The 72,089-nt window shown below is 36.2% G+C and overlaps 3 protein-coding genes across 3 annotated transcripts; all 3 read left to right on the top strand.

Moving 5' to 3' along the window:
• Nucleotides 1-5,237: 5,237 nt before the first annotated feature.
• LOC131613142 (uncharacterized) lies at nucleotides 5,238-6,416 on the top strand. The gene has a single exon (XM_058884837.1). The coding sequence runs from the start codon at nucleotides 5,238-5,240 to the stop codon at nucleotides 6,414-6,416; it is 1,179 nt and encodes a 392-aa protein (XP_058740820.1).
• A 36,977-nt stretch (nucleotides 6,417-43,393) lies between these two features.
• On the top strand, nucleotides 43,394-43,996 carry LOC131613141 (uncharacterized). Its single transcript, XM_058884836.1, has one exon. The coding sequence runs from the start codon at nucleotides 43,394-43,396 to the stop codon at nucleotides 43,994-43,996; it is 603 nt and encodes a 200-aa protein (XP_058740819.1).
• An 11,556-nt stretch (nucleotides 43,997-55,552) lies between these two features.
• On the top strand, nucleotides 55,553-59,239 carry LOC131611169 (MDIS1-interacting receptor like kinase 2-like). The gene is made up of 2 exons (XM_058883267.1): nucleotides 55,553-58,027; nucleotides 58,832-59,239. Exons 1-2 carry the CDS (start codon nucleotides 55,570-55,572, stop codon nucleotides 59,215-59,217), a joined length of 2,844 nt encoding a protein of 947 aa, XP_058739250.1. The 5' UTR covers nucleotides 55,553-55,569; the 3' UTR covers nucleotides 59,218-59,239.
• Nucleotides 59,240-72,089: the final 12,850 nt, after the last annotated feature.

Raw genomic sequence — 72,089 nt, 5'->3', positions numbered from 1 at the left:
GGACTATCATATGCAATTATGGGAATTTCTTTCCCTTCTTCATAAACATGGACTATCACATGTATGTTTCAAGAACTCCTTTCCCTTCTCCTAAAACATGGACTATCATATGCAATTTATGGAATTTCTTTCTCTTCTCCAAAAACATGGACTATCATATACAATTTTGGAATTTCTTCCTCTCCTCCTAAAAACATGGACTATCATATGCAATTTCAGGAATTTCTATCTCTTTACCAAAAACATGGACTATCATATGCAATTTTTGAAATTTCTTTCCCTTCTCATAAACGTGGAATATCACATGCAAGTTTCAAGAATTTCTTTCTCTTCTCCAAAAACGTGGACTTACATATGCAATTTATGGAATTTCTTTTTGATCTCCAAAAACGTCGACTATCATAAGTCATTTTTGGAATTTCTTTCCCTTCTCCATAAACGTGGACTATCATATGCAAGTTACAAAAATTTCTTTCCCTTTCCGAAAACGTGGACTATCATATGTAGTTTATGAAATTTCTTTCTCTTCTCCAAAAACATGGACTATCATATGCAATTTTTGGAATTTCTTTCTCTCCTCCAAAAAAACATGGACTATCATATGCAATTTCAGGAATTTCTATCCACTCTCCAAAAAGTGGACTATCATATGCAATTTTTGGAATTTCTTTCTCTTCTCCAAAAACATGGAATATCATATGCAATTTCAAGAAATTCGATCCCTTCTTTAAAAACATGGACTATCATATGCAATTTTTGGAATTTCTTTTCCTTATCCCTAAACGTGGAATATCTTATGTAAGTTTCAAGAATTACTTTCCCTTCTCTAAAAACGTGGACTTTCATATATAATTTATGGAACTTATTTCTCTTCTCCAAAAACGTGGATTGTGATATGCAATTTTTGGAATTTCTTTCTCTCCTCCCAAAAACATGGACTAGCATATGCAATTTCCAAAATTTCTATCTCTTCTCCAAAAACGTGGACTATCATATGCAATTTTTGGAATATCTTTCCCTTCTCCATAAACGTGGACTATCAGATACATGTTTCAAGAATTCCTTTTCCTTCTCCAAAAACATGGACTATGATATGTAATTTATGGAATTTCTTTTTCTTCTACAAAAACCTGGACTATCATATGCAGTTTTTGGAATTTCTTCCTCTCCTCCAAAAAACATGGACTATCATATGCAATTTCTGGAATTTCTATCCCTTTACCGAAAACATGGACTATCATATGCAATTTTTGGAATTTCTTTCCCTTCTTCATAAACGTGGAATATCACATGCAAGTTTCAAGAATTTATTTCCCTTCTCAAAAAACATGGACAATCATATGGAATTCCTTTCTCTTATCAAAAACATGGACTATAATATGCAATTTTTGGAATTTCTTTCTCTACTCCAAAAAACTTGGAATATTATATGCAATTTCAGTAATTTCTATCCCTTCTCCAAAAACTGGACTATCATATGCTAGTTTCAAGAATTCCTTTCTCTTCTCCAAAAACGTGGACTTATATATGCAATTTATGGAATTTCTTTTTATGCTTCAAAAACGTTGACTATCATTAGCCATTTTTGGAATTTCTTTCCCTTCTCCATAAATTTGGACTATCATATGCAAGTTACAAAAATTTCTTTCCCTTCTCCAAAAACGTGGACTATCATATGTAATTTATGAAATTTATTTCTCTTCTTCAAAACGTGGAATATCATATGCAATTTTTTGAATTTCTTTCTCTCCACCAAAAAACATGGACTATCATATGCAATTGTAGAAATTTCTATCCAATCTCCAAAACTTGGCATATCATATGCAATTTTTGGAATTTCTTTCTCTTCTCCAAAAACATGGAGTATCATATGCAATATCAAGAAATACTATCCCTTCTTCAAAAACGCGGACTATCATATGCAATTATGGGAATTTCTTTCCCTTCTTCATAAACATGGACTATCACATGTATGTTTCAAGAACTCCTTTCCCTTCTCCTAAAACATGGACTATCATATGCAATTTATGGAATTTCTTTCTCTTCTCCAAAAACATGGACTATCATATACAATTTTGGAATTTCTTCCTCTCCTCCTAAAAACATGGACTATCATATGCAATTTCAGGAATTTCTATCTCTTTACCAAAAACATGGACTATCATATGCAATTTTTGAAATTTCTTTCCCTTCTCATAAACGTGGAATATCACATGCAAGTTTCAAGAATTTCTTTCTCTTCTCCAAAAACGTGGACTTACATATGCAATTTATGGAATTTCTTTTTGTTCTCCAAAAACGTCGACTATCATAAGTCATTTTTGGAATTTCTTTCCCTTCTCCATAAACGTGGACTATCATATGCAAGTTACAAAAATTTCTTTCCCTTTCCGAAAACGTGGACTATCATATGTAGTTTATGAAATTTCTTTCTCTTCTCCAAAAACATGGACTATCATATGCAATTTTTGGAATTTCTTTCTCTCCTCCAAAAAAACATGGACTATCATATGCAATTTCAGGAATTTCTATCCACTCTCCAAAAAGTGGACTATCATATGCAATTTTTGGAATTTCTTTCTCTTCTCCAAAAACATGGAATATCATATGCAATTTCAAGAAATTCGATCCCTTCTTTAAAAACATGGACTATCATATGCAATTTTTGGAATTTCTTTTCCTTATCCCTAAACGTGGAATATCTTATGGAAGTTTCAAGAATTACTTTCCCTTCTCTAAAAACGTGGACTTTCATATGTAATTTATGGAATTTATTTCTCTTCTCCAAAAACGTGGATTGTGATATGCAATTTTTGGAATTTCTTTCTCTCCTCCCAAAAACATGGACTATCATATGCAATTTCCAAAATTTCTATCTCTTCTCCAAAAACGTGTACTAACATATGCAATTTTTGGAATTTCTTTCCCTTCTCCATAAACGTGGACTATCTTATGCAAGATTCAAGAATTCCTTTCCTTTCTCCAAAATCATGGACTATCATATGTGATTAATGGAATTTCTATCTCTTCTCCTAAAACATGGACTATCATATATAATTTTTGTATTTTCTTTCTCTCCTCCAAAAAACATGGACTATCATATGCAATATCCAAACATTTTATCCCTTCTCCAAAAACGTGGACTATCATATGCAACTTTGGGAATTTCTTTCCCTTCTTCGTAAACATGGAGTATCACATGCAAGTTACAAGAATTTCTTTCTCTTCTCCAAAAAGTGAACTATCATGTGTAATTTATGGAATTTCTTTCTCTTCTCCAAAATCGTGGACTATCATGCAATTTTTGGAATTTCTTTCTACTCCAAAAAACATGGACTATCATATGCAATTTCAGAATTTTCTATCCCTTTTCTAAAAACATGGACTATCATATGCGATTTTAGGAATTTCTTTCCCTTCCCCCAAAATATGGACTGTCATATGCCACTTTAGGAATCTTTAACCCTTTTCCAAAAACGTGGACTATCATATGCATTTTTTGAAATTTCTTTCCCTTCTTCATAAACGTGGAGTATCACATGCAAATTTCAAGAATTCTTTTTCCTTCTCCAAAAAGTTGACTATCATATGTAATTTATGGAATTTTTTTCTCTTCTCCAAAAACGTGGATTATCTTATGCAGTTTTTGGAATTTCTTTCTCTCCACCAAATAACATGGACTATCATATGCAATTACAGGAATTTCTATCCCTTCTCCAAAAACGTGGACTATCACATGTAATTTTTGGAATTTCTTTCTCTTCTCCAAAATTATGCAAAGCAGCTCTTAATAACCACGACGCCTCCGGGATAAAACATTTCAGTTCTATACTATAAGATTACTACTTGCACGGTAGATAAACGGTCTAGAAATTCACCCTCAAATGGTACTAGGACCATTCAAATATGGTATAAATACCATCTTAGTATCTGATATAACGACTAGTCGTAGTAATTTCTCAAACCAAGAGAAATTTTAATAATTCTTTAAAGAGAATCCAAGAAAAAATTATACTTGATAATTTCTCAACTCAAATGAGGAGAAATTAACATTATTCTATAAGGAGAATTCAAGAAAATACTCGAAAAATTCAACGAGTAGAATAAAATGGAGAGAAGTTGGCGCTTCGACAATTCGAAAGATGCAGAGTTATGAGAATGAGGAAGGAAAAACTCAGAATACGTTTTTGGTGTATTTTGGAGTGAAACAAATGACATTCTTATATAAATTAATTAAAACATCAATTTTAGAGTTTAACTTCGAGAACAACAAGTACGAAAATTAAAACACCGATATATCATAAATAAAATTTCATATAATTATCAGGCCAATAACAACAAATTAACACCAAATTAAAAAATAGTATCAAATGATTTACCATTCAGTTATATATGAGATGATCAAATGCATCATTAGATGCCGCAATTTCAGGCCCTTTAGACAAGCTGATGACAAACACATCACACAATTTTCCATCCCAAAAATCAGATTAACATGAAAGCAAGAACCATTGGATATCACATAAAGAATGTGTGTCCCACATTTCAACCAATAGTTATCAAACTTCAACACCACATTCATTTGAATTAGTATATATTAATACGCTACATTAACGCAACTTATAAGGAAATTCAGTCTATGGAATTGTGCATATAGCAAGAGGCCGACAAACATACCATCCAAGAATAAAATGCCACTAAACGAATTATTAGTTGCTTAATTTCATGACATATTTTATATGTTTCTTTACCTGTTTTCTTGGCACTCACTCGTATATTAATCATAACAATTGATTATATTAATAAGGATTAGTTATGGCTATGTGTTTCTGATATTACATTATATTATATTACACTGTATTATAGTATTTAAGTGAATAGAGACCAAATTCTTGTCTATATATTTGAGGTCAACAAAAATGTCATTCACGTCCAAAGATATATTGTAATATAATTAGCATTAGTGTCAGCATTATGATCGGCGCAGTAACCAAATAAACAATAATTTATATTAGGGAAGTGCTAAATTAGCATAAACCAATAATGTTTAATGTTAATAAATTGTAAAAATTAAAAAGAATTTGAATTAAAAATCAAAAACATATTTAATCCTTTTTGAGATTAAAGAAGAGAAAGGTGTTAAAGGTGTTAAATAGAATAAATCCTTTACAATGAGGAGAGAGAAAGGTTTTCGTTCTCCCACCTCTCTCTAGATTTTGGCTTTGTTATTGCGTACTATGGAGTGGAAGAAGGCAGATAGGAAGATTTTCAGAGGGTTTTCCACTAAATGGGACGTTTTCCCTTATGGAGGTAAGCAAGGTGCCTCGTCGGAGATATTTGAAACAATTTTCTTTTCGGATTTTCCTAAAAGAATCCGGGCAAAAGATGTTTTCGAACTTTTCGGTTGTCATGGTAATGTTGCTGAGGTGATGATATCCCCAAGGAGGAATAAGTTTGGAAGACGCTTTGGCTTTGCAAGATTCAGAGGAGTGGATGATGTTAGAATGTTGGCAGTCAGGCTCGACAATATCTTGATAGATGGGAAGAAAATCCATGCAAACCCACCTAGATACGAACGAAACAACGCGGCAGATATGACAAGGGCCAAACAGTTTAGCTCCACAGGTGTTAACAAGGGGAGGTATCATTTCAAGAAGGGTGATGTGGGTGGTCCAGGGGCAGGTGTGGGAAGGTCGAAGGGCACCAGATCATATGCTGAAACAGTGGTTCTGGGGGCATCACGTGGGAACTCTGAGGTTCTAGCTTCGGTTAATTATTCGTCTAAACCTGAGGATAGAGCAAGATGGAGTAAGGCGTGCATCGGTGAAGTTCTGTTTCTAAGAGAGTCATACAATATCCAAACTCATTTCGAAATTGAGGGTTTTTTCTCAATCAAGGTTATCCCGCTGGGAGCGAATCTTTGCTTGCTAGAAGAAATGGAGGAGGGAGTGATCTCGGACTTGATGAGTGAAGGCAATACTTGGTGGAAACAATGGTTTAGAACCATTAAACCTTGGCAACAGGGAGCGGTTGATGCGGAACGAGTTACGTGGATTCGGGTTCATGGTGTGCCTTGCCATGCTTGGAATATCGACTTCTTCGAAGCTTTAGCTAACTCTTTTGGCTGTTTTGTCAACATGGACGAGAACTACAAAGAGGGCAAGAACATGGATATAGCAAGGATTCTCATAAGGGTTCCTCTGTGTTTTTCTTTGGCAGAGAGAATCTCGGTGGCTATTGACGGGGAGATTTTTAGTCTTGCTCTTCGTGAAGATGCGTATGGTCCGTTTAGACTCATCAACAAGGAGGCTGCTTCCAAGGCAAATAGTAGTTCTCTCTCTAGCTCTGAAGAGTCTTGGTCGGTGCCGGCAGGAAGCGAAGAGGGGAGATGGACGTCGAAAAGCTTTGGGAAATGAACTCCACGGAGTCCATCAACGATGACGTTAGCTGTTTAGGGAGGTGCAAACATCCGGACAAAGGAAAGAACCATTGTGGAAACGCAGAGTTTGGAAAGCTAGTTGAGGGTAGAAAAGATTTGGACCTTAATATATGCTTCTCTTCATTTGATGAAGCTTTACTGACAGCAAAAGGAACAATGGGTATAGAAACAGAAGGCGCTTTATATGAAAAGGTTTGTTTTGGAGCTGACACTATTTCCGACCCTATATCTGACTTTAACTCTTTGGGAACAAGAGTCAAAGATTCTTTGAACCAAACACCTGCTGGGCCTATTCTTTCGGTTTGTGGTCCCACTTTGGAAGAAAATAAGGAGGCAGCTTTGAGTAAAAGATCTAGAAGGAGGAAAGTGGTGGTATCCAAGTCTCTGGGGCATTTGTGTGGGCCAGCTTTTCCAAAGAAACCTAGGCCCAAGAGAATTGTTAATTTAACTCAGGCCCATAACCCTGTTCATTCGGGTCATTTTCCCTCTGGCCCATGTTTGAACGGTAGTAACTTTGTCACAACGCCTGCAGGGGAGAACGAAACCGGTCTTGTCCATGGAGAGATTTCTAGTGAATCAAACATTATGCGCTGCAATAACAGGTTGAAACATCATCTTCATCCCCCATCGGAGGACAAAATGTTTAATGCGCTCATCAATTTAGGAGTGGGAGCGGGCCGTATGGGAAAGGGCTTGAAGGAGATGCTCTTAGAACAGATTCAGGATCATCAGAGGATCGTGGTAGGAAGGAAGGCGATTTCTTATAATTCTTAATGATTATAGGAAGTCTAAACATCAGGGGAGGAGGTAGTAAGTTGAAGAGGAAGCGGATTTGTAGTATTATCAATAAGGGTCGTGCACATATTTTTTTGATTCAAGAATCGAAATAAATGGAGATTTCGAAATCGTTGGCCAATAGTTTCTGGGGAGGTGAGGACTTTGGTTACTCTTTTTCTCCATCGGCTGGTGTTGCGGGCGGTTTACTGATCCTGTGGAAATCCTCTCCAGTTTCGGTTGAGTCGAGTTTTTGCGGATCCGGATACTTGGGGATAAAGGTTAGTTGGCAGAACTTCTCTTTTTACATTGTGAATATTTATTCATCCTTTGCTTTGGCTGAGAAGAGGAATTTGTGGAGGGAATTGCTGACTCTGAAAAATAAACACACTGATGGTGAATAGTTATTTGGGGGAGACTTTAACCCCGTGAAATCGAGAAATGAGAGGGTTGGTAGATCTGCTGCCAGCACCGATTCAGAGAGGAGATATTTTTCGGAGTTCATAGATAGTTATGGCCTTAATGATGTTCCTTGTAAAGGTCGCAAATACAGTTGGTACAGCGGGGATGGGAGATCAAAGAGCGGGATAGACAGGTTCCTAGTGTCTGACACTTTAGTTTCTTTGTGGGGAGTTGTTGGTCAAATCATTGGTTCCCGGGATATTTCCGACCATTGCCCGATTTGGTTAGAAGTTGATAAAGAGGATTGGGGGCCTAAACCTTTCAAGTTCAACACCGAATGGTTTTCGAACAAGGATTTCTTGCCTTTTGTCGAAAAGGAGTGGAAGGATATGGAGGTGTTTGGAAGAGGCGACTTTGTCTTGAAAGAAAAGATTCGGCTTTTGAGAGATAAATTGAGATGGTGGAATAAAAATGTGTTCGGTTGGTTCGACTTGGCGGTGGAAGAGGGGGTTAAGGAGTTAAATGAGATGGAGGACTTTGAGGTTTTGAATGCGGAGGACTTGGCTAGGAGGAAAGAGGCTAGTAAAAACATTTGGATGAATCTTAGGATAAAAGAAAACATGCTTATACAAAAGTCGAGATTGAAGTGGTTGAATGACGGTGATTCGAATAGTAGATTCTTTCACAAAGTTATGAAGGAGAAAAGGAGAAGGAATCATATTAGTAGTATAGTCACTAGTAATGGGGTAGTGAGTTCGGTTTTAGAGGTGAAAGAAACGGTGAAGAGGCACTTTGAAAGCAAATTTCATGAAAGTTGGAAAGATAGACCGATTTTGGACAATGTCTCTTTCAATTGCTTAAATTCAGAGGCTATTCAAGGTTTGGAAGAACCTTTCTCGGAGGAGGAAATAAAAGGCGCGATTTGGAGTTGTGATGGGGCGAAGAGTCTGGGACCGGATGGTATGTCTCTTCTATTTTTCCAAAAGTGTTGGTCTTTTATTAAAAGGGATGTGTGTGCTTGCATTAAGGATTTTCATATCGGGGCTGTTTTGTCTAAATCAATAACTTCATCCTTTCTTACCCTTATACTGAAATCATCTAATCCTTTAGGCTTAAACGAATATAGACCCATTTGCTTGGTTGGTAGCATCTACAAAATTTTGGCGAAGTTGTTGGCTAATAGGATCAAAAAGATAATGCCTTCTATTATTTCTTATAGTCAAACCGCCTTTATCCCGGGTAGGCATCTTGGCGATGGTGTTCTAGTGGCTAACGAATTAGTGGATTTTGCTTCTAAGGAGGGAAGGGAGTGTCTCCTTTTCAAAGTCGACTTTGAGAAGGCTTATGACAAAGTCAATTGGAGTTTTCTAAGATTCATGATGAGGAGTATAGGATTTGGGGACATGTTGATGAGGTGGATGGAGGTTTTAATATTTTCTAGTAAGATGTCGGTTTTGATTAATGGTAGTCCAACGGGGGAATTTGGGGTGGAAAGAGGGTTACGTCAAGGAGATCCTATCTCCCCGTTTCTTTTCGTGATTGTTGCGGAAGGCCTTAAACTCTTGATTGATAAGGCGGTGGAGAATGGGGATTATGCGGGATTCAAAGTTCAAGGGAGTTGTTTTATTGATGTCCTTCAATTTTCCGACGACACCCTATTGGTTGGTGACGGTAGTTGGAATCACTTATGGGCCATCAAGACGGTGTTGAAAGGTTTTGAGATCGTTTCGGGTCTTAGCATCAATTACCATAAGAGCAAGCTTATAGGAATTAATGTTAATGATCGTTTCATGGAGTTGGCTACGATTTTTCTTGGTTGTCGGGCGGAGTCGAAGCATTTCAAATTTCTTGGGATTAACATAGGTTCCAATCCTCGTAGAATCAATTTTTGGAAGCCTTTGGTTGATGGAATGAGGAAGAAGTTATCTTCGTGGAAGAGTAGGTGGGTGAGTTTCGGTGGTAGAATAACACTTATAAAATCGGTTTTGTCAAGCCTGACTATATTTACTCTATCCTTCTATAAAGCTCCGGTGAAAGTCATAAGAGAATTGAACAAGATTCAAAGTAATTTTTTGTGGGGAGGAACGGAGGAAATACGAAAGATGCATTGGGTCGGGTAGAATGAAGTTTGTTTACCGGTGGAAAAGGGGGGTTTAGGAATCAAAAGATTGGATGTTTTCAACAAGGCTCTTCTATACAAATGGCGATGGAGGATTTTAGAAGAATCTAATGCTCTTTGGTATCGCTTGTTGAAATCTCGATACGGTGATATTAATCTTGATGTCATTCATGGGAGACGTAATTTAAATTACATCCGTTCTTGTTTTGTTTGGTGGGCGGACATATGCTCGCTAGGGAATAACCAATCGGTGAATTTTTTAATTCTAATTGCAGGTTCAGCTTGGGCAACGGATATTCAATCTCTTTTTGGCACTCATCGTGGCATAAGGGAGAACCTTTTTTATACCGTTATCCGGAGGCGTATGCAGCGTCTGTTTTGAAGGAGGTCTCGGTCGCTTGTATGGGGGGAAGGCTGGACGGTATATGGAGATGGGGCAGTCTCGGAATTTCGAACGCAGCTGTTGGTTCGGTCGCTGCAGAGACTGCTGGTCTGCGGAGGGAGCTGGAAACCACTGTCCCATACACTGTCCCAGCTACTGCTCTCCGCGACAGCACTGTTTGGTTGCCTTCGGGAGCGGCTGCCTTCACAGTTTCGTCTTGCTATGCTGCCTTATGCAAGATGCATATTCCGTATGGCCCACCGGGAGCTTTTGACGTTTCCTACAAGTCCATTTGGAGGGTGGATATCCCCCTTAAAATTAGAGCTTTCGGTTGGCAGTGTTTTGCAAATGGAATTCCGTCTAAGGCTTTGCTCCTTAAAAGAGGTATCCTCTCTCCTAATTCTGATATCGCTTGTGTTTTTTGCGGTTGTTATCCCGAATCTTCTGTTCATTTGCTTTTGGAATGTTACGAAGTGGAGTTAGTTTGGAAGGAAATTGTGTTATACCCCAAAATTTGCCCACATCTTTTTTCAAGAAAATTTCAATCTGAAAATTAAGAGTCTCATATAAGCATGGGTTTTTTATTTCAAATATCCTGACATATGAAGTACTTGGTTTTCAGAATTTTTTCTGATACAGTAGCTTGGCTTACAGTGGAATTTATTCTTACGCAAACGCCAAATACTGTTCTTTACTTCACAAATACTATTTATTTATTTACAGATAAATAGTACTGACACAATTCATGCAGAGTTAAATCTTTTTGCAGGCGCAAAAGCAGGAAACTCACACTGTACTGGTAACAATTGTTTTTTGATTTCCCACTAACTTTTGTACTATATTCCATTATTTTCAAAATCTTTTCAAATCTCTTCTTTCAAAATTCAAATCTTAACTTTATTCTATACATCTCTCTTTTTCCAACACTATCATACACTTTCTTTCAAATCTCACTTCCACTCAAAATTTCCTTTTGTACGGAATCACATCATTCCCCAACGTCTCTATCATCTTTCCATTCTATAAATACCTCTCATTCTTTTCACAAATCTCACATCAAATTCTAAATCATCTTTCAAATTTCTACTTCATCATCCATTTTCTTTCTTCTTCCCTAGCAAGAATGGCAAAATGGATAGAGACACTGCTTCTTACAGTCATCACCATTGCTACGGTGATCATGACTTTCTTCTGCCTACACAGTCCTGAGAAGTGTGGACCTGCAATGGTTGCACTCCCAATCCTCTACATGTTATTGTGCATAGCATGGTTCATCAACCGTCATTTTTAAAGTTTGCCGTGTTTCTTATTTTCTTAAACGTACCGTTTATTCGTCGTACTGTTCAATATAGTATGTAATATTTATACTGTCAGTATTAAATGTTGTACTATTTGTCATAATATTGCTTAATTACTAAGATAATATTTTGTGTGTTTTCTGCCAGTCAAATATTTCTATTTCTGTGCATTAAACAATTTTCAGGTTATTATCGGTAATTTTGCCCGCATACTGTAAATATCTGTTATTATGTTTCTGTTTTCTAACAAGTCATGTAAATAAATTTTCATGCTTCACATATAACAAAAAAAAAAATAACAACAAAAAAAAATTAACTTTGACAGTTGATTTTTTCACTTTAACTGCTGCTTCAGTACACGAACAGTCAGTTGACAGACAAACTGCAGACAGTACAATTCTCAGTGATTTGTACAATCAATCAAATCAATCATTCACAATTCAAATTTCCAATATTTTTGTGTTATAAGTCTTCTGAATATCACGCGATTAGCAGAAACTCAGCACTGCATAAAAATCAGGTACGCTTAACTGCCTCCTATACAGACAGTCCCTAATCAGGGTTTTTCTTGTTTTAACAGGAGCAACAAGTTTTTGAGAGCTCAAATGGATTTCATATACATCCATATATCTCAAAGTGCCATCATACAAATTTTCAAACTTCAATTCACTCAGACGCACCGTCAGCAGCTCAAACAGTCAACAGACGACCCGTTTGACCAAAAAAGTCAACTGACAGTCAAAAATGAAATTTTTTGTCAAAATCCATATTTTGTCAAAGGATTCAACATTTGATCATTGGATGATCACAATTCATCAAGGAAAGATCAAAAATCAACAAAACCCTAAGATTCAAAATTAGGGTTTTTGCCTGAAAAGTCAACTCAACTTTGACTGATCATAACTCTCTCATCCTTCATCCAAAAAATGCCAACCAAAGCTCATTTTGAAGGAAATTCAATTATCTTTCAAATGCAATTGATCCCATGGTCATTGCATTCACCATTTGAAAAATATGACCAAAGACATTACAGGTCATTTTCAAAGTCAACAAAAAGACACTTTTTTCAAAAGGACACACAAGGAGCATCAAAAATCATTTTGATTTTAAACCAAAGACATCGGTTAGCGGACTCTTTGAGGTTTCCAAAAAGTGCAAGATCTCCTTCATATGACAAAAATTGAAGGATTTACACCTTGTTGAAGTTGGCTAAATTTTGGGAAAATGCATGAAATCAACATTGCTCAAAAATGTTTTTTTTCCAAAAGATGCCAAGTTTTTATGGTCCAAACATCTTTGCCATGTTACTATGGGCCTCCCACGACCAAGATTAAGCCCATACCTTTATTGACCATTTTTTGCATGATTTTATCTTACTTTAAGATTAAAATTAAAAGGAAAATGCATGGATAATGGTTGCTTGATCTCCAAGCATGACTCACCTCAAGGAATCTTCATCTTTCTGCAGAGAATTGAAGGGCAAGGCAGGTGCATTGAAGGCAAGGTGACTTGGTCAAGAATTCAAGCTTTTTTAATATTAAAAAAGCCAAGTTTCAACAAAGGCAACTATAGCATATATTAGCTTTATTTCTAAGCACACAAAGCTTATAAATAGGCTATCTTAGTTCAGTAATAAGGGAGACAAGTTCAGAGGCAAAGCTTAGCTCATAACACACTTGTAAACACTTGAAAAATTTCAAAGAAATTTCAAATTCGAATTTTTAATTTCAGTCCATTTTAATACAAACTAAGCATTCAAATATCATCCTTGAACATCACTAAAGCTATCTCAATCAATTGCAAGCTCTGAAACTACTTGAATCAAGCACTACAGGTCACGATTCATTCAAAGTAAAACTTGTCAAAATCTCATAACACACGCATATCTAACACGATGTAGACCTATATTTGAACTTGGTGTGGTGTGTAGATCATTTCTGGAACTTTAATTGAGTTTTAGATGCTTACACATGAAGTTACCATTTTAGGGTTTCACGACTTCAAAACGGGGGTTTCCTTTTAAGGCAAAATCAGAAGAAAATAAGGCCATAGTTGTGTTCAGTGGATCATTTGCAGTTGATCCATGGTCTCATATTATATTTATCTTGCATATTTCATGATTTTTAATTTGCAGGAGCTTTAGTGACGGAAAACGACTGTAGGTAAAGGTTTTACCTACGGTTGCAGAAATTCAAATGAAGAAGATGATGCGTGGCAGGCCCTGGTTGGCCAGAACGCGCGCGCCAGCTTTTTCAAATTCTGGGGGATCATGTGTTACGTGGTCCACGCGCCTACCATGCTCCTCGTTTCAGTAACCATCTGATCTCATTAACTCACCATCCAACGCGCCAAATCTCTCATCACACCATGCACCCTCAGTCAATAACCACACAGGATTAGTATCCTTTTATTTCTATAATTTTATTTTCTATTTTATTTTAATTTCTTTGTTAAACTAATTAAAAATAGTTTTAAAATTCAAAAAATCCCACAAAAAATATTTTATATTTCTAAAAATGTATATTATTTTCTGAAATAAAAATATTTTATTTTTCTTCAAAATTTCAATATTTTACATAATTAATTAGTATGTATTTATATATTTGCTTATTAATTATTTTAATTAGTCAAAAAATCATAAAAAAAATTGTTCTTTGTGTTAAATATTGTTTATATATCATAAACTAATTTTGTACATATTTAGGATAATTTTATCATTAAGTTTTAATTATTTGTGTAATTATTTATATAATTATGTTTTAATTAACTTAAAAAATCCAAAAACAATTTCAAAAATTACAAAAAAATCAGTTTTGTTCTAAAATTAATTAACAAACATTTTGTACATATTTTAAACTTATTTTCTAGGTTTAATCATATTTTCATCTTTTTCTTTATTTTAAATTAATTAATAATGCATTAATTATATTAAAAATAAATCATAAAAAATCCAAAAATATGCCTTTTATTTCTTGCAATTTAAAATTCCTAGATAAATGTATAGGATGTCAAATTCATGTAAATAGGCTAGTTTACATTTCCCGCACAATCGATGTAATAGCGTAGATTTACTTTCCGCACTTTACATTTCTGCATTTTAATTTCCAGCACACATATAAACTGCGTGTATGTCAAAGATAAAACTGAACCGTTAGATCACTAACTTCAAAGATAAAATATCTGAATTCAATCACAATCACATTTGCACCTCTTAGGGTAATCCCTTTTCACTCTTTTCAAAATCAAAGTTACATTTCTACTGTTTCGAGTACAAAATCGAACCTTTTGTTTATATCCTGTGATAGGATAGATTTTTAAAGGGAACAAGGATAAAGACCTTACAACTCAGGGTAGACCTCCTAGTTTGCTTGCTCAAAATCAAAACAAACAAAATTCTCATATACTGTTGTTTTCTTCAAAATAAACTTTCCAAAAGACAATATTTTGTATACATCCTAACACGGATCATTACGAAATTAACCTTATTTTCAAAACATCTTTTGAAAGATAAACAAGCATTTGTATATATCCGCACAAGGATCATTACAAATTCTATTTGCAAAGGTATTTCAAAAACACAGGTAAAGCATTCCGAAGCAATTGAAAGGTAAATCAAATGAGCTAAGCAAACTAAAGAGCCCATGGATAGCCATGGATACAAAGGGTGCTAACACCTTCCCTTTGTATAACCTACCCCCTTACCCAGAATCTCTCAAAGGTCTTTTTTCTGTTTCTTTTATAAACCTTTCCTTCATTGGATAAAATAAAAGGTCGGTGGCGACTCTGTAAACTTTTTCAAAAGTGACGCGAAAGCGTCCGATCGACAAAAAAAAAAGAGTCAGTTCACGTATCCCTCACTCAAAAAACACCATAGAGGGGTATGGCCCGAAAGGACGGTCCACAGAACTGGCGACTCTGCTGGGGATTTCAAATTCAAAATGTTTTCAAAAGGGGTTACCTTTAGAGTATAGATCATTTCGATGTTTTCAATTGTTTGATCTGATTGCTTTACTTTTCACAGGTTTGCTTGGGTACTTTGGTTGTGTGAAAGATTCTAACCCGAATCTCGAGATACCTTAAGTATATGACAATAGACCAAGGAAACTGTACGGCATGTACCGATACGGTTGATCTGGTAGTCATCATTAGTGTGATACTTTGGTTTATACTGATGTCCCTTGAAAACGATCAAGGAGTATATTAGGATTCCGAAATGTCATTAACACTAATTTGTCTTAGAACCTTTTAGTTGAACTTGACTTGTGGCCTATTAAGTGGCTAGCTTTGAAATTGATCGAAGTTAGTTATCCTCGAGGAATATTCTTGATCGGCCGTCCGAGCGCCGTATTGAGGTGTTGTCTCCAAGGATCATAGAACCCGAATACTACTCTAAGACAGGTTTCAACCAACTCAACTTCAGAGGGGAGGGTATCACCTATTAACCTCATGCAAGCCTTTGAACCTAAGGCTATTGTTTGATTTGTTTTTGTGTGCCACATGTTTGCATCATAAACACATCATTTTTCACTACACATTTCAAGGATCAAAGAGTTTACTTTTGTTTTTGCAGGTAATGGCTCCCGCCACCAGAGATTACATCCGAATCAATATCTCAACGGTGCCATCTGAACTCAAAGACTTGGTAGCAGAATTCCCCAGGAATGCTCAATTCAATGAAAAACATGGTCACCTACTCCATTTGGTTACCTCAAAGTTTGAAGAAGACATGATACGGGTCCTGTTCCAGTTCTTTGACCCTGAACATCATTGCTTCACATTTCCTGATTACCAGTTGGTACCCACTTTGGAAGAATTCTCTGAACTAATTGGATTACCAATCCGAGATCAATTACCTTTCACTGGTTTAGAAAGGAAACCAAAACCTGAAGTTATAGCTGCTGCTTTACATCTGCGAAAGTCAGAAATCAAATCCAATTGGGAAACAAAGAGTGGAGTTGAGGGTTTGCTTGCCAAGTTTTTACTGGAAAAGGCTCGACTACTGCTAGAAAACAAAAGTTATCCAGCTTTTGAAGAAGTTATGGCTCTATGGGTTGGTTCCCTAATCCCGACCAGTTCATAAGTGTACACATCCTCAACCTTTTCCTAATCCGCAACCCGGTACCAACATTGCTGGGAGACACCCTACACTCTCTACACACTCGTACCACGAAGAAACGAGGAACTCTCATGTGCTGTATACCACTACTGGCTAGGTGGTTTACATGTCATCTTCCCCGATCAGTGCTGAGAAATGAACAAAGAGAACAATGGTCTCGCAGAATCATGTCTTTATCTCATTCAGATATCCGATGGAACAACTTCTTTCAAAGAGACATTACTATCATTGATCATTGTGGAGAATACCCTAACGTGCCACTACTCGGCATTAAAGGAGGTATCACTTACAATCCCTCTCTAGATCTACGCCAATTCGGATATGCAAGAAGCAACGGTCCTCATGACATGATTATTCGTGGCATTGTGTTTGACTACGAGAATGATTCTCACAGACACCGACGAAGATTCATACAGGCTTGGGACAGTGTCTATAGAATAGAAAGCAAAACTCTGGGGCAATGGAATTCTATTCCTATGGAACTTTATCTCAGATGGGTGCGTACTCATGCTCAAAAACTCATGATGCCCTATCCCGCTGTTCTACCTGTGACTATCGAGTCAGAAGTCGAAGGTTACGAATCTCAAGTTATTTTACATCCAGATATGCCAACTAACCTAGAAGAGTTGCAAAAATCTTGGGTTCAACTCAAAGAGGAAAGAGACACCTTCAAAGCACACTGTCAGGACTATGAGAGAAGATTATTTGAGCTCACTGGACAGCTTCAAGAAGAACAACAGATCAACGCATTCCTGGGGACAAAGAGAAAGCGCCCACGGGAGACTTGAACGATCATTTATTTTATTTCTGTCTTGTAAGCCCAAATGAGGCAAAGAAAAAAGAATAAATTGATTAACTAACGTTTGTTGCTTCTTTAACAAATCTAAACTCTATGATCCTTGAAAACATTGCACACACATGCATTCACATGCATTCATATACACTGCATTCATATACATTGCATTCATATACATTGCATACACATTTCATACATTGCATACATTGCATACAGTCATCCACATTTCATAACAGGTTCTCATGACGGGTTTCTCATCTCTTCGCTGTTTATTTCAGTCAGAAGAGATGGAATCTGAGGCAAGCATCAAGAATCTCGAAGTACAGAATGCCCAAGTTCAAGTGGCAATTCTGGAACTGGCAAAGGGGCAACAAGAGCTAAAAGCCCTGATACTCAAGAAGAAGAAGCCCAAAGGATCTGCAGGCTTGAGTCACCTGAGAAGGAAGATCAAGATCCCTGTCAAAAAGATCAAAAATCCACCAATCCCTGAAACAGTCGGTGATGGTGAACAAGAAGATAATCAAAGCAACCAGGGTTCTGCTAAACCCTCTCTCTCTTCAAATGAAGAAGAAGATCATTCTGGAGACGAACAGGATGATGACAAATACCAACAGCTGGAAGATCGTATGAAAGCTATGGAAATACAAAAAATACCTGGCTTAGATTTCAATGATCTAGGGCTTGTCTCGGATGTTGTTATCCCTCCAAAATTCAAAGTTCCAATCTTTGCAAAGTATGATGGAGTTTCTTGCCCAAAACTACATTTGAGATCTTATGTGAGGAAGATACAACCTCATACAACAGATAACAAATTGTGGATTCACTTCTTCCAAGAAAGCCTGTCGGGTACACAACTCGAGTGGTACTACCAGCTAGAAAATACCAAGGTTCATACTTGGGAAGAATTAGCTGCTGCTTTTTACAAACAGTACCAATACAATGCTGATCTTACACCAACTCGTACTCAATTGCGAGGCATGTCTATGGGACCAAAAGAAAGTTTCAAAGAATATGCACAAAAATGGAGAGATATGGCTGGAAGGGTTCAACCACCCTTATCTGATCGCGAACTAGTCGACATGTTCATGGGCACTTTAACTAGCCCTTTCTATAGCCATTTGCTGGGAAGTTCATCATCAGGTTTCACTGACCTGACACTGACCGGAGAACGTGTCGAAAGTGGCATTCAAAATGGAAAAATTCAAGTAGGATCCTCCTCTGGTACTACAAAAAGGCCCATCAGAAATGAGGTCAACACAACGCAAATTCAGACAAGTCACAAAAGTGATCAGCATCAATCTGTAGGGGCAGTTCTGATTTCCGCATCTGCACCTCAAAAAGATCAACAGCCAAAATATACGCATCGACCAGATGCACCAAGAAGAACTTTCACCAAAATCAACATGCCAGTCTCTCAGGCATTGCAGCACTTGCTAAAAGCAGACCTGATCACATTAAGGGGTCCTCCAAAGAATGTCAACACTTCTTCTCTAAATTATCGCCCTGATGCAACATGTGCCTATCATTCAAACTGTCCAGGACATGACGCAGATCACTGCTGGGCCCTGAAAAACAAAATCCAAGACATGATAGATGCTGGGGAAATTGAGTTCGATCCTCCAGAAACTCCAAATGTCATCACAGCACCTATGCCAAAGCATGACAAAACTGTTAATGCTATCATAGACACAGTTTACATTTATGATGTGAACGAAGTATCAATTCCACTCCTCGAAGTCAAAAGAAAGTTCATCCAAGCTGGTTACTTTCCAGGTTGTGATCCTGACTGCTTTTATTGCTCACGCCAACCCAATGGTTGTGAGAATCTGAAGATGGGAATTCAAAAATACATGGATCGCCGTATCATTATGTTTGAGAGGCTCCCTTCTATGGACATGTTGGGCGAAGTCTTTGCAAACAGGATAAAGGACGTCTCCGTGATCTCCAGCTTACCATTCAAAATCTCTACCAAGGCTCCATTCAAACTTTCTGCTACACTCAAAGTGGCATCAGTGGTCATTGCTAGACCAACTCCATTTCCATACTCCTCAGACAAAGCTGTCCCATGGGGATATGACACTAATGTTTACATTCATGGAGTTAAGCAGGGTACCTCGACCAAAGAGGACGCAACATTAACTACTCCAGCTGTGAGCAACATTGCAGGCACTAGCAAGATCACGAGAAGTGGAAGAATCTTTTCACCAGAAATTTCTCCAAATATTGCTGCTAGTCCAGTCCAAGTTCCAATTCCTATTCCAGATATCAACGCTCGAGGCAAAGAGCCACTGATCGAACCAGTTCAAAATCCTGTGGAGATCACTGCTGAAGATCCATCAAAGCAAGAGATGGACGAAATATTGAAAATCATCTGCAAGAGTGATTACAATATTGTCGAACAACTGGGGCATACTGCTTCAAAAATCTCAATGCTATCTCTGCTAAAATATTCAGAAGCTCACGCTAAAGCTCTGATGAAATTCCTTCAAGCTGCGCATGTGCCTCAAGAGATCCCAATCGACCAATTTGAGAATTGTGTCGCCGGTCTTACAGTGCCCAATGGTCTTGGTTTCTCTGATGTGGATCTAACTCCTGCTGGAAGAAATCACAACAAGGCCCTGCACATCTCTATCGAATGCAACGGCACCACTTTGTCTCATGTGCTAATAGACAATGGTTCCTCTCTAAACGTGTTACCAAAGGTAATACTGGAAAAACTTGACTTCAAAGGAGTTTTGCTACAACCAAGTGATGTGGTTGTAAGAGCCTTCGATGGGTCGACAAGAACGGTATACGGAGAAGTTAAGCTCCCAATCAGAGTGGGCTCTCAAACCTTCGATGTTACCTTTTCCGTAATAGACGTTCTTCCAACATACTCCTGTTTACTAGGACGCCCTTGGATACATGGGGCAAACGCTGTAACTTCTACCCTGCATCAGAAGTTAAAATATCCAGTAAAAGGAAAGATTGTCACAGTCTATGGCGAAGAGGAATATATGGTCAGTCACCTGAGCAACGCCAAGTATGTTGAGATGGAGGGCGAATCCATCGAAACTCCATGTCAAGCTTTTGAGGTTGTCTCTCCGGATATCTCTACCACCAAGCATATTCCTGCTACTCCAGCTACAACTATGGCTTCTCTCAAAGATGCCAAAGCCATGATTGAACAGGGTGATCGCACAGTATGGGGACAGATTCCCGATATACCCTACAAGTCTGACAAGCTAGGTCTGGGCTATAATGGTGAAAATCAAAAAAATGATCAAAATCCTCGTTCCGAAGGGTTAATATCACACTTCGCCAGCCAAGAAGTAAATGCCATTGATGATGAAGGAACATACTTGAACCATATCATTCAACCATATCCAGATGAAATTCCACCCATTACCATGGGAATGTGGGATGCTGTGGGAGGACCAAATGACGGTTACAACTATCAGTACATCACACCTCAGAATTCTTATATTGCTCTGGAAGACCTTACTCCAACTGAAGAGGGTAATCAAATGGGAAATGACGAAAGTCTCACAAGTCCCGTCACTCAGCAATATCAAAATCCACCCAAAGAAGTATGGGACACGCTAGGAGAACCCAGCGGCAAATACGACTACATGGTGAAATATTCCGCTCCTCCGAGCTTTTCAACTGCCATCGAAGACATTGTCCCGACTGGATGGGACGAACATTACGATGACAAATTCGCCCTTGAAGAAGCCAGGAAAATACCAAACAACGAGGGTTATTTTCTGTCACAGTACACTCCTTATCAGGATGCACAAGTCTCTATTCAAAACATCATCCCTACTGCATGGGACGGCCTTATCGAGCATCTCGCTCAGCCAACGGAGGGTCCTCCACCTGGATTCTCATATCCAACAAATCATCCAACTTATCCTGAGGGATTACCTACGCATTTTCCCACTAACGGAATCAATGCTACGGAAGATGAAAAGAACAACTACAACTGGAACAGCTGGGTGCTCCCTGCTGACAACAGTGGATTGAACAACTGGAAAGCTGAGGATGTGATCTCCTTTGACCAGGAGTAAATGCCATTCCTGTTTTCTTTGTGTATATTGTGCAAAGATAAAAGTGGTTCCTGAACAATCGAACCATGAGCTTGAAAGCCGTATGCCTTAGCACAACGGTCCTTCTATAAAAAGGGTTTATCATATCATGATCATGTGCATTCAATAAAATCATGGGATGCTTGCATATTCAAATTTTGTGATCCTTTTTCTTTCTTTATTCGCTTTCAAATAGCTATGTTTTTCCTCTTCATACACACTCACATATTTACCATGCAGATTCACATACACGCTGGATCTAGTCAATAACGACTCTGCTATTGCCCGTCATGACTTTGAAAATCCGATCTACCAAACTGAGGACGAAAGTGAGGAAGACTGTGAAGTGCCAAGAGAAATTGCAAGACTTCTAGAACAAGAAGAAAAAGCCATACAGCCTCATGAGGAGCCAATTGAGGTCATCAACTTGGGCAGTGACGAAGAAAAGAAAGAAGTCAAAATTGGGGCTGATCTAGAACACAGCATCAAGCAAAGACTGATTCAAATGTTACAAGACTACGCCGAGATATTCGCCTGGTCTTATCAAGATATGCCTGGCCTTGACACAGACATTGTAGTTCATCGCCTGCCAATCAAAGAAGGTAGCACTCCGGTCAAACAGAGACTGCGAAGGAGTAAGCCTGATATGTCAAAAAAGATCAAAGACGAGGTTGAAAAACAATTCAATGCCGGATTTCTAAAAGTTGTAAGTTATCCTCCTTGGATAGCTAACATCGTGCCTATACCCCGTACCGTGAAACAAGTCAGAGGATTCTTGGGACGCCTGAATTACATAGCCAGATTCATTGCCCATATGACTCCTACTTGTGTGCCAATCTTCAAATTACTGAAGAAAGATCAAGTGGAAAGATGGAATGACAAATGCCAGTTAGCCTTTGATAAAATCAAACAATACCTTCAAAAAACCGCCAATCTTGTTACCTCCTGTGGAAGGCAGACCTCTGATAATGTACCTAACTGTGTTAGAGGACTCAATGGGGTGTGTACTCGGACAACATGACGAATCTGGCCGAAAAGAGCATGCAATCTACTATCTTAGCAAAAAGTTTACCGATTGTGAAACAAGATACTCACTACTCGAAAAAACTTGCTGTGCCTTAGCATGGGCGGCTCGCCGACTAAGACAGTATATGCTAAATCACACCACTTTCCTGATCTCCAAAATGGATCCTATCAAATACGTGTTCGAAAAACCTGCTCTCTCTGGAAGGATTGCAAGATGGCAAATGATCCTAACAGAATATGACATTCAATACACTTCGCAAAAAGCAATCAAAGGAAGTGTGGTAGCTGATCATCTAGCTCATCAAGCAGTGGATGATTATCAAGCATTAAACTTTGACTTCCCAGACGAAGACATTATGCTAGTCAATGACTACAAACAACCAGGACCAGAAGAAGGACCCGAGCCACGATCCCAATGGACTATGGTTTTTGACGGAGCTTCAAATGCGCTCGGCAATGGCATTGGAGCTGTGATCATTTCCCCCACAGGAGGTCATACACCATTTACCGCCAGATTGTGTTTCAATTGCACTAACAATATAGCTGAATACGAAGCATGTATTCTGGGTCTCAAAGCTGCAATTGATCTAAAAATCAAATTCCTTGAAGTCTACGGAGACTCGGCCTTGGTAATCTACCAAGTCAAAGGGGAATGGGACACAAAGCACCCAAACCTAATCCCATACAAAGAATATGTGTTCAGTTTGATTCCTTACTTCGAGGAGATCACTTTCAAACACATCCCACGCAAAGAAAATCAGCTAGCTGATGCCTTAGCTACCATGTCATCCATGTTCAAAGTCAATTGGGACGACGAAGCTCCCATGATCACCATTTACAGGCAAGACGAACCAGCCTATTGCAATAAGATCGATACCGAACAAATGGAAGACAAACCATGGTTCCATGAAATACAAAGGTATCTCGAAACCCAGGAGTACCCTGAAGGGGCATCCATTAACGACAGAAAGTTTCTAAGGAGATTTGCCGCCAAATTCTTCCTAAGCAATGGAACTTTGTACAAGCGCAACCATGACTCGACTTTACTTCGTTGTGTAAACAAGAAGGAAGCAGAACAGATCATGGAAGACATACACAATGGTACCTTCGGTACTCACTCCAGTGGACATACAATGGCTAAAAAGATCCTAAGAGCAGGATACTACTGGTCTACCATGGAGACAGATTGCCATCATCATTCCAGAACTTATCACAAATGCCAGATATATGCCGACAAAGTGCATGTACCTCCAGTTCCATTAAACGTTCTGACGGCTCCTTGGCCTTTCGCAATGTGGGGTATTGATATGATTGGAGAAATCAAACCTACTGCTTCCAACGGACATCGCTTTATCCTGGTCGCTATCGACTATTTCACAAAATGGGTAGAAGCAGCTTCATTTGCTTCTGTCACCAAGAATGAGGTGGCCCGTTTCATCAAACACAATTTGTCGGTATGGCATCCCCGAAAGGATCATCACTGACAATGGCACGAATTTAAACAACAAAATGATTACTGAACTCTGCACGCAGTTCCAGATTAAACATCATAATTCTTCTCCATATCGACCAAAGATGAACGGCGCTGTCGAAGCCGCCAACAAAAACATCAAAAGAATCATACAAAAGATGACAGTAACCTACAAAGACTGGCATGAGATGTTACCTTTTGCTCTTCATGGTTACCGCACATCTGCGCGTACTTCAACAGGGGCAACTCCATTCTCTTTAGTCTACGGTATGGAAGCAGTTCTCCCAATCGAAATCCAGATTCCTTCCTTAAGGATCATGAAAGAAGCCGATCTAGACGAAGACGATTGGATTCAAACTCGATTCGACCAAATACACTTGATCGATGAGAAAAGGCTCGCAGCTATCTGTCATGGCCAGCTATACCAAAAGCGCATGATCAAAGCATTCAACAAAAAAGTCAAAAATCAAGCATACCAAACTGGTGGCTTGGTTGTCAAACGCATCATCTTACCACAAGGTGATCCCAGAGGCAAGTGGACTCCCACCTACGAGGGACCATTCATAATCAAGAAAATATTCTCCGGCGGTGCCATGTTGCTTACCACCATGGATGGCGAGGATTTCCCACACCCTCTGAATGCGGACATAGTCAAAAAAGTACTTTGCTTAAAAAAACAGCTCGCTAAGTTGAAAACCCGAAAGGGCGACTTAGGCAAAAAAGAGCGTCTCGGTGGATTGAAAACCCGAAAGGGCGATCCAGGCAAAAATTAGAGACAAAACAAATACTATCCCGGTAGGCTGAAAACCTGAAAGGGCAGCCTAGGCAAAAGTTAGGGAATAAAGCATACAACTATGTCCCGCTCAGCTGCCTACTCGCCGACAAGGTTCAACACCTCAAAGACACCGATCAGTCCAATCACTTTCTTCCAACAAGTGAGGGATGAGATGCTCAAAGACAGATTGGCAATAGCAGAATTGAAACTTGACTGGATCGTTCTCACATAGCTATTTCTCTTCATAAATACTTTTCAAAAACTTTCTGACAATTTCCTACTTCTAGGATTGTTGTCTCCTTATACTAATCCGCCTATCACGGCGTCTTTTCAAAAAACAATGCAGCTTAGGCTCAAACTAACATTTTTCACTTTTTCTGTTTTGAATACGTAAGCATCCCAATGATAATTTTGAATGAACATGTGCATTTGAATATGATTGATGTTTACCAGGAAAAACAGGAATAGCATTCAGGTAATGTCCCAATCATTTGGACATCATCCTAAACCAGCATCAGAAGGAGGTTTCCCCAAGGGAAACTCATCTCTCAACAAATCCCTCAAAAAGATTTTTTCTCTTCAGAAAAAGTCTTATTCCCCAGCAGGGTTGTTCTAGATTACTATCTTCAGAAGGTGTGATCTCCGCACCCAAACTTGGTCAGATAGTGCATCGGAGGATTATGCATCTTCCTCATTCCCACTTCAAAGGGCATCACAGTCCGAACTTTCAAATTACTGTTCATCCCCGAGCGGTAATCAAAGATCCTTCAATAGAACATCCTGGTTCTCAAAGAATTTCCCCAACCGAGGGTACTCAAACAAGACAGAAGATCATCAACAACCACGATGTCTTCATTTCCAGATGGCTAGCAGGGATTTATTTTCCCAATCGCAATGCCTTCGTTTCCAGATGACTAAGCTGGGATCCATTTTCCCAATCAGGAGCTTGACACGCTCTAAGCTGCATAAATCATAAATCATGCATCATGCATCACACATTCACATTCGCACTCATATTCACATTCACATTCACACTCATATTCGTATTCATATTCACATTCACATTCATATTTACATTTGCATTCGCATTCATTCATATTTACAATCATACATCATAAATCATGCATCATACGCATATTCATACACAACATAACATGCATATTTCTCCTCTAGTTCGAGGATCTCATATCATACATGCATCATAGACATTGCATATCACGAACTTGATTTTTCAGGCAGACGAATGTCTTCAGCAAAGATGTTCTCAATCACATGCAGTGTTCATCCTGAATTCTATTCAGACAAACAGTCCTTTCAGATACAATCAAACCAAAGATTCACTCTGAAGAACTCTCCTTCTCAAAATCACTTATCAACAAGCATTACAGATCTAAGGCGATACCTCAGACGGTTCCAGAACGATCTAGCATTACAGATCTAAGGCGATACCTCAGACGGTTTCAGAACGATCTAGCATTACAGATCTAAGGCGATACCTCAGACGGTTTCAGAACGATCTAGCATTACAGATCTAAGGCGATACCTCAGACGGTTCCAGAACGATCTAGCATTACAGATCTAAGGCGATACCTCAAACGGTTCCAGAACGATCTAACATTGCAGATCTAAGGCGATACCTCCGACGGTTCCAGAACGATCTAACATTGCAGATCTAAAGCGATACCTCAGACGGTTCCACAATGATCAAACTTTCAAATCCTTCATCAAGATATAATCAATGGATTCATTCTGATGAACAAACCATCAACACATTTTCCAGATGGCATCTGAAAGCCCATCTCAGGTAATGTTTCAATCTGCCAACAACATTTCGCAGACGACCTTCAAATACAGCTTCCAACATCTCTCCTGATCAAGGTAAGTGCAAATTTTCAGGGCATCTAATTATTCAATCATCTTCTACCTTCAGATTTCAGACAATCTCTTCAGGTTTAAGAAGATTGAATAGGGGCAACTGTTATACCCCAAAATTTGCCCACATCTTTTTTCAAGAAAATTTCAATCTGAAAATTAAGAGTCTCATATAAGCATGGGTTTTTTATTTCAAATATCCTGACATATGAAGTACTTGGTTTTCAGAATTTTTTCTGATACAGTAGCTTGGCTTACAGTGGAATTTATTCTTACGCAAACGCCAAATACTGTTCTTTACTTCACAAATACTATTTATTTATTTACAGATAAATAGTACTGACACAATTCATGCAGAGTTAAATCTTTTTGCAGGCGCAAAAGCAGGAAACTCACACTGTACTGGTAACAATTGTTTTTTGATTTCCCACTAACTTTTGTACTATATTCCATTATTTTCAAAATCTTTTCAAATCTCTTCTTTCAAAATTCAAATCTTAACTTTATTCTATACATCTCTCTTTTTCCAACACTATCATACACTTTCTTTCAAATCTCACTTCCACTCAAAATTTCCTTTTGTACGAAATCACATCATTCCCCAACGTCTCTATCATCTTTCCATTCTATAAATACCTCTCATTCTTTTCACAAATCTCACATCAAATTCTAAATCATCTTTCAAATTTCTACTTCATCATCCATTTTCTTTCTTCTTCCCTAGCAAGAATGGCAAAATGGATAGAGACACTGCTTCTTACAGTCATCACCATTGCTACGGTGATCATGACTTTCTTCTGCCTACACAGTCCTGAGAAGTGTGGACCTGCAATGGTTGCACTCCCAATCCTCTACATGTTATTGTGCATAGCATGGTTCATCAACCGTCATTTTTAAAGTTTGCCGTGTTTCTTATTTTCTTAAACGTACCGTTTATTCGTCGTACTGTTCAATATAGTATGTAATATTTATACTGTCAGTATTAAATGTTGTACTATTTGTCATAATATTGCTTAATTACTAAGATAATATTTTGTGTGTTTTCTGCCAGTCAAATATTTCTATTTCTGTGCATTAAACAATTTTCAGGTTATTATCGGTAATTTTGCCCGCATACTGTAAATATCTGTTATTATGTTTCTGTTTTCTAACAAGTCATGTAAATAAATTTTCATGCTTCACATATAACAAAAACAAAAATAACAACAAAAAAAAAATTAACTTTGACAGTTGATTTTTTCACTTTAACTGCTGCTTCAGTACACGAACAGTCAGTTGACAGACAAACTGCAGACAGTACAATTCTCAGTGATTTGTACAATCAATGAAATCAATCATTCACAATTCAAATTTCCAAGATTTTTGTGTTAGAAGTCTTCTGAATATCACGCGATTAGCAGAAACTCAGCACTGCATAAAAATCAGGTACGCTTAACTGCCTCCTATACAGACAGTCCCTAATCAGGGTTTTTCTTGTTTTAACAGGAGCAACAAGTTTTTGAGAGCTCAAATGGATTTCATATACATCCATATATCTCAAAGTGCCATCATACAAATTTTCAAACTTCAATTCACTCAGACGCACCGTCAGCAGCTCAAACAGTCAACAAACGACCCGTTTGACCAAAAAAGTCAACTGACAGTCAAAAATGAAATTTTTTGTCAAAATCCATATTTTGTCAAAGGATTCAACATTTGATCATTGGATGATCACAATTCATCAAGGAAAGATCAAAAATCAACAAAACCCTAAGATTCAAAATTAGGGTTTTTGCCTGAAAAGTCAACTCAACTTTGACTGATCATAACTCTCTCATCCTTCATCCAAAAAATGCCAACCAAAGCTCATTTTGAAGGAAATTCAATTATATTTCAAATGCAATTGATCCCATGGTCATTGCATTCACCATTTGAAAAATATGACCAAAGACATTACAGGTCATTTTCAAAGTCAACAAAAAGACACTTTTTTCAAAAGGACACACAAGGAGCATCAAAAATCATTTTGATTTGAAACCAAAGACATTGGTTAGAGGACTCTTTGAGGTTTCCAAAAAGTGCAAGATCTCCTTCATATGACAAAAATTGAAGGATATACACCTTGTTGAAGTTGGCTAAATTTTGGGAAAATGCATGAAATCAACATTGCTCAAAAATGTTTTTTTTCCAAAAGATGCCAAGTTTTTATGGTCCAAACATCTTTGCCATGTTACTATGGGCCTCCCACGACCAAGATTAAGCCCATACCTTTATTGACCATTTTTTGCATGATTTTATCTTACTTTAAGATTAAAATTAAAAGGAAAATGCATGGATAATGGTTGCTTGATCTCCAAGCATAACTCACCTCAAGGAATCTTCATCTTTCTGCAGAGAATTGAAGGGCAAGGCAGGTGCATTGAAGGCAAGGTGACTTGGTCAAGAATTCAAGCTTTTTTAATATTAAAAAAGCCAAGTTTCAACAAAGGCAACTATAGCATATATTAGCTTTATTTCTAAGCACACAAAGCTTATAAATAGGCTATCTTAGTTCAGTAATAAGGGAGACAAGTTCAGAGGCAAAGCTTAGCTCATAACACACTTGTAAACACTTGAAAAATTTCAAAGAAATTTCAAATTCGAATTTTTAATTTCAGTCCATTTTAATACAAACTAAGCATTCAAATATCATCCTTGAACATCACTAAAGCTATCTCAATCAATTGCAAGCTCTGAAACTACTTGAATCAAGCACTACAGGTCACGATTCATTCAAAGTAAAACTTGTCAAAATCTCATAACACACGCATATCTAACACGATGTAGACCTATATTTGAACTTGGTGTGGTGTGTAGATCATTTCTGGAACTTTAATTGAGTTTTAGATGCTTACACATGAAGTTACCATTTTAGGGTTTCACGACTTCAAAACGGGGGTTTCCTTTTAAGGCAAAATCAGAAGAAAATAAGGCCATAGTTGTGTTCAGTGGATCATTTGCAGTTGATCCATGGTCTCATATTATATTTATCTTGCATATTTCATGATTGTTAATTTGCAGGAGCTTTAGTGACGGAAAACGACTGTAGGTAAAGGTTTTACCTACGTTTGCAGAAATTCAAATGAAGAAGATGATGCGTGGCAGGCCCTGGTTGGCCAGAACGCGCGCGCCAGCTTTTTCAAATTCTGGGGGATCATGTGTTACGTGGTCCACGCGCCTACCATGCTCCTCGTTTCAGTAACCATCTGATCTCATTAACTCACCATCCAACGCGCCAAATCTCTCATCACACCATGCACCCTCAGTCAATAACCACACAGGATTAGTATCCTTTTATTTCTATAATTTTATTTTCTATTTTATTTTAATTTCTTTGTTAAATTAATTAAAAATAGTTTTAAAATTCAAAAAATCCCACAAAAAATATTTTATATTTCTAAAAATGTATATTATTTTCTGAAATAAAAATATTTTATTTTTCTTCAAAATTTCAATATTTTACATAATTAATTAGTATGTATTTATATATTTGCTTATTAATTATTTTAATTAGTCAAAAAATCATAAAAAAAATTGTTCTTTGTGTTAAATATTGTTTATATATCATAAACTAATTTTGTACATATTTAGGATAATTTTATCATTAAGTTTTAATTATTTGTGTAATTATTTATATAATTATGTTTTAATTAACTTAAAAAATCCAAAAACAATTTCAAAAATTACAAAAAAATCAGTTTTGTTCTAAAATTAATTAACAAACATTTTGTACATATTTTTCTTCAAAATTTCAATATTTTACATAATTAATTAGTATGTATTTATATATTTGCTTATTAATTATTTTAATTAGTCAAAAAATCATAAAAAAAATTGTTCTTTGTGTTAAATATTGTTTATATATCATAAACTAATTTTGTACATATTTAGGATAATTTTATCATTAAGTTTTAATTATTTGTGTAATTATTTATATAATTATGTTTTAATTAACTTAAAAAATCCAAAAACAATTTCAAAAATTACAAAAAAATCAGTTTTGTTCTAAAATTAATTAACAAACATTTTGTACATATTTTAAACTTATTTTCTAGGTTTAATCATATTTTCATCTTTTTCTTTATTTTAAATTAATTAATAATGCATTAATTATATTTAAAATAAATCATAAAAAATCCAAAAATATGCCTTTTATTTCTTGCAATTTAAAATTCCTAGATAAATGTATAGGATGTCAAATTCATGTAAATAGGCTAGTTTACATTTCCCGCACAATCGATGTAATAGCGTAGATTTACTTTCCGCACTTTACATTTCCGCATTTTAATTTCCAGCACACATATAAACTGCGTGTATGTCAAAGATAAAACTGAACCGTTAGATCACTAACTTCAAAGATAAAATATCTGAATTCAATCACAATCACATTTGCACCTCTTAGGGTAATCCCTTTTCACTCTTTTCAAAATCAAAGTTACATTTCTACTGTTTCGAGTACAAAATCGAACCTTTTGTTTATATCCGGTGATAGGATAGATTTTTAAAGGGAACAAGGATAAAGACCTTACAACTCAGGGTATACCTCCTAGTTTGCTTGCTCAAAATCAAAACAAACAAAATTCTCATATACTGTTGTTTTCTTCAAAATAAACTTTCCAAAAGACAATATTTTGTATACATCCTAACACGGATCATTACGAAATTAACGTTCTTTTCAAAACATCTTTCGAAAGATAAACAAGCATTTGTATATATCCGCACAAGGATCATTACAAATTCTATTTGCAAAGGTATTTCAAAAACACAGGTAAAGCATTCCGAAGCAATTGAAAGGTAAATCAAATGAGCTAAGCAAACTAAAGAGCCCATGGATAACCATGGATACAAAGGGTGCTAACACCTTCCCTTTGTATAACCTACCCCCTTACCCAGAATCTCTCAAAGGTCTTTTTTCTGTTTCTTTTATAAACCTTTCCTTCATTGGATAAAATAAAAGGTCGGTGGCGACTCTGTAAACTTTTTCAAAAGTGACGCGAAAGCGTCCGATCGACAAAAAAAAGAGTCAGTTCACGTATCCCTCACTCAAAAAACACCACAGAGGGGTATGGCCCGAAAGGACGGTCCACAAATTGCAAATTGGTTGGGAACGAACAATTGTAAGGTTGATGATTTTAAGGAAAGTTTTTCTTCTTGGTACATCACTTGTAGAAAGCTGAACATTAAAAAGGGAAAGGCGGGAGGTATATGGTTGGCAATCATTTGGAGTCTTTGGTTGTGTAGGAACGAAATTATTTTTAAGAATGGAGCTTGGAATGTTAGAGACGTCATTTGGGGGTGTAAAGCGCTTCTTTGGAGGCGGCCATTTATAGGGAATATTACTCAGCCCAATTGTAACTTCTACCAGTTTAGCAAAAACCCTTTGCTTTATCTAGCTTAGATACTATTTGGTGGGTAATTTTCCGCTATTGTTTTTTTGACCTCCTTTTGTATCTTATAACATCTTTGCTATTATTAATAAATCTTGCTTACTGAAAAAAAAAAGAATTTTAAACTCGAGTAAGAGGAAATTTGTCTATGTTAACAGCCGCTTGAAATTGCATAAGGTTGTTTGCAGGTCGGCTTAGTTTGGTTTTCAGAGAATCCGATGCTCAAATAGATTAGAAATATATAGATTGGTTTGGATTGGATTTGAACATTTTTGCAGTAAAGTTCAAACCGAACTAAACCGAGAAATAGCAGGTTGGGTTGATCGGACACACTAACAACAAATGTGCACAAATATTTTTAAAAAATATCTAATTTTACATCTACTAAATTTCAATAAAAATATAAAATCCCTAATTTTTCCGTTTCTCCATATATATTACGAATATCACAAATGGAATTTCATTTTCTTCTTGTTGAAGTTGAATACTTTATACTAGTTTTCATGATAATTATGATATAAATTGTACAAATTAGTTATGGTTGGTTCGGGTTGACGGGTCCGCAGGTAGAGTTTTAGAAGTTTGATGCCCGAACCAATTAACAACGGATTTTGTTGGTTTGGTTCGATTTTTTCCTGAATTAAAAAAATGTATGGGCCAAACATTAAGGTTTTCTTTGGATTCCGGTAATAATCACACAAATCATCAACTAGATCATTGAGAATAAAATTCTTAAAAAGGTACTCATATTTAGTTTAGATGAGTATCCTTCTCTGCTTGTTATTTCATATTGAGAAGAATATTGAAATCATCTGCCTAACAGATAAGAAATCAGCTTCCTCTTCTTTATAGGAGCATGAAATTGTACCGATTTGTTATAACAATTTATATGAACATGATTGACTCCAACCAATTTATTCCCAAGATAACATTAAGATCCCTCAACAGAAAACAAATGAGATCAAAACCAAAATCTCTATCAGGAATCGACAGAGGACAGTTTAAACACACCAAGGAAGTAGCCACTGATTCCTTAGCTGGAGTATCAATAACCATTTTCGTGTTCATGGAGGACGCTACAAGGCCCAACCTTCTCAAACAATCAGTAGCAATAAACGAGTGTGTTGCACCGGTATCAATAATAATAACTAGAGGAGTACTATTAATGAAACATATACCTCTACTCAAACAAGAACAATGTTTTTCCTAAAAACTATCTTTAAGTTGAGGAGAGGTGGACTCGTGCTCTTTCTTTCATTGACTTCATAATCATATCATCTTATCAAACCAATAGTGAATTGAGTGTTTATCTTGATTTTGAGTTTGAGAGTGGTTTGTGGTTTTTGATTCCCTCTTAAGATCTTCTTATTTGTTGATGGTGGTTCTAATAGTGTGAGATCTAGCTTGAATCCTAAGGGTGAAGTTCTAACTATGACGTTTTTTTTCTATAAGATTCATTTGGGTTTTTAGTTGTTCTAGTACTTCTCTATTTTTTGGTTTTTTTTGTTGTACCTTTTGTTTTTCCTTTTCGTGGTCCTTTTATAACTGATTGTTCTAACTAATGCACTCATTTTAGTCCATATGGTGATTTTTTACCTCTTTATTAATATATTATTTTTCTACTAAAAATACTTAAACTTAAGATAATAAGAAAACTATACATGACTTAACACTTTTTGTAATACACTAGACTTCGAATTGCACATTCTTCCAAATGAAAAACTATGAAAACCTAAGGCCAATAATAGTCTAACCGCTGATGGAGCACAATGCATTAGGTATTGATGCAATATCGTCACTTAAAATCTTAATTCATTAGGTATATGAATCACATATTTAATAAATCAAACATTTTACTCATTCATAGGCGATGTGTGACTTAACTACTCTCAGTTTAGCCCAACAATCTAACTATAAATGTAAGTCCTTATGTCCTATAAAGGGATATCATATAAAGGGATATCAGTATGAGTCCACACATCCTCTAACATGATTTAACACATGATCCATTTGTTTTCTCCCTCACTAAATAAACCCATGACTCTAATACGACTTGTTAAAGAGTATGGAGAAGATGGGCATGATAACGAGGTCGATGCTTCAGTGCCACAACAGAATGAGACGATACATCTTCACTCAAAACTTTAAGAAATTGGATATATGTGTCACCTATCGTTTATAACTCTAACTTTCTATTTATTCATAGGCGATGCGAGACCCATTCAATGACATTTGAACTTAATAGCAAAATGTGTTGATGCCAACACTAATAGGTTGTATGGAATGAAATGTTATGAGTGTTAGATTTTAATGGAACACTTGCTTCCAACCGCGTTAGATTCTTTCTCAAATCATATTTCAAATCCATTGACTCGAGTTAATCAAAGTAGTACTTCTGTGAGCTTTAAAACATGGTGATGTGTTGGGGTTGGTTGAAAATATATATATATGTTAAAGAAGTCTCACATCACTTAGTTTTGTGAAGGAAGAGGGAGTCCAAGATCATATATAGGATTAAAGTTCTTCTAAGTCTCACATCACTTAGTTTAGTGATGGAAGAGAGAATTAAATGATATATATAGGATTCAAGTTTTTCTTTACAAGATACACCAGTCAAAAGCACTTTACACTTGTATTTGACTTTCTTTGTTCTCAAATGTTCTTGTATTGGTGTGTTGTGAGTTGTAGTTAAATGTTTGTTTTATAGGGTGGGTTAGTTGATGGTATTATGTGTTGTAACAATTTTTACAGTGTTATTCTTTAGTTGTCTATTGACAACGACTGTAATTTTTTTTTTTCGATTTTGAAGTTTCTACGTTAAACTCTTATGCTGTTATTTAGTTCCTCTTTTTTCTCTATGCCTGTTACTTTTCCAACATGATGAACCTTCTGTTGAGAAACACTCCTTTATTGAGAGTATAATTCTCTCAATCAAGTTGGGAGGATTAGAGGAAATAAATCTAATTTGTTGCTACATTACTATATCTATATCTATATATCTATATATATATATATATATATATATATATATATATATATATATATATATATATATATATATATATATATATTAATTATCAAATATATAGACATTAATATGAAATAGACTAAAAGTATATAGGCCATTTCTTATTTTGCAACCGTTAACTGAAAAGTTAATAAATTGGTTAAATTGTGCTTGTAGAAGGTTTTTTTCTTTTTGTTTTCCATGAGATTATTGACATTGTTAAACATAAAAATCTTCATTGACATGAAAAAAAGACCATGACAATAATTTTTTTTATGATTTATTTGAAAGTTTTTATATAAATTAAATATTTATGCATAAATGTGTAGAGATTAATCATTTGAATCAAAAAGATCATAATAGATGACAAAACTTTTAAAATTTGTAACATTACTATAGAAAAACGAGACATTTATCATTTCATTTAAATGCTATTGAGTTATTATAAATTGTTAAAGATGAATAAAATATAAAATGTAATAAAACCTAAAGAAAAACGAGATGTTGAACTGTAAAGTGAAATAGATGAGATGATCAGGATGAATGAACAATTATGAAAAAGAAAATGAACGTGGAAAAGCTGTACATTGAAATAGATGCATTGATTATGGAAACTAAAGTTGCTCCCTAGACAGTTGTAATCATAATTAGAGCAACAATCTATAGAGTAGAGAAGGAACCAAAATACAGTAACTATAAAGATTTATGTCTACCTGTCATCGCGTGTAACCCTTGATGCCAAATAATAATATTATCAAGTTTTAAGAAACTAAACATAACAACATGCACGATAGTAAAAAGCAATTAAATTAAAGCATACAAAAACTATATATAAAGGAAAGAGATAGAGTAAGATAAATTGTACACCATGATTTATAGTTATCTAATGAATCGTCTTCGTTTGCACTTTTTTCTTAATTGGCAATTATACTCCAATTAATAATACAACAAGAAGAAACCTGTACCCCTTAAAATAAAGAAGAGGAAGAGTATTCTAAACAGAAAAGTCGCAACAATCTGTTAAATTACTGAAAGAAAACATCCACAACCAGGACCAAAGAATAATAGCCGACAAACAATTGTCGAAAATGAAAGCTTCTTCTCTAAAGACAATTCCATTGCACATTAACCAGACGCTTCAAATGGTTGCAAGCCAAATAACAGCAACGGTGATCCTCTTCATCTTGCACCTCGCATTCTTTTTATGGAGAAAGAAAGCCTTCAATTCCGTTAGTGTCAGACACACAGCCTGTTACCAATCCAGGAAAACACCTTGTTCCAAACACCATTCGTATACACGCAATACCCAAATAAATCATTTATAGTTTCATCTTCTGAACGGCCAAACACACACCTACTATCCACCTGAACTCCATGATGACTCAAAAGACCTTTATTGGGGAGTATATGCCTCAAACATCTTGTGATTCATTAACCTGATAAGATCATCAACCTTATTCTTCTTTGCAATAGAGGTGATAAACATGTCCTAGAGTTTCTTAGCAAACTTCATTAAAAGATTTCTTATCAACACATGACTTCTAGCATATCAAAACATAAGGTTACCTCTGACAGGTTTATAAGTTCAGGGAGCACAATGTTTGGGACATGGTTCCCAGCAAATATTTTGTAGATAAAATTCAAATGACTAGGAAAAACGATAGGTAACTTAACATTAAAAGATTCTTCTTGTTTCAGAATCTGGTCAACAACATACTCTCCAAATTTGAAAGCAAACCTAGAACTTAATTGATACAACAATCTAGCAAGGGAAATATATATAATGATACATGAACTATGATTGGTAGGATTTGAGATAGCAACCCCAATTTTGTTTCGTATCACATACTTCACACTTAGACTAACAACATTTAGTAAGCCTTTACTTGGTCATTCCTCGTGTACATTTCTTGTGTTTTCCTGAGCTATGATTTTCAAGTGTAGAATCAAATGTGCAATGATCATTTTTCCTCCTCCTAGATACTCATTTATAATTGTAGGGGAGAACTCAAAATATAATTGTTCTGGACTGCGCCAAGATTCAGCCCAGTCTACTTTCGGCCCAATTGAACTTAGAAGCACATAACGTCTCCGAGCCCTGGAGGAGCGAACACGTGCTCAGCTCCTAGGAACTCCAATAGCGTTGGAGAGCTACAGCATGTGCTCGGCATATGATGCTCCCCGCGAGCGTCCCATTTGACGAAGACTTCCCTCCTCGTCCAAACTCAGGCTTACCAGGCGCGCTCCCTGCGAGCGTCCCTTTTGCCGATGGCTCTCTTCCTCACGACCTTATGCCGAGGACCCTCCTCCTCGTAGGGTCACTTCACACTCAACCCCTCGAATAATAAGGAGTCCACGTAGTCCCTGAAGGATCGCGCCTCCCTTATACTTCGGAGTGGTTAACCGGGACGGAGACCATGTACTGGTCTCCGATATTTCCACCTGGAATCTTGGCAGTCTCCTAACTGGGTCTCGGTATCCATTCCAGTAGCGAGATATTGGCCCAGCGTTGGGGGCTATAAATACCCTCTTTTACTAGAGGGTCAGGTGTTCACTTCTTATCCTTTACCTTGTACTTGCGCTTTGTTGCTCCTCTTCTTACTTTAGCGTCGGAGTATTGTAAGAACAAGCATACACTCACAAATGAGTTTTTTATTCATGGAAAACATCACAAGCAACCAAATACAATACCACAAGTGAATGACTCAAAGAAAATGAAGCTTTGGCCATATCTGCATCAATTAGGTCGACCTAAGCCACAATCACGTCGACCCAAACTGAAGCCAAAACTGCATACTTCTGTTAGGTCGACCCAGAGCCTCGGCAGGTCGACTCAAAATGAAGCAAAAACAACATGTCTCTGTTAGGTCGACTCATTCTCCAACCTAGGTCGACCTAAAATGAGGAAAAGTCTCAGGAATGCAATTTAACGGATTTTAGATCGACCCAAGCTACCAACAAGTCGACTCAATTGGAAGCAAACACATCTTGGCCAAATCTGCATCTGTTAGGTCGACCTATCTGCTCATAACATGCTAAATTTTGTGTGTTTCCCTTCACAGAACCTGCTCCTTTATATATTCCTTCTTGACATTTATCATAATCAACACCAACAACTGAAAGATACACAAAGGCTTCTCATATTCGTTCTTTATCAACTCCAACACAATTACACATAATCATTCATGCATTGAGGGTTAGCGATCAAGTTCGATAACGTCCATGGAACGGAATTGAAGATTCCTAGTGGGTGAAGATTTGTGGGGTTTTTGGTGAATAAAATCCGCGGATTTTGTCCTCCAAGATTGGTGAATTTTGATGATTTTTATCAAGAGGCTTCATCAAGGATCCAGCTGAGTGTGAAGATTGAAGAACAAGGGTTCAAGCAATTCAAGACACTGCAGAATAGGGATCGAAGTGAAGCTCTTGGAAGACCTTGATCTGACTCAAGATTAAGGGGAAAGAAAATTCAAAGGATCAAAAATATTGGTTTATCGTTTATTGCTTTGTTATCTTCTTTGTATAAACTTCTTTCAATAATAATGGAAGACTTCCCAATTCCCGTTTGGAATTAGGGGTAGATGTAGTCGTAGCGAGGACGATCGACGAACTGCCTGATCAAATATCGTGTTCTTATCGCCTTTACATTTCTGTTTATGTTTTGTTCATACCTGGTAATAATTGCAATTTGACAAACGATTCAAGTGTTGAAATTGTGCATTAAGAGTTTGTTTAAACATCACAATTCACCACACATTGAATCACCATCAATTGAAATTATCACCAAGTGTTTGTATTCTTGCTTCAACCATTATCAAAGCATTGCAAATAACGTTTATCAAAATAGAAGTTAATCGATTTTCACTTGAGCAACGAATTGATTCTATAGGCTATCCTTTTATCGTTAATCTCCAACTATTTTGTGGTTTTATCACACATACAACCTTTTCAATAGCGGTCCGGAATAGACGCGAGTCGATTCAGAACCGCTTTCACTTAAGTTTGAAATAATCCTGAAAAAATCTGAGAGATCTATTCACCCCCCTCTAGATCCTTAAGCCTAGTGTCTAACAAGTACCTTGCAGGTACACCCACCAGTCTTCAAGTTCCAAGGTTGTTGCAGACCACAAAGATCCATCTGATCAAGTACGATCAATAATATTTAGCATGAGCTTTCCTGAAGTCTCTACTTCCACCATCGTTAAATTCTTTTGGTAGGTTGACAATAAATTCCTTGACTAACATGGAATAAAAGGGTCCAATATTAGACATTGTTTTCATAATCTGAACGTCTTCAAGAAGCTTTACAACTCCCTGGCATTTTTATGTTTCTTTTGAAAGCTCCATTTTAGGGGTTATTCTTTTGTGAAGGACAAACGTCCACTTAAGAACACTTTTATTTAAATTAAATGACACATTATCTAGAGGAACAGTAGGAACATTAACAGGAATCTTCTTTCCTGCAAATATTTTATTTATTTTCTTATGGGGGCACCACTATGTCATCAAGAATTTTCTCAAAATCTTCCATTACATCCTTTATGATTTGAACAATCTTTCTTTTAGAGGTTGCCTTTTTTCTTTGCATCTAATATTTCAGCAACTTTATATTTCTTCCTTTTATTTACATCCTTCTTTTTCTTAGGTGTCTTCTTTTTCTTGGCATGAGTAAGGACCTTATTCGACGGAGCCCTCTTAGCTTTCAACAAAGTTTTCTTGTCTACTTTTTCCTTTGATTTCTTGAAAGATTTTTTATTTTTATTGGGCACATCATCATGTGTCACATCTTTATTGGTCGAAACAGACTCATTTTGATCTTCATTATCATCATGGATAAATACTTCATCAACGTGAATAGAATCATCAATAATGTCATAAAGGTTGCCACTCATATTATTAACAACTTTATCCACTTTAGGATTATAAAAGGAAAATTGCTCATCATCCTTCTAAGTTGGAGCCACCCAAAGATGTTGCTTGAACCTCTAAACTACTAAGAATGGATCAGAGCTCAATTTTGTCAAAGAAGATTTGATAAAACCTAACAAAATATGATTTTACAACATAAATACAATTCTTCCTTCGCAGGCCTCGCTAAGCGATCTATATCTCGCTAAGCGAGCTTTCATTTATAAGCTAAACCGCCTCTGGAGGAAAATATCTAGAACAATAAAAATGATCTCGCTAAGCGAGCTTGCGAAGCTTCGGCTACTGCCACAGATAAAAAATATGGGTCATAGTGCGCTAGAACTTTCTCTTAGCGAGCTTGACAGAACTTTGGTCCTTTATTTCTTCAAAACGCGCATCTGGAGTCGTGCCTTTGACACTTTATTACTCGAGACTCCAAATACGCAACAATACATACAAAAAGATATTAAAACTATCAAACGGTACAAACTTATACGAAAATACAATTATTCGTAAATTAAACGTATTTACAGACAAAATGGGGTTTATTCTACAAAAAACAAAATAAATAGAATAGTTAGGTACCACGAAATGCGACTCAAAAACGTCATTTTTCGGACCTAACATAGATCAATATTGTATTGTGATCAATAATAATCACAAGTGAACTAACTTGAATTTGCTTAAATTTCATAATCTCTCAAATACAAATTCAAAATTACATATATAGAGACTTTGGAAAAAAGCTTGTGAAAGTGAAAAGTATATGTATAAGGAAATAAATTTAAAAAATAATTGTGGGAATATTTAGGTTTGATAGATAGATAGATAATGTGAATATTATTGATCACAAGCTTTGTACTCTGGCACAAAAGAGTACAAGGTTTGGACAAGGGTTTATATAAGAGATAAAATGACTAGGTTATTCAATAGATCATAAAATGTGTTATGTGTGAGAGAAACAAGTTCAAAAAAGAAAAAGTGGGGGTTAAGAAAAAAAAAGTAAAGTGAATTAAATTTAATGGTGAAAGCATTCAAGAGTGGACTAAGCTCTAGCGAGAACGTATGAACTAAAGCACTCTGCATTTGGTGTACATTTTTCTTCTCCCTATCTCCTTTTAATTTTTTCCATTATATTTTATGCTTAAATTTTTTAATTTTTAGAATATCATACCATATAGATTTTAATCTTGCTTATAATATTTTATCATATAAGTGTAGGATTGTGATGTATCTAGTTCATTGTATATTTTATTCCTTGATCATAATTGTAAATACTCTAATTTTGAATTATTCAATCTTTCATATATCTCAATTTTAAACTATGCACAATGTTGAATTGTTTGTCAAAGAAACTTTTTTTCATTTCGATTATGTTAAATTTTGATTGAATGATGCATCTTTGATAGATATAGAAATATATAAGCCTTCAAACCATCTATTTGTGTTTGACTTACTAAACTCTCATTTTATGTAGGAATTTTTTTTCGAAAAATATTTTAAGAGGATTAGTATATTAACCCCCTCACCACCTTCTAGACCGATTAATCCTCAAATTTTTGGTCAACCTCCGGCCCACATGTTTGAACCCTAACCCTTAGCGTAGATAGATAATGTTTCAGAATCAAGACTAGGGTATTTTATTTACAGCACCCACACACCTTAATCTAACGAGATGCCTTTTTTAAAAGGCAAAGTTGTAAGGATTCTCATATCCCAAGCAAACAATATTATACAACACTAATGGCGAGACTTGAAGTGGACCAGAACATTAGCGCTGGAAAGAGCGGTCCAGAAGATATGGTCACTTTCCGTTCCTTAGCCATAAATATGAGCAACTATTATATGTGAGCCAAATATTCATAGTTAGCTTGAAAATCAAGCTTAATAATCTATAATATAAGAAAATCAATGGTTGTAAAAAAGTCAAAAATACCCTTATTTGATTTTTTGACACCACATTAAAATAGTGGTTTTTTGGTCTTTGCATCATAAATTTCTTAATTTTATTATTAAAATAATACAACTCTTATATTTGATCAAACTTATCAAATCTCTCTCCATTCTCTATATTTTTTTCTCTTTCATCACTTTCTCACTTCTTTCTTCCATAAAAAAAAAACTATTATTGATATATTTTTTATATATGAAAAATTGTATTGATGATCGAAATATATTTTAGTCAAAATTGATATACGAAAAAAATTTATTCAAAAAATCTATTATTGATCTAAATATTTTTATATACCGAAATTTAATATTGATCCAAATATTTTTGTAAATGATACCTAAATAAAAATAATATTTGTATACGGGAAAAATCTATTATTTATAAAAATGGAATTTATGATCCAAATATTTTTTATTCAAAAATGATATACGGGAAATAATCTACTATTGATCTAAATATTTTTATATACGAAATTTACTATTGATCCAAATATTTTTGTAAATGATACCTAAACAAAATGAAGTTTGTATACGGAAAAATTCATTATTGATTTAAATATTTTTATATACAAAAAATGTTATTTATGATCCAAATATTTTTTATTCAAAAATGGAATAGGCCAAAAAATCTATTATTGATCTAAATATTTTTATATACGAAAATTTGATATTGATCTAAATATTTTTGTAAATGACACAAAAACAAAAATAATATTTGTATATAGAAAAAAACTATTATTTACGAAAAATGGTATTTATGATCCAAAATTTTTTATTCCAAAATGGTATACGGGAAAACAATCTACTATTGATCTAAATATTTTTATATACGAAATTTACTATTGATCCAAATATTTTTGTAAATGTAAATAAACTGAAGATTACTCATCTAACCTTTGTAGATGATGTCCTACTATTCAGTATAAGGGATACAAAGTCCATTGACTTTTTGCTTGCAGCTTTCAAAACTTTTTTCTGATTCAACAGGCCTCGTTGTTAACCCTAAGAAGTGCAAAGCCTTCTATGGAGGAATGGACTCTTCTACAAAAATAGAGATATGTCTGCTAACAGGTTATGCTGAGGGGCAACTTCCTATCAGGTATTTAGGAATTCCTTTGGCTAGTAGGAAACTGAATGTTAGTCATTATCTTCCTTTAATTGATAGGATAATGAGAAGGATTAGACATTGGTCCGAAAATTTGCTCAGCACTGCAGGCAGAATTCAACTTGTGAAAAGTATAGTGTCTGCCATTGTCCAATATTAGATGGCTAGTCTGCCTTTTCCTGAGATTGTTATTAGGAAATTGGATAGTCTTTGCAGGTCATATATTTGGTCTGGAAGAGCCACCCTTTGCAAGAAAAGCCTAGTGGCATGAAAGAGAGTTTGTTGTCTAGTCAAGCAAGGGGATTTAAATGTGTTGAATCTGAATGTGTGGAATCAAGTGGCTAGGCTAAAATGTATGTGGAATATACGTATGGAAGTAGATAACCTTTGGGTGAAGTGGATCCATACACACTACTTAAAAGGCAGGGGTGTAATGACTGGCATTCATGGAAACAATTGTACATGGATCCTCAAATATATCATGGCAAGGAAAAATGATATTGGGAGAATTGAAAATTTTTGGAACAACATGAGGAATCAGAAAAAGTTTAGCATGATGAAGGTTTATAATCTCTTGATTAAGGACAAAAATAGGGTTGATTGGTACCATATGATGGCTCATAACTTTGCAAGTCCTAGAGCTAAAGTGGTCCTTTGGCTTGTATGCCAAAATAGATTGCTAACCAAAGTTAGAATGAAGAATATGGGAATGTTGCAGAATACCATTTGTGAAATGTGTAAAGAGGAAGATGAAGATCTTGATCATTTAATGTTCAAGTGTAAGGGTACTTCCACCATATGGCAAGAGATCTTGAAGTGGCTGGATGTGAAGATTGATAACAATATTGACATGGCTTGGATTAAAAGGAATTATAAAGGGAAAGGTTGGCAGAATGCATTATTAAAAGCTGCTGTAACAGAAGTCTTTTATGAAATTTGGATGTATAGAAAATCTAAAATTTTTGGTAATAAGAGGTTTTATAGAGATATACAAGGTGTCATTAGGAATACAATAGATTCTATAGTCTATAAAGGGTGGATGAAACCCAAGTATAGAAACCATATTGTTAATATTCTCATGTAAATATGGTCAAATTATATGGCTTCATAGCCTTGCTTTGTATTAGCTCTTTGAAATAAATAAAATCTTTTATTTAAAAAAAAAATCAAGTCTGTTGATCGGAAAAATAGCAAGTGTACTATTTTTGCGAAGTAGTAATAAAAGGTTAACAACCAAGTATCGATCCTGAGGACTGCGTTGGAATATAAGTTCTATAATTATTTAATTAAATAAAAAATCAACTGGTGTTTTTGAGTGAGTTATAATTTCTAAGTTTTAAAAATAAAAGAGGCAGAAAGTAAAATTGAGCTTTAACACTAATATGAGTAAATGCCAAGGTCAGGTGTGTGATTTGCTTTGTAATAACCCTGAATTCTCATTTGAGATCTCTTAAACAAGTTCATGATATTCAATTACTAAATCTTTAGAATGTTTGCCCCTAAATCCTTAGTGGGCAAACCTGTGGTTTTTCATCTATAAACCTAAGTCCTTAGAGCTAACAGATAAAACCAAGCTTGTTTTCTATCAAGAATTCTTAGTGACCATAGGGTATCCCTAGTCCTAGGTGATATCTACTATGGTTCAATTTAATACAAACCTTAACAATTGCGAGCCAGCAACTCGTTAATCACAGAACAATCTTTATTGGTCCGATAAAGAAGGCATTAAAAACAGTATGAAATTGAATTGAATAACATAAACATGAAGTCGATCAAATCAGAATATCAAAAGTCATTACAAACCAAATCAGGGACACCCCCCTAGCATTGGGGGGTTTAGCTACTCATATTGTTCAAAAGAAATTCAAAGTTATCAAAGTTAAACATTACAGATAATCGGGGAATTTGTGATCTTCAATTGCTTTTGCTCATGAATGATCTCTCCTCTCCAATAATCTCATACGTTGCTCTGCTTTAGATTCAATTCCGTTGGTTGTGTAAAAGATACCCCTTCTCTTCTCAATTCTCCACTATATATTGCAAACCCTTCTTTTTAAGTCGGAAAGTACCAAAACGTCCTTCTGGATCACTTTTTGAGTAAAAATCATAAAAACATGAAAATCTGCGTAACAAGCCAACACGAGTCGTGTTGGCCAACACTGGTACCCGTGTTGGTCCTCTGGATCCAAAACAAATCAGCTTGTGCTCAGCAGCAGCAACACGGGTCGTGTTAGGCAACACGGGTGCCCGTGTTGCACCAGTGTTTCTTCACTTCTTTCTCCTTTCTTGCATGCCAGCAACACGGGTCGTGTTACTCAACACGGGCGCCCGTGTTGCACCACTGACTCTATCTTTTCTTCCTTCTCTTGCTCTTTACCTCCGACATTTCCTTGCACTGGGTCGCGTGAGGAAACTCTTAGATCTGAAATACCATTAATCAACCAAACCAACGCATAAAACGGGAAAATAACTCGAAAACTAACAAACGGACAAACTTGCAAAAACTAATCAAAATTACTTAAACAGCTTAAAAAGACTCTACTATGACATTAAGCAGTGCAAAATACCTGGATTATCATCAGGAAAGTGACAGAGATATAGTGAGAATCGTGACCGATCACAACCCCAAACTTATTCCATTGCTTGTCCTCAAGCGATGTTCGAGAAACAAGTAAGGCCACCCCCCAAAATTATTCACAGATATCTTACCACAGTACTGCTGAGATCTTTCGCACCTCCCTTTTCTTGAACTTTCAATGATTTCCTTCTTCCCCAAATATAGTGACTTTGTTATACTTCCACATCACGGTGTTGCTTTACCTGTAAGCTTATTCACACTCTCACCAAAACTCTCAGGTTAACGTGTTTGCACTCAATGATCACGGTATGTACAGTCAACTCATAGATTTGGGTAACATTTATCTTCATCTCATATGCACACGACACACTTTTTGAGGTCTTTTAAGGTTGTAACGGGGCTAAGGGACAAGGTGGGATGAACAAACAAACGGGAGAACTAGAGGCTTTTGGCTTAGAATCAGAGTTCATTATCTCGCTCACTGTGCTAGTATGAAATTCACAATCACAATTGTCGGACACCGTTTCTTTAGATCTTTGACTGACTACTCATATCTTTCTTTGAATGTCTCTTTTTCTTGCGCATCTCTATCCTCAGATCAATTTCTTTTATAGACAAGTGCCCTTCTTTTTTGTATTTTTCATTTCTTTTTCTTTCTTTTTTTTTTCTTTTTGGTTCTTTTTGCACTTATCTATTCTTCTTATTTAGGTGTACCGACCCCAAACTTAAATTGTTTCACAGCTTGCAACAATAACAACTCTTATCTAAGCAGGGTAAGGAAGTGTTTGGGTTATGGGTTAATTCATGTATGTATTAAACAAACAAAAGGCTATATGGCTCAAACGGGGTTAACAAGGGATAACGTGAAAAGGTTGGCTTGAAAGGCTCAGGGGTAAAACAAACAAGTGCCTCAGTGTATACCACGTGCATTAGAAATTTCAACAAAAACTTACACAAATCAAGAGTGACAATAGCATACCTGACAACTCTAATGATGATTTTGTATTTGGCTTTTTATGATCCTCACCATGTTCGGTCAAGCTTACAGGTTCCGACAACACTTCTTGCTTAGTACACTCCATCACCTCTCCGAGTCTGCAAGTCCATCATTGGGTCCAATTCTTGAAGGTGCGTCCGATCATTGACATCAACAGTACCAACTTTTTGGGGGTTCCTTTCACCACTGCGAGTTATGATTTGGTTCACTATCTCAAACTCTCACCACTTTTCCTGCTAACAATTTCAGCATCCTGCACTGACATGTCATAGCTAACACACAAACAGAAATACGACATTAAAATGAAAAGAAAATACTGAAAGCGATAAAAGAACTCCCCCACACCTGAACGAAACATTGTCCGCAATGTTTTTGTACAAGCATGAGAGGTACATACCGGACCTACTGAGGAGGGGGTGGAAATTGCAACATCAGACGTTGCATCATCTCGTGCATATGAGTGATCATGATTCCTTGACGGGTCTGCTCTTCTCCCTGTCGGGTTTGCTCAGTTCGCAGATGCCCAATTTCAGATTGGACCCATTCCCATTGATTCGGAGCCATAGAAGAGGATCCTGAACCATAGGTGTTAAAATGAGAGGGCTCCTGTGGGAACTGATGCTGAGTCGGGCCTTCGCCGTCTCCTGGATTACCTGCATCAAAATCAACATCTTCGTCGTCTCCTTCCGGAGCGACATCAGTATATAGCCAATTTGCACGATTAAGAGTGCTGGCTTTGGCAGGGTCAGGTAATTCCAATAAAAAACTGTTTCTCCTTGTCAACCAGTAACCACCATTCGAAATAGTAATCATAGATTGATGGATGAGTGATTCCATATCAATTTTGGTTTTACCTGGAATGGGAGTGTCAGTGTCCAAAAGTTCTTTGTATCCAAAATGACATGCAATTTGGGTAATAATACCACCCACAGAAATGCCATCCGAAACTATTAGCGTTTCTTCTTTTGCTTCCAGTTCTTTTTGTTTAGCTTCTCGGCGTCTCGCTCGAAATAATCTTTCTGGTTCTGCGTCAAAAAGAAGTTCAGCTGAGGCCTTACCTCGCATAAAAAGATTAGACGAATATTAGTACGAGCAATTCAACTAACAGAAAATAAAATTTTGGTTGTAGAGCAACAAAAATTTAATTAAATTATTATTTAACTTATATTTGGCAGTCCCCGGCAACGGCGCCAAAAATTTGATCGGAAAAATAGCAAGTGTACTATTTTTGCGAAGTAGTAATAAAAGGTTAACAACCAAGTATCGATCTCGAGGACTGCGTTGGAATATAAGTTCTATAATTATTTAATTAAATAAAAAATCAACTGGTGTTTTTGAGTGAGTTATAATTTCTAAGTTTTAAAAATAAAAGAGGCAGAAAGTAAAATTGAGCTTTAACACTAATAAGAGTAAATGCCAAGGTCAGGTGTGTGATTTGCTCTGTAATAACCCTGAATTCTCATTTGAGATCTCTTCAACAAGTTCATGATATTCAATTACTAAATCTTTAGAATGTTTGCCCCTAAATCCTTAGTGGGCAAACCTTTGGTTTTTCATCTATAAACCTAAGTCCTTAGAGCTAACAGATAAAACCAAGCTTGTTTTCTATCAAGAATTCTTAGTGACCATAGGGTATCCCTAGTCCTAGGTGATATCTACTATGGTTCAATTTAATACAAACCTTAACAATTGCGAGCCAGCAACTCGTTAATCACAGAACAATCTTTATTGGTCCGATAAAGAAGGCATTAAAAACAGTATGAAATTGAATTGAATAACATAAACATGAAGTCGATCAAATCAGAATATCAAAAGTCATTACAAACCAAATCAGGGACACCCCCCTAGCATTGGGGGGTTTAGCTACTCATATTGTTCAAAAGAAATTCAAAGTTATCAAAGTTAAACATTATAGATAATCGGGGAATTTGTGATCTTCAATTGCTTTTGCTCATGAATGATCTCTCCTCTCCAATAATCTCATACGTTGCTCTGCTTTAGATTCAATTCCGTTGGTTGTATAAAAGATACCCCTTCTCTTCTCAATTCTCCACTATATATTGCAAACCCTTCTTTTTAAGTCGGAAAGTACCAAAACGTCCTTCTGGATCACTTTTTGAGTAAAAATCATAAAAACATGAAAATCTGCGTAACAAGCCAACACGGGTCGTGTTGGCCAACACGGGTCGTGTTGGCCAACACTGGTACCTGTGTTGGTCCTCTGGATCCAAAACAAATCAGCTTGTGCTCAGCAGTGTAGCGGGGAAAATCTGATGTCGAAGCCATAGGATGACTCGAATCAATATTTCAGTGAAAGTCGCCACCGCGCTTTTATTTTTTCCAAAGGAAAAGGGAAAAGAACGAAAAAAACCAGAGTTTTGTTTTTAAAACAAAAAGAAGAGATCTTAGGTACGGGTGTTGTTTATACAAGGGGAAAGTTTTAAGCACCCCTCATATCTGTGGTACTCCACAGGAACCTTTTTGAAAATCTGTGTTGTGTGTGTGCTAAAAAACGGTTTATTTTATTTTAAAATAAGCTCGGCAAAGCGTTAAGCTTTGGGCCTACATACCTCCTCAGTGCAATGGAGAAGTCAGAGCTAATGTAGTTCCGCTTTTGGGAAAAACGTTTTAAAACGAATAAACACTTTATCGTCTTCGGAGAGAGATACTCAGCCGTTGACTTTGAGCATGAGAACAAATGAGTTCTTTGCATCGCAAATGAAAGAAGGGCTCCAACTCGGATAAAATCAGCGAGTATGCCACTAACTCTCTCACGCGGAAAAGATCTCATCATATCAACCAATTTCAAAATCAAAGGGGTATCGCCACTCGGTTCGACAATTAGTCGTGTCTAAACTTTTGAAGAAAAGCCACTAAGGGCAAAAGATATTTGTTAAGAAAAGGTTTTGGAAAGGTTTGCAAACACAAGAATGTTTTGTAAAAAAGGGGAGAAGATTTTGAAAATTTAAGAAGTGGGAGGAGATGAAGAGGCTAGCTTATTGCATAAAATAAAAGCTAAGGAAAGAAACGGTCTAACCGAAGAAAGAAGCCAACACTTGACATTTAGGAGTCAAGGTAGATTTCCCATCCTTTGGACTTATCATTACCAAACCAACGCATCATTACTTGGAGATCCAGATGAACTTATTATTTAGCACCACTTTGCATTAAGCACATTAAAATTCTGACGAAAATCGGGCAGAGTAACGGCTGTTTTCGGGTAAAATCCTTATATCAATGCCTTGGAATTAACCATCAAGGGCTTTCAAGGAAATACCTGCACACATAAACAGACAACAATCCAATGCCAGACAGACAGAATAACAACAGAGAAACAATATCATAGGGGTCCAGAGGCACTAAGTCCATAAGTCCATAACTCCAAGATGCTCAGGATAGTAACCGATAGTCCAAAAGAGAACATTAAATGTTTTTTAGATTTTTGTTATTTATTAGTGTTTTAGCATAACAGTAAAGTATGGTCCAAGTGGACAAAAGAGAAATAGCGGAAGCATAAACATATGTCCAAGTGGACAAAAGGAAAATAGCGGAATTATAAACGTCCAAATGGACAGAGGGAAAATGGCGGAATGTAAATATGATGAAATGATAAAATAAAGCGATAAAGCGAGAAATATAAAGAGCGGTATAATAAATTGCGGAAATTAAAGTTAGTTGTTAAATGTTAAAGATAACCATCTTGAAACTTGTCAAGTATGTTATCAAAGTTAGTAATTAAGATCGATGGTGAGTGAATGATGTACTCGGATTTAAATTCAATGGGGTTTATCAGAAGCTTGATAAAATCATAGCGACTACACGATAAAAACCTCCACAAGTCTTAAATCAACCGCATACAATTCTCTTCCATATTTGATCCTTTTATCGAGTCGGGACAAATGTAGGAGAATTCTCCATGTATCAAACTCATCAATCAAAAGAAATAAGAAGAAGAAGAAGAGATGATCTAGTCTTTATCAAGAATCCATAAAATTCTCAAGATATTAAGACTTTCATCGATCAAAAGAAAAATAAGAAGAAGAGATAAGAATGAAAACATAAATTGATCTAGTCTTTATCAAGAATCCATATAATTCTCAAGATATTAAGACTTTCATCGATCACAAGAAAATAAGATGAAAACAAGAGATAAGAAGAACAATAATGAAAAGATAACATGATCTAGTCTTCATCAAGAATCCATAGAATTCTCAAGATGTTAAGACCTTCATCGATCAAAAGAATGTAAGATGAAAATAAGAAATAAGAATAAATTGATCTAGTCTTCATCAAGAATCCATAGTATTCTCAAGATGTCAAGACCTTCATTGATCAAAAGAAATAAAAGAGAAACAATAAAAAAAAACACAAACATATAACCAAGGGAGTATAGTAAGAAAAAATAACCAAAACAAGTCAAAAAAGGGCAAAACAAGCATTCTGACTCAGTGGAAATCGATTTACCTCTGTAGGAAATCGATTTCCTGAGTGCAGAGTTCAAATCAGGCGCAAGAAACAGAGTGGAAATCGATTTCCCTCTGTAGGAAATCGATTTCCTACGCATAGTTTTCAAAAAAACAGCATTATGAACTATGAAACTTGATTTAGGCAAACATACAAACACCTTATGATCACATATCCATTAGAGTACGAATTTTCCATCAATTCACCATCAAATAGAACCAATATAGCATCAAAGATGCATCACATACAAGCACAAAAGAATCACATTATGATAGATGAATAAAGATGAAGAAAATTACCAAATCTTGCACAAAACTTAGATCTACTTCAAGAATCACCAACACAAATCTTGATCTCTCAACAAATTGAAGAACAAAGAGTGAAATGGATAGTGGCTTAGCTCAAAATTTGTGAGGTTCAAGATGTGACTCACAAATTTTATGAAAGAAAAAAGAGCTTTGGTGAATTTGGTAAGGATGAGGAGAGAAATTGCAAGGGATTTTTTAGCTCTCAAAGCTTGTCAAATGAGAGAGGCAAGGCCTCTATTTATAGAATTGAAGCAAGAGTAGTGGCAATTGGGTCTTTTTGCATTTGGTAATTAATCTTGTGTTTAATTGGTGTTTAAATGGTAAAATGAGGTTAAAATGGAATTAATGAAGGGATTTAATTGTGGTGAGGTGGAAAATTGGTAAAATATCAAAAATGATCAAAGGAAATTGGTGCCAAAATGATGTCAAGCTTCCCTCTTTATTTTTTTGAATTTGCGCACAGGAAATCGATTTCCCACAGGGGTAAATCGATTTCCACCCTCAAATTTCCAAAAATTATTTTCTTGCACTGTTTTGATTTTTGCCCGATCTTTTACCTGTAAAATGTAAACAAAAGAGACAAAACACATATTTTTTTGGATTTTGGTTAGTATAAACAAATAAAAAGCAAAAAGGTGCTTGATGATTCCCCTCAGAGATGATCATAATATCACAGATAAAGCTTCATAATAGTGCTTATTGATTGATGATTGAATGTAGTTGATGTATGATCTTAGGGTCAAAAATTGGGGTATGACAGATGCCCCTATTTAAGTTTCTTCGATTCGGAGATACGATGATTGTAAATCTTCGTTTTGACGAAATCGAAGAGACTTAAATATAAAACACAATTTGTGAACCTAAGATGCTATGCAATGTTTAATGAATGCATATGATGAGAATGAAACATGACAACACTGGGGAGGAAGAGGAACTCCACTGGGGGAAACCAAATGTCTTGCGGGCACAACTCCATTGGGGAAGGCAAGAATTTGTTGGAGAGACGGGACCTTGGTGAGAAAAGAAACTTCTCTGGGGAAAACATTTCGCACCAGAGAGGTTAGAGCATCACCCTTCGCTGGAGATGAGAAAATGTAGGCATCCTCTTTCACTGGGGATGAGAAAATGTAGGCATCCTCTTTCACTGGGGATGAGAAAATGTGCATCTTGAATCAGGAACGCCAATCTTCCGTTGACTGAAAACATATCATCGTGCCACTGATGATATGAAGAGGTGTACCGCCGTACCACTTACGATAACACATACCAACGTTCCACTGAAGGTATTAGAGATATACCATCGTACCACTGATGATATAAAAAGAGATGATTCATCGACGTACCACTGAAGATGTAAGAAGATGTACCGCCGTACCACTGACGATAACACATACCAACGTTCCACTGAAGGTGAGCTACCGACTCAATAGTTGAAGGTAGAAGAAAATCGAATCACCTCCCCAATAGTTGATGATAAGCTACTGAGAATAATAAGCTTCCGCTAAGAATAGGGATCAACTTCTTCTTTAATCAAGGACATGGCTTGAGAAAAGGAACTGGATGCAAACTGTCACTTCTGATGAAAGGACTGCCATTTGCTGACTTTGCTGAAGAATCTTTAAGTAAAACGAACTGTCTTCGTGAAGAAGGCTGCCATCCGTTATCTCAAAGGGAACAAACTGTCTTCTGCTGAAAGAGACTGCCATTTGCCGACCCTTTCGAGAAAGCCTTAAGCGGAACGAACTGTCTTTTGCTGAAAGAGACTGCCATTCGTTGACCCATCTTAGGAAAAAGTGAGCAAACTGTCTTCTAATGGAGGAGACTGCCATTTGCTTAAACAGCTTAAAAAGACTTTACTATGACATTAAGCAGTGCAAAATACCTGGATTATCATCAGGAAAGTGACAGAGATATAGTGAGAATCGTGACCGATCATCTGTATACGGGAAAAAAACATTATTATTGATCTAAATATTTTTATATACGAGAAATGATATTTATGATTAAATATTTTTTATCCAAAAATGGTATACGGGAAAAAATCTATTATTGATCTAAATATTTTTTTATAGGAAAATTTAATATTGATCCAAATAATAAATGATGCCTAAATAAAAATAACAATTGTATTATTATTTACGAAAATTGTTATTTATGATCCAAATATTTTTAATACAAAAATGGTATACATGAAAAAATCTACTATTGATGTAAATATTTTTATATACAAAATTTACTATTGATCTAAATATTTTTGTAAATGATACCTAAACAAAAATGAAGTCTGTATAGGGAAAAAAATCTATTATTAAAATAAATATTTTAATATATGAGAAATGGTATTTATGATCAAATATTTTTGATCCAAAAATGGTATACCGGAAAAATGTATTATTGATCAAAATATTTTAATATACAAAAATTTAATATTGAGCCAAGTATTTTTGTAAATGATATCTAAACAAAAATAATATTTGTATATGAAAAAAATTTATTATTTACGAAAATTGTATGTATGACCCAAATGTTTTTTATTCAAAAATGGTATACGGGAAAACATTTATTATTGATTTACATATTTTTATATACAAAATTTACGATTGATCCAAATATTTTTGTAAATAATACCTAAACAAAAATGAAGTCTGTATATGAAAAAAAATCTATTATTGATCTAATTATTTTTATATACGATAAATGATATTTATGATTAAATATTTTTAATCCAAAAATGATATACGGGAAAAAATTAATTGTTGATCTAAACATTTTTATATACGAAATAATCAATTATTTATCTAAATATTTTTAAAACATTTTTATTTAAAATAAAAGATGTATCCAAATTCACATAACCGAACACAACCCGTGCGTATGCACGGGTTTGTTACTAGTTGTTTATATAAAACACTCGTACATCTCAATCAATTGAGTAATATATTTTATCGGACAAAATCGTGAGAATTTTCACACTCAAAGTAGACAATACCTCATAGCCTCAATGGCGGGACTTGAAATAAATCAGAACAACTATATTTTTATTTCATCAACCAAATAAAATAGAAACAAAATACTGTAATTTGAGTTAATGTATTTGTTTCCCTTCTCAATAACAAAATTGAATCAAAGCTTTTATCAAAGAGACAACTTTGGACGTATGAAACACACCAAAGTTGACTCGTTGACTAGGAAAAAAACTATTTCCTTAATGGACACGCTTAAATAACTATATTAAGAGACAACTTTGGACGTATGCATATTTTTAGATGTAATCAAGGGGCAAAGCTTTCTCATGGTAAACAAATGGGTCCACGTTGAAGAGATTGTTGTACATAAATTAATATGCAAGCTTAATTATGGATAAAAATATTTCAATAATATATGTAAAGAAACATAACAAGATAATTAACTTAAGCTAAACCCAAATAAAAGTGCAGTAAAATAAATAAAAATACCAATGATATAGATCTAGAAAAAATGAAATAAACAAACCATCGTTACTAGGATAAACCTTAAAAAAAATCCAATCCCTAAAACTCCAAGCCATAAAAAAAAAAAAAAAAAAAGAGCTAGATTTCAAACAATAGTTAAAAGCATCAATACGCTATTAATTAATCTACATGATAGAGTATATGTTACCATTAAAAAAAACTAAAAATAAATATTATTTCATCCGTTCATTTATAATGGTAATATTTTGATTTTTTATCCATATTTAAAAAGTTAATAATTATTGTTACTTTTTAAATAATAATTTTTATTTTACTTATAATATTCTTATTTATTCGTGATTCAATTTTAATTTTTTTTCCTTCATAATAAATATTAGAGATAGTTTTAACAAAATTATAAGTATTATTACTTTAAACTTTAAAAAAGGAAAGTAAAAAAGAAGAATAAAATTAAAAAAAAAATAAAACGACAATTAAAAGAAACTGAGGGATTATGAGTTAATACCTTCATCCTCCTAATTGATGAATTAGCAAAATTCATAATATTACTAGTTTTCTTAATATTTAGGATTTAGAGAAATATATTTATTATTTAGGGGTCCGCATGGCAAAGAATTCCACAAAGTTGATTGAAAAAAGTTCTAAAGTTTCCTTCAAAGCTTGCTACTAAGAGAAAAAGATGCATTTTCTAGGAATGTTTGTATCAATTTTTTATATTAATTACTAGACTTATCTTATGCTTATGCCGTGAGATATACGTAGCAAATTGTAATGAACTTGCGAGTGAGAATATAAGAGTGGCCAAAGAACATGCTAGTCACACACAACATTGTATGCAATTCATTACATCTCAAAATAATGAACTTCAAATATTCTTTACTTTATAATTTCTATGATCTGAAAATGTGGATGGCCTTTCTTCTTAGTTGGAGTTTGATCATTGAAATCCAATCTTCTGCCACTCCAACATCTCAACTTCAAATGGAAGCAAATTCCATATTGAAGAGTGGATGGTGGAACACCTCTGATGCTCAATTTAATATCTCAAGACGTTGTGATTGGCCTGCTATATCTTGCAATAAGGATGGAAGCATATATGAAATCAACATAATAAGTACTAGTATTTATTATGTTAATTTTTCAGCACTCAACCTATCTGTTTTCCACAATTTAGAAAGCCTTGTTTTAAGTTCAATTGGACTGCACGGAGTTGTTCCAAAAGAAATTGGTCTCCTCTCCAAGCTCACTCATCTTGATTTGTACTCAAATGCTCTTGGAGGTGAGATCCCTCCTTCACTAGGAAATCTCACAAAACTCACTCTTCTTGGTTTGTCTTTTAATAATCTAAAAGGTGATTTGCCTCCTTCACTAGGAAATCTCACAAAACTCACTGAGCTTGATTTGTTCTCTAATGCTCTTGGAGGTGAGATCCCTCCTTCACTAGGAAATCTTACAAAACTCACTTATCTTTCTTTGTCCTCAAATTCTCTTGTAGGTGAGATCCCTCCTTCACTAGGGAATCTTACAAAACTCACTCATCTTTCTTTGTCCTCAAATTCTCTTGTAGGTGAGATCCCTCCTTCACTAGGGAATCTTACAAAACTCACTCATCTTGCTTTGTCCTCAAATTCTCTTGTAGGTGAGATCCCACTTTCACTAAGAAACCTTAGACAATTAAAATACTTATACATCTCTAGAAATAAGATTCAAGGTTTCATTCCTTCAATAGGAAATCTCACACACCTACAAGAGTTAGACTTCTCTAACAACAACATTCAAGGTATCATTCCTCATGCGTTGGGATTCTTGAACAACCTCACAAGATTAGATCTATCTTACAATAGACTAAATGGAAACTTGCCTCTTTCCTTTGCAAATCTCACCAAGTTAGAATACCTTGACATCTCTAACAATAAGATTCAAGGTTTCATTCCTTCAATAGGAAATCTCACACACCTACAAGAGTTAGACTTCTCTAACAACAACATTCAAGGTTTCATTCCTCATGAGTTGGGCTTCCTGAACAATCTCATAACGTTAGGTCTATCTTACAATAGACTAAATGGAAACTTTCCTCTTTCCTTTGCAAATCTCACCAAGTTAGAATACCTTGACATCTCTAACAATTTTCTCAATGGTTCTCTCCCATCTAACTTAGGTCAATTAACAAATTTGAAAATGTTACAGTTAAGTACAAACTTCATTCATGGGACCATTCCAATTTCGGTAACAAATCTCTCTCAATTAGAAAATCTTAACATTTCTTACAACATACTCTTTGGCAGCCTTCATTCCAATTTTTTTCAATGGGCAAATTATAATACTTTTTTAATAGACCTCAGTCACAATTTTATTAGTGGTGAAGTCCCATCTCCGTATGAAAATTTTCAACACCTTTACCTCAACAATAACAATTTAACAGGAATAATTCCACAATCTCTTTGTGATATCGATTATGTGGATATTTCCAACAACTGTTTCAAGGGTCCAATTCCATATTGTACTAACATTTATACGAGGAACAAAGATGAATGTATCAACACTTCTATTAGAAAATTCCAACCATGGTCACCTCCCAAGAGAAATAATAAAGTAAGGCACAATCTTGTCATAGTTCTTCCTGTTATTATTATTCTAATTATAGCATTATCACTCCTCGTATGCTTGAAACTTCGTCATAGTTCTATAAAAAACAATCATGGAATTACAATGAGAAAAAGGAATGGAGATTTGTTTTGTATATTGAATTACGACGGAAAAATTGCATATGACGACATTATTAAAGCAACAGAAGACTTTGATATAAGATATTGCATTGGAACAGGAGCATATGGAAGTGTTTATAAGGCACGATTACCATGTGGTAAAGTTGTTGCCTTAAAGAAACTTCACGGATATGAAGCCGAGATTTCATCTTTTGATGAGAGTTTTAGAAATGAAGTGAGAATTTTATCAGAAATAAAGCATCGACATATTGTGAAACTTTATGGATTCTGCTTGCACAAAAGAGTTATGTTTTTGATCTATCAGTACATGGAGAGAGGAAGTTTGTTCTCTATCTTATATGATGATGCAGAAGCCATGGAATTCAATTGGAGAAAAAGAGTTAACTTTGTTAAAGGAGTTGCATTTGGTCTGTCGTATCTTCATCATGATTGTCTAGTCCCAATAGTGCATAGAGATATATCTAGTGGCAACATCTTGCTAAACTCTGAGTGGGAGGCAAGTGTAGCTGACTTTGGTAGAGCTCGACTTCTTCAATATGAATCATCCAATCGAACTATAGTTGCTGGAACTATCGGATATATCGCTCCAGGTATTCATTGCTATTTTTCTTTCATTTACATTGTATATAATCTCTTAATTAAATTAGTTTATTTTTATAATTTAAGATTATATTATATTAATAAATTATAAATATATTTTATCATGCAAGGTCAAAATTGGATAATTTCATACATACATAAATTGGTATTGAAATGATAGTCATTATGAAAAGTTATATTAAATAAAAAAAAAAAGGAGTGATGCACTTAAACTGTAGAAAGGTTTACACTATCAACCAATCACGATCATGTATCCTACCAAGTCATACTATTATTTTTAAATTACTTAGATTACATGGCAGAAAGATATATTTTTATTGGATGACAATATAAAACTTTTTTACACTGTCAATGCATCTCCATTAAACTCTAAATACAATGCCTTTATTTTTTTTTTTGTTATATGTGGGGACGAACTCGGTGTTGGAAAAGCTCTCAATTTTTGAGAAGTTTTGTAAATCTAGTTTCCCTAATCTTCCGAGTTTGTTGTTTGGTTTAGCGGTGCGTTGCTATTTGAAAGTGTCGGAATGCTATTATTTTTGAAGGAGGTATCCTTTCAAGAATTGATGGATTGGATTTGATAAAACTAATGTCTTGGGAGTGGTTTTTGTTTAGTTGTAAGTTAGATTGCGATGTCCTTTGGGCGGAGTGGTTTGTCTCTCCTATCATTATAGGCTATTCACATTGAGGTGGTGTTTTGTATTTGTATGATGGGTTGTGCACCCCTTGTACTGTTTTAGTTATTCTTTTGCTTGCTTATAAAAAAAATGACGATATTGATTTGATTAATGCAGAACTTGCCTATACTATGGTTGTGAATGAAAAGTGTGATGTATATAGTTTTGGTGTAGTTGCACTTGAAACTTTAGTGGGCAGACATCCCGGAGATATATTGGCATTACTTCAATCAACATCAATCCAAGATATCAAATTATGTGAAGTATTAGACCAACGTCTCTCACTTCCAAACAATGATAGAGTTTTGCGTGACATAATTCGTGTTGCCGCAATTGCATTTGCCTGCTTAAATCTCAATCCTTGTTTACGGCCAACAATGAAAATTGTCTCACAAAGTTTTGTCATTGAGCTTCCACCATTTAGCATTCCATTGACTGGAATTTCTTTGCAACAACTCATGAGTCATGAACTCAAAGCTTTATTTCACATTGTAAATCTTTGAAAAAAACATGGAATAAATTAAGTTGAGCGATTTATAACTTAATGAAATCATTGTTAATATTTATTTGTATATGTTGTTGCTACAAAATAATACTAAAATTTATAGAACATAAGCCTACAATATGTTCAGAACTCAACCATATAATTTATCGAACCTTCCAAATATATTTGCAAAATCTTCATACCAACGTTTAGTAAATTCTATTTTTACTCTTAATTTAGTTGAAATATTTAATATATTTGATTTCTAATTCTTTCAATTCTCACTACTTGTACTCCGAAATATAAAGTTAAAAGAAATAAATATCTATACATCTAATATAAATATTGAAAAAAATATATGTACCAACAGTGATAATGTAAATTAAATATTTTTACTAGTCAATTAATTGAAACATATATTCTGTCAAATTACACTTTTATTTTTAAAATATTGATATGATATGCTTTAATGTTAAAATTCTATTGAATAACAAGCTAAAATTATTTTACATTCATAATGCATACTTTTAATCTCATAAATATTTGTATTTTTCTAATTCTTTGACTTTTGATGAAGAAAACAGTCATTGTAATTGAAGACGTCATTGAATTTATGATCTATGTGTATATCAAATTTCTTAACATTTCTTCTTTGCTGGATAATTCATAACTATTGATTTCGGTTTTGAAATTACAATTGAACCGTTGACAATTTTGAATTTGTTCTTCTTTGCCAAAGCATGCCTCAACTTCATTCTCCATTCATGATAATTAGTGTATATTCAACCATTCAATAATTTATGTAATTTTAAGTAAATTTTGTAAATTGGTTTTATTTATAACTAAATAATATAGTTATAGAAAATGATCAAAGTTGAGAAAACATTTTCACTTTAAATTTCATCAATTATTCATCTAAAGTAATATTTTGATCAAATATATAATTTCAAGATTTTTAAATTTACCTCCACTTATTTCTTGACGTATGTTTTTCGTTCCCTATAACGACGCAAGAGATTTATCATATTGAATTTGGCTCGGTTAATTAGTTCAATAGCATTACGATTGAATACTGGTTAGTGATTGTAAACCAAACTATATTTCTAAGAAAAAAATTATAAATATTAGAGAAATTCTTTGGCCACCTCCCTATCTTCTAGTCCACCTCTGGTGAAAATCCCATTATACCCCTGACTTCGGAAATGAACTTCCGAAATGCATGAAAAAGGTGTTTTCGGAAGTTCATCTCCGAAAGCGCCTTTTTTTTGAAAAAAATGTCTTATTTCGGAAGTTCATTTCCGAAACTACAATTTCGGAAATGAACTTCCGAAATAAAACGCGTTCTGCAGATTAAGCAGAACTCTCCCCCTCCCCCAAATCATTTACCCTAATCATCATCAAACACTTCCATAGGCGAAATTTCTGCAGAAGCAAGTGTGAAGTAGCCAAACTCTTCTTCCGAACTCAACCAAACTCATCATTAAACACTAATTGGTAAGTTTATCATTGTTTTTTCAAGTTTTAGATCTATTTGATTAAACTATATTAGGGTGTTTAGAATCTGAAAAAATGACATTTAGATAGCTTAGTACTGATATTAGGATGTTTAGTAGGCAAAAAAATGGATTTGGTTTAGGTTTTTGGGTCTGCCATTGGAGGTTGCAGAGAAGCTCTGCGTGGGGGTGTTTCGGAAGTTCATTTCCGAAAACACCTCCATCCCAGTTTTCGGAAATGAACTTCCGAACTGTACCAGAAGTTCATTTTTTTTTTTTGTTTTTTCATTTGTCTCGCATATTAATCGATTTCGATTGTTTACAGGATCATGTCAGACCAGCCAACACGCATCAGACAGGGGAGAGAGTCCCAGACTGCGTCGGCTAGACGCGAGCGGGCGGCGGCGCAGCTGGCGTCGACCCAGGGACGGGGGCAGGGACGGGGACGCCGTGTCCGCGTTCCACAGGACTTGGTGGAGAGTTCATCTGCTTCAGGCTCTAGGAGTAGGCTGGCTCGGGTATCTTCTTCCCGCCAGCGAGAGGAGGAGGATGAGGATGAGGAGGAGGAGGAGGTCATACTGGATGTTGACCCTCCTGTCGGAGAGGAGGAGGAGCAGGAGGAGCAGGAGGTGGATAGCTTTCTGGGAGGGCCTTTTGACACTTCCCTGCTGATTCACTACCAGGATCACGTCGCTCGGCGGATCTGGGAGGGAGAGGTATTTTTTTTAACTTAGCCATTTATTTGTCACCATTTTTTATAATTTTACCGTTTATTTCTCGCTTATTTGTTTTTTTTTAACAGGAGAGAGAGCCATTGAAAATGGTGAACCACTCCAAGAAGATTTTCGGTCTGTTTAAACCAGCAGCTCAGTAGTTTAACGACCACGTGCGAGGTTCAGGGCTTAGCGGGCTCTGCATGACCGGGTACACCACCATCAGCACCGGCATGCAGGGGGCATTTGTGGAGCGCTGGCACAAGGAGACGTCATCTTTCCACCTGCCGGTTGGGGAGATGACGATCACCTTGAACGACGTGCAGTGTCTTCTCCACCTGCCGATTAGGGGGCCGCTGTTGGACCACTCCCGGATCCAGAGGGTCGAGGCCATCGAGTGGATGACGCTCCATCTGGGCATGGAGGAGGAGGTTGCTCACTTTGAGTGCGCCACGACATCTGGGCCTCATATCCGGTTCACCACACTGAAGACTTATTTTGAGCACCATCTGGACGCGGCTGCCGAGGCCGAGGCTGCGGGTGACGAGCTGTTCACACAGTATCACCGCGGCTGCGCTCTTCGGTGCTGGTACATGCATGTGGTAGGCGCTGCATGCTTTGTGGACAAGAGCGCCAGGTACGTCGACGTGACCTACCTCCGCTATTTCATGGACCTGGATACCGTTCACCAGTGGAACTGGGGGGCAGCTACTCTGGCATATCTCTACCAGAAGCTGAATGAGGCCTCCAACTGGAGGACGAGGCAGCTGGTCGGATCCTGCACTCTGCTTACGGTACGTTTGATTTTAACACATTCTCGTATTTATTTATTTATTTATGTTTCGTATTTATTTTTAATACATTATCGTATTTGTGTTTCAGAGCTGGATCATCTCCTACTTCTCCCGCATCCACGGCTTCCACATCGATCCTGCGTACGTTGACGCCATGCCCAGGGCCGCCAGATATGACCTCCAGAGGGGGAACGATGCGGTGGGACCATACCGCCTGTACCTGGACCGCACGATGCACGACGACGTCACCTGGAGGCCGTTCGCCGACTATGCTCAGGTTGTCCCCTTCGACGGGGTTGCTCTATATTCAGGCTGGTTGGCATGCGGGACCGGCATCATGGTCCGGTATCTCCCGGAGCGGTGCATGCGGCAGTTTGGGTTCGTGCAGATCATACCCAGGTCACCCTTCGAGGCTGCTCCTGACACAGTGACCAGAGTGCAGCTCACTGCCATATGGGAGGAGTGGCAGCATCATGTGGTACCGGAGGAGTACCGTCGCATGCGGGTCACCCACGACTGGCACAGTGTGGAGGGGTACGTCATATGGTTCTACCGGGTGTCCCATCCTCTCTTGAGACCCGACGTTCCCTGCGCTCCTAGGCCAGCACACGAGGAGATCCTGGAGAACCGGCAGGCGGAGGATGACCACGCCATTGATCTCCTTCCGATCTGCCAGCGGATAGAGATGCTTGGGCGGGACGCGTTGGATCGAGGTGTCATTCATCAGGGCGGACCAGAGGCAGTCGCCGTGATGGAGATCATCGTCACTGATGCGGGCCGTGCGGCGGGGTACAGGCGGCAGAGGAGGGCCCAGGGTGAGCGGGTTAGGCACACCCAGTAGTGGTGGGGTTTATTCATTTTTTGATTTTGGATTGTATATTTAGCACACTATTTTTATTTATTTCGGTTTGTATATAATATTTTCATATTAGTATTTTTTTTTGTTTATTTATCATATTAGTGTTTTCAGTCTATCTATTGTTTATTTTATTTGCCGGTAACGTTTAATTAAAATGCGGTTGCGTTTAAGAAAAAACATTAAAAAAAAACACAGTTTCTGCATAATTCGGAAATGAACTTCCGAATTCACCCCCCATGAGGTGTTTTCGGATGTTCATCTCCGAACGCACCCCCCATGAGGTGTTTTCGGAGATGAACTTCCGAATCAAGGAAATTTTTTTAAAAAAAAAGCGCTTCAGAAGTTCATTTCCGAAGCAGGGGTAGTTTGGGAATTTCGCTGGGGGTGATCCCCCATAGGGAGGTGGGTAAAGAAATTTTCTAAATATTATCATTCTAGATCCGTTAAGTAGAGAATCTAATCCTTTTTTTTTAAATTAAAACATCAATTTTAGAGTTTAACTTGGAAAAACAACATGTACGAAAATTAAAACACCGATATATTCTTTTATCCCGTCAATAGGGGCTTCGGGGGGATATTGACCTTGTGGAATACAAATACAGTAAAAGCTATTTTCAATTTTGGTGGAAGGGGTTTTCTGGGGATGAAGTTTTTGTGGAAGGGGAACTATTTTTATGCTGTCAATGTTTACTTTCATTTTTCCAGGGAAGAAAAGAGATCTCTGTGGGAGAAAATTTTAGATTTGAAATCTAAATTTAATGATGGAGAGTGGCTATTGGGAGGCGACTTTAACGCTGTTTGGAATATGAGGGAAAGAAAGGGAGTCTCGTTACACAATTCTCGGAGGGAGTGGACGGATTTTGAAGAGTATATTAGGAGGAGTGGGTTGGAAGATGTTCCGTGCAAAGGGAAGAAGTACACGTAGTTTGGTGGAGATGGGAGATCGAGGAGTAGACTAGATCGTTTCTTGGTGGCGGATAAGATTGTGAGTGGGTGGGGGGTTATTGGCCAAATGGTTGAGGATCGCGATGTTTCGGATCATTGTCCGGTGTGGTTGCTTTGTGACAAGGCTAATTGGAGTCCGAAACCTTTTAATGTAAATAAAGAATGGTTTTCTAATAAGGATTTTTTGCCGTTTGTGAAGAAAGAATGGCTCTCTTTAAAAGTTGAGGGGAGGGGTGATTTTATTCTTAAGGAGAAGTTAAGAATGCTAAAAGATAAGTTGAGATGGTGGAACATAAATGTTTTTGGTAAATATGATTTGGAGGTGGAGGAAAATGTGCATATTTGAATGAAGGAGACGTGGAGGTGGAGGAAGAAGATGTTGAGGAATCTATGGTGATGATGGAAAGAAAGAAAAGAGCATCTAAGGACATTTGGTTGAATTTGAAAATTAAAGAAAACATGTTAATTCAAAAGTCTAGATTGAAGTGGTTAAACGATGGAGATGCAAATAGTAAGTATTTTCATGGGGTGATGAAAGCTAGAACGACAAGAAATTTCATAGGCTCCATTGTGACGGGAGATGGAATAATTAACTCGGTTGAGGAAATTAAGGAAGAAGTAAAGAATCATTTTGAGAAGAAATTTGTAGATGAGGGTAGGATGAGGCCGGTGCTAGATGGCATATATTTTGATACTTTAAATGAGGAGGATAAGTTATCTCTTGAGAAACCGTTCGAGGATGTTGAAATAAAGGAGGCTATTTGGGATTGTGATGGATTGAAAAGTCCGGGACCCGATGGATATTCTTTCTTTTTCATAAAGATGTATTGGGATTTTATGCAAGTAGATTTCATCAATTGTTTTAAGTGTTTTTATAGAGAAGCTCTATTATCTAAAGCAATTACTTCTTCGTTTCTTACTTTGATTCCAAAATCTTCAAATCCTTTGAGTTTGGATGACTGTAGACCAATTTGTTTGGTCGGGTGTATTTACAAAGCCATTTCCAAACTTTTGGCGTCAAGATTAAAGAAGGTGTTAGGGAATATAGTGTCAAAGTGTCAAAGTGCTTTTGTTCCGGGTAGGCAACTTTTGGATGGAGTTATGGTGGCAAACGAGGGGTGGATTTGGCGAAGAGAGAAGGAATGGGGTGTTTACTTTTTAAAGTGGATTTTGAGAAAGCGTATGATAAGGTGTCATGGGATTTTCTTAGATATTTGTTAAAAAGAATGGGTTTTGGTGATTTTTGGTTAAAGTGGATGGAGGCGTTAATTTTTACAAGTAAGATGTCGGTCCTAGTGAATGGTAGTCCTACGGCGGAATTTGATGTGAGAAAAGGGTTAAGACAAGGTGATCCTCTTTCACCTTTCCTCTTTGTTATTGTTGCGGAGGGATTGAGAAGATTGGTGGCTAAGGCGGTGGAAATGGGAGACTATGTTGGTTTCAATTTGAGGAGATCTTGCTCGGTGGATATTCTTCAATTCGCCGATGATACTTTACTTTTTGGGGAGGGGACTTGGAAACAAATTTGGGCGATAAAGGCAATATTGAGAGGGTTTGAATTAGTTTCCAAACTTGGGATCAATTATCATAAGAGCAAGCTTATTGGTATTATGTGAGTAACCATTTTTTGGAGTGTGCTTCTCATTTTTTGTCTTGAAGAAGGGAGGATAGCAACTTTGCTTTTCTTGGCATACCTATTGGAATCAATCCTAGGAGGATTTCTTCGTGGAATGGCATGCTAAGCAAAATCAAATTTAGACTTTTGGATTGGAAGGCCCGCTTTTTATCTTTTGGAGGTAGATTAACTCTTCTCAAGTCAGTGCTTAGTAGTCTTGCTATCTTTATGTTGTCTTTTTATAAGGCTCCAAAGAAAATTATAAAGGAAATAACAAGGGTGCAAAGCAAATTTCTTTGGGGAGGTGGGGGAGAAAATAAGAAGATTCATTGGGTGAGTTGGAAGAATTGTTGCATACCTATAGATAGAGGAGGTCTCAGGTTAAGGTGTATTAGGGAGTTTTATTTAGCTCTCTTTCAAAAGTGGAGATGGAGGATCATGGGAGGATCGGAGGCGTTATGGTACGAAGTTTTGAAAGCTAGGTACGGAGACATTAACCTTCAAGTTGTGGGAGCGGCAAAGTTGGATAATAACAAGTGTTTAAAATCCTTTTGGTGGCGGGATATTTTAGAGATAGATCATGAATTCAAAGAGAGTGTTTTTGTTAATATGTGTAGATTTAAGGTGGGAGATGGATTCCATATTGCTTTTTGGCACTCTTGTTGGATAAATGAGTGTCCCTTAAAGGAAGCTTTTCCGGTTGCTTATTCTTGTTCGGAATTGAAGCTTGTTACTATTGCTTGCATGGGTGGATGGGAGAATAATGAGTGGAAGTGGGGAGATTTAGGAGTTAGGGGAGGAGGTGTTCCGGGTTTGGAGGAAGAGATGAGGCGGTTGTTTTTGGTGTTGGAGGGGGCGCGGCCGGTTTGGAGTCAAAGAGGGAAGAGGGACTTGGTGATGTGGGAGGCCGAAGAGGAGGGAATTTTTTTGGTTCGGAGTTGTTATAATATGTACGATAGATATCACATCCCGTTTGGTCCAATGGTGGAATTTTCGGAAGCCTTTTATCTTCTTTGGAACAATTTGGTTCCTCAAAAAATAAAAAGCTTTGGATGGAGGTGCTTTATTAATAGAAGGCCAACCAAGGATCAACTTGCATTAAGAGGTATTTCTTTTTCTAACTCTCCTATGTGTGTTTTTGTGAGAATGATCAAGAAACTTTACTTCATCTTCTTCTTTCTTGCCGGGCTTCTTTGTTAATTTGGAGGGATATGGCCTCATGGATTGGTTTCGATTTGGGAGGGGAGGTTTCATTGATGGAGAGTTTCATGAGATGGTTTAATTTTTGTAAATCAAAGAGGGTGAAAAACGGTAGAGAAGGTGTTATATGGTTGGCGATTGTGTGGTCAATATGGAATGTTAGAAATAGTATCATTTTTAGAAGAGAAGAATGGAATATTCTAGACATGGTTTGGAACATTAAGATTCTTTTGTGGCGTTGGTCGTTCATCGGGAATATTAATCGGACCAAATACAATTTATACGAGTTCAACAAAGATCCTATGTTGTATCTTTCTTAGGTGTATTTGGTGCTTAATTTTCCCGGTTTCGGTTTTGTTTCGCCTTTTGTAAGTGTGTAAGAACTTTTGGTTCTTGTTATTTATAAAATCTTGATTATTAAAAAAAAATATCATAAATAAGATTTCATATTATTATCAAGCCAATAACAACAAATAACACCAAATTGAAAAAAGTATCAAATGATTTACTATTTAATTGTATATAAGATGATCAATTGCATCATTAGATGCCGCAATTTCAGGCCCTTTAGACGAGCTGATGACAAACACATCACACGATTTTCCATCCCAAAAATGATAAACCATTAGATATCACATGGAGAATGTGTGTCCCACATTTCAACCAATAATTAACAAATTTCAAAACCACAATCATTTGAATTAGTATATGTTAATACCCTACATTATCGGAACTTAAAAGGAAATTCAGCCTATGGAATTGTGCATATAGCAAGAGGCAGACAAACATACCATCCAAGAATAAAATGCCACTAAATGAATTATTAGTTGCTTAATTTCATGACATATTTTATATGTTTCTTTCCCTGATTTCTTGGCACTGACTCGCATATTAATCATAACATTTAGTTATATTAATATGGATTAGTTATGGCTACGTGTTTCTTTCTTATATTACATTATGTTAAACTGCATTATATGTAAGAGATGAAATTGTTGTCCATGTATTTGGTTGAGGTCAACAAAAATGCCATGTACGGTCATAAATATATTATTTATAACATTAAGATCGGCGCAATAACCAAATAAACAATGAATAAGTTATTACACACATAATATCTATTGTCTTAAAGTGGGAAAGCATGATTATGAATTTAGTATCTCAACTCTATTGGCACTGTAGCTGGGTTTTTTTATAAGCAATGAAATTTTGTATTAAAAATGAGCACAAAACGTACTCCCTCGAAGCCTTACAAAAATCAACAGTTTAAGAATTAAACCGGACAATGGCTCCATAAGTAAAAATTTGATACAGAGTTGGACTTGGAGCCTTTCAAATTCCACAACCAAACAAGAGAAATTGCCTTGTGCACAACTTCATCCTCATGATATTCTTGGTCATTAAAGATTATCTCATTCCTCATCCACCACATGGCCCAAACCGATTCCAACCATACCAGTAGCCTTTTTCGTTTGCTCACCAACCCTTTAAGGCACCCCTCAAAACCCAACAGATGTTCAACAACATCCTCAGCATTCTCCAACTCAATCCCCAACCAGACTGCAATTTTCTGCCATACTTTTCTTGACTCGCAGCACCCCACTAATAAGTGATTCAAGGATTCAATCTCATTGTAACAGAACACACATACCGTGTCGCTCTCCTCCGTAATTATCCCACGAGCTGCAAGTTGTTCCCTCGACGGGAGCCTATCCCGCAAAGCCCTCCACCCGAACACATGTAATTTTGACGGAACATACGTATCCCAAATCAAGTTCATTGCTGCCATGTTTAGTTGCACCACCGAGATCTCAACCAGAGCTTTGGAACACACCTCATAACCCGATGCAGCAGAGTACACGCCATCCCCCTCTCTAAACCATTTAAATTTGTCCTTATCATCCTTACTTGGTGAAACATCCTGCAAAATAATGCAAAGATCCTCCCACTGTTACAGGCCCTCCCCTACGACACCACCATCACCTAACTGCACCTGCCAGCGCCAAACAGGACCTTCAAAGAAACCAGAATCTGAAACATTCACAAACTTATTAACAGCACAAGAATACACTACTAGAAAATAAACCCCTAAGAGGAATACCACCTAACCAACGATTCAACCAAAACTTAGCAAGATCACCATTCCCTAATCTGCAAGAAATGACTCCCGAGAACTAGTTATTAGAAGAAGCTGTCATTTCTACCGGGACCAAAACCCTCCACCAAAGAGAAAACTTGGTCACCGGCAAGCTAGAACCATTAAAGACTCACTACGCCAAATTTAATTTTTAACAGCACCCCTACTAAAGCGCTTCTAGTAAAAAGCGCTCTTATAGGTTGCACTAAAAACAAAATAAAAAAACACGCTAAAAAAGCGCTCTTAAAGGGGGGGGTATGAGAGCGCTTCTGAAAAGCGCTGTGGTAGGGGGGGTGTATGAGAGCGCTTTTGAAAAGCGCTTTGGTAAGGGGGGGTATGAGAGCGCTTTTGAAAAGCGCTTTGGTAAGGGGGGGTATGAGAGCGCTTTTCAAAGCGCTGCTATAGGGGGGTTTAATGAGAGCGCTTTTTGCTAAAAAGCGCTGGTATAGACCAGGCTATGAGAGCGCTTTTCAGAAGCGCTTTAGTAGCCTTTATTAGTAAAAATTAAAAACAAAAACACGCTTTCACTTTCTCACTTTCTCTCTTTCGTTTTCTTTTTATTACTGTTTCTCACTTTCTCTGCAACCGAAAAACCCTCCGTCGTCGCCAGCCACAGCCACCACCGTTCGTCCCTCCGTCGCCAGCCACCACCGTTCGTCCCTCCGTCGCCAGCCACCACGTTCGTCCCTCCGTCGCCAGCCACCACCGTCGTTCTCTCCTCCGTCTGACTGTGCAAGGTAATATGATTTATGGGTTTAGTTTTAAGGGTTTCAACTAAGGGTTGCACTGCAATTTGAGAATGAAGCATATTACATGTTTGATTAAATGTCTTTAGAGTGTTTAATTTTCATTGAATATTTTCTTACTTTTATGATATTTTCTTACTTGAGATGGTGATTTGGTGAGACAATTTTTATAATCTTGTTTTATTGTCTCTTTGTATCTGCAGAATCTGAATCTCTAAAAGAAAATTGCTTAACCTTGTTCCCAATATATCACCACTCTTCTTTCTCCTTAGTTCAGGTTTGTGCTCTTAACTATACTTAAGTATACTTAAGTTAGATTGTTATGCTTCAGGTTTTGTTGACTTATTGGAACAATGTTTCGTGAGGTTTTATATAAAAGTATAAGTTTTGAAGTTCTACTGTTATTTTGATTACATGAAAACTTTGGCATACTATTTCGTGAAGTATATTTATATATTTACTTATTTGTGGGATTGAGAATGAAAATGCTATCTTTATTCTAAAACATGATCGTTGTGCACTATGAGCATGTTTGAATGTAATACAAACATTTCAACTCTTCCTCTTGCTATTTTGTAAATTGAAAAAGGTGTCTTAGTTTGGTTTTGGATTTAATGTATGAGTTCATATTGATGTCTCTACTTTATTGCAACTTGGTTTATGGAATTCTACAAGTTTTGAAATGGATTGAACTATATTAAAACATGCTCATATATTAAATTGACTTTAAGAGATAAGAAGGAAATATCTATATTTATTTCTGAAATGAAATGAGATGGGAAACATTCACATTATTCTCTTTCAAATTTTACATTATTTCATCTTGAACTTGTTTGAAGTGAATTTTGAGAGCCAATTTATACGTATATCATGGTTGTCCGGGATGTTGGTTTAGGGATTTAGAACTTGTTTTGAACCCAATTTCTCATGGTACAATGTGACTTCTTGCATCTTGTTTCATTTTTGGTTTGAAAATTGTGTTTGTTTGTGAGTTTACTTGAATTTGAATGAATTTGACATAATGATACAATGCTGATTTTTTTAAGCTATGGGTTATGACCTAATTTTTATATTCTTCAATTAAGTTTTTTATTTTATATTTTTTAGGAATATCTTTGCTAGATAGGGGTTACTTGTGAAGAGTGAAAGTTTGATCTCATTCAAGAAGTTGCTTTCTATTATACAGGTAATTAATTGCTTTCCATTGACACAATTTCTAGTGTTGTCAATGTTTTAGATTTGTGACTTATTCTTTTTGTATTGATAGGGGTTACTTGTGAAGAGTGAAAGTTTGATCTCATTCAAGAATCTTACATTGTGTGGGTCTACAAGTTGCTTACTACTATACAGGTAATATATTGCTTACTACTGAACATGTGTTGTGGAGGGAAGCTCGTGTGGGCAAGGATCATGCTGTCGATCCCGAAGTTCAGAGAGTTTTTACTGAATGTGTAAGTATAATACTGTGTCTTTAATTAAATCAAATGTTTTTTAATATATAAATGATTTTTTAATGTAAATGAATTACAGGAGACCTTGTCACAATCGGCATCCACCGGTGAGGGGAGCGTACTTAGTAGAGCACTAGATGCTCCTGAGTATCCCGGTCGGGTGAGGGGTAAGGGTCATGGTGTGACTCCAACCTCTTTTTACAAGAGTCCTAGGAGAAGAAATCCTTCAAATGAAGAAGTGTTGCAAAAGTTGGCGGAATTGCAAGCACAAGTCTCTGAATTGCAAAGAGATAAAGAGGCGTATATGAGAGAAAAGTGCAACACTTCATCGGTGAAAGAAACTAGTGATAAGGCTAGTATCAACTATCAAAGGAAATTTCCCGAGGTAATTATAATTTTTTTTCCTTTTAAATTGTTCTATTTTATTAATGATAATGACTTTATATTTACTATTGGTTTAGGGCATTTCATCTTGCCAACTATACTTATCGGAACCGAGTTATCGACTAGTTGGCAAGGGAAAAGTGCACAACACTTTGGGAGATTTACTTCACCATAGACCGCTCCCGGATGGACACCTGAAAGTATCGGTGGATGTTGTAGTAGATCATGATGCGATGCTACCGGTACCTGACATGGTCTCAGAGACGACATTGCTGCGAGATGCAATAGGATCATTTGTTGCATGGCCCTCGGAGCTCATTACCATTAGTGATGAGGTATATTGAAAACGATTATGAATCATTTAGTTTTCGAATGTCAATTCTAAACCGTTTATTAATTATTTTTTACATTTTAATTTTAGACTGCTCCTATAAAACCCACAGTTAAGGGTAAAGGGATTTTACAGGAGGAGGAGTCTGTTGCATCACTAAAAGAGGTACATTTAAAGTGTTAATAATTAATCTGAATCTAAATCTGCATGATTTTATATTTTA

Source organism: Vicia villosa, linkage group LG6, assembly GCF_029867415.1.
Source record: "Vicia villosa cultivar HV-30 ecotype Madison, WI linkage group LG6, Vvil1.0, whole genome shotgun sequence".
NCBI lineage: Eukaryota > Viridiplantae > Streptophyta > Magnoliopsida > Fabales > Fabaceae > Vicia > Vicia villosa.
The sequence above is the reverse complement of the archived record's forward strand: the minus strand, read 5'-3'. Positions and strand labels throughout refer to the sequence as shown.

Excerpts from the sequence above, each read along its gene's own strand:
- LOC131613142 (XM_058884837.1), top strand. The coding sequence starts at position 5,238 with ATGGAGTGGAAGAAGGCAGATAGGAAGATTTTCAGAGGGTTTTCCACT.
- LOC131613141 (XM_058884836.1), top strand. The coding sequence starts at position 43,394 with ATGGCAAGGAAAAATGATATTGGGAGAATTGAAAATTTTTGGAACAAC.
- LOC131611169 (XM_058883267.1), top strand. The coding sequence starts at position 55,570 with ATGAACTTCAAATATTCTTTACTTTATAATTTCTATGATCTGAAAATG. Across the intron at positions 58,028-58,831 it reads TATCGGATATATCGCTCCAG|AACTTGCCTATACTATGGTT; the intron begins GTATTCATTGCT and ends TGATTAATGCAG.